The 60948-nt window shown below is 43.8% G+C and overlaps 1 non-coding gene across 1 annotated transcript; it reads right to left on the bottom strand.

Moving 5' to 3' along the window:
- Window positions 1-13966: 13966 nt before the first annotated feature.
- Window positions 13967-14039, bottom strand: Trnaa-ugc. The gene has a single exon. It is a non-coding gene; the product is annotated as a tRNA-Ala (tRNA).
- Between the last annotated feature and the right edge of the window lie 46909 nt (window positions 14040-60948).

Genomic DNA, 60948 nt, shown 5'->3' with positions numbered 1-60948 from the left:
GACTCTGGGCCTGGGCACTGTCCCTCAGCTCTTCAGCTGATAGCACTCTACAACTTGAGCCACAGCATCCACTTCTGGCTTTTTCTGTTTATGTGGTACTGAGGAATTGAACCCAGAGCAACATGCATGCCAGGCAAGCATTCTACCACCGAGCCCTTCCGAGCCCCATAATATATATTTTAAAATGAGGAAGTCTACACATGTTCAAAATATATGCAGTTTCCTTATAGGATTCAATTCAAAGCCAGCTCTGGCAGGAAATGAGCTACCAAAAAGTCAGAGTTCAAGACCCAGGACCAGGACGGGGAGGGGGAAGAAAGTGTCTGTACTGGGAGACAATGACAAGCTATAGTATCTATTAACAAAACTTCTTTACTTTGAAACTAATTGTACATAAGCTCATATCTTTTTTGTTGTTGGTTATAGGGCTTGAACTCTGGGCTTGGGCATTATCCCTCAGCTCTTCAGCACAAGGTGAGTGCTCTACTGCTTGAGCCACAGTGCCACTTTCAGTTTTCTGGTGGTTTATTGGAGATAAGAGTCTCATGGACTTTCACTCCTGGGCTGGCTTTGAACCGCGATCCTCAGATCTTAACTCCTGAGTAGCTAGGATTACAGGCATGAGCCACCAGGACCCGGCAGCTCATATCTTTCTTAAAAAATAGATTCTGCTTTTCTTTTGTCCCTCTTTTTTCATTATTATCTTTACATAGCTATACAAAAAAAAGTTACCATTTAACAAAGCAATATATATATACTTATATATATAAATAAAGCAATTTATATATATTATATCTTGAGCAATGTTATTCTTGTACATCTAAGGGATACATTGCAAATATTCACAATAAAAAGGCTTTATTTAATTAATTTATTTATTTAATTTTGGTCAGTCATGGTGCTTGAACTCTGGGCCTGGGTGCTGTCCCTCAGCTCTTCAGCTCAAGGCAAGTGCTCTATCTCTTTAGCCAGAGCCACTTCCAGTTTTCTGAGTGGTTGATTGGAGATGAGAGTCTCATGGACTTTCAAACTTCCTGGGCTGGCTTTGAACCGTGATCCTCAGGTCTCAGCCTTTTGAGTAGCTAGGATTACAGGGGTGAGCTAACAGCTCCTGGCTAAAAGACTTACTTTATAGTTTAAAAAAGACTGTGGATTGTATAGGAAATGCTAAGTTTGCCTGGTCTTACAAATCTTTGACAACAAGAACTTTGAATGCATTCACTAATTAAAGCTCTTATTGAGGGGCTGGGAAGGTGGCTCAGGGGTAGAGCGCTTGCCTTGCATGCCTGAGGCCCTGGGTTCGATTCCTCAGTACCACATAAGCAAAAAGAAAAAAGCCGGAAGTGGTGCTGTGGCTCAAGTGGTAGAGTGCTAGCATTGAGCTGAAGAGCTGAGGGACAGTGCCCAGGCCCAGAGTTCAGGCCCCATGACCGGACCCCCCCCTAAAAAAAAAACAACTCCTATTGAACTCAGGGCCTGGGTATTGTTCTTGAGCTCTTTGTGCTTACAGCCAGCACTCTCACTTGAGCCACAGCATCACTACTGGCTTTTTCTGAGTAGTTAATTAGAGGTAAGAGTTGCATGGACTTTTCTCCCTGTGATGCCTTTGAACTGCGATCCTCAGACCTCAGCCTCCTGAGTGGCTAGGATTATAGGCATGAGCCACTGCCACCTAGCTATGTTTACTTCTTAAAGGGTAAGGGAAAGGATTTTTTTTTTCCCCCTGGCACTTGCATATTAGTCATTAAACTCTATATAGGGAGAATTAATTTAATGAAGAGTTTCTGTAGGATAGCTAGGCATTAGGGGCTCATGCCTGTAATTTTAGCTACTTAGGAGGCTGAGATCTGAGGATTGAAGATCATAGCTAGCCCAAACAAGAAGGCTTATGAGACTCTTGTTTCTAATTAATCACCAAAAAGCCAAAAGTGGAGCTGTGGCTGAAGTGATAGAGCATTAGCCTTGAGCACAAAAGCTCAGGGACAGTGCCCAGTTCCTGAGTTCAAGCTCCACTACTGGCATACCAAAAAATTAAATTAAATTAAAAAAAAAATAAAAATTAAGGGGCTGGGAAGGTGGCTCAGTGGTAGAGCGCTTGCCTTGCGTGCCTGAGGCCCTGGGTTCGATTCCTCAGCACCACATAAGCAAAAAAAAAAAAATTAAGTTAAAAAGTGGAGGAGGAAGAAAGGGCCATAATTATGGCTACTTCTGGGCTGGCTGGTATCTTGCACCTAGAGAACCATTTGGGAATGTGAGTGAGTGAGAGTTCTAAAAGTTGGATGAAAAGGGTAAAAAAGGGCTGGGAAGTTGGCTCAGTGGTAGAGCGCTTGCCTTGCATGCCAGAGGCCCTGGGTTCGATTCCACAGCACCACATAAGCAAAAAGAAAACAAGCCGGAAGTGGCGCTGTGGTTCAAGTGGTAGAGTGCTAGCCTTGAGCTGAAGAGATGAGGGACAGCGCCCAGGCCCAGAGTTCAGGCCCCACGACCGGACCCCCCAAAAAAAAAAAAAGAAAAAAAAAAAAAAGAAAAGGGTAAAAAAATGGAGGGTGAGAACTTGGAGCAGGCCTGGAGAATGTGGCAAAGCCGAACCATCTCATGTCTGCCAGAGCTTTTGAGGAACTTTTTCTTTACACTTCTACCAGTCTGCTAGTTTCTCATGTCACAAACCACACACATGCACTGCCCTTTCCCCTTCTTTTTTTTTTGGGGGGGGGGGGGTCTGGTCGTGGGCCTGAACTCTGGGCCAGGGCGCTGTCCCTCAGCTCTTCAACTCAAGGCTAGCACTCTACCACTTGAGCCACAGTGCCACTTCCGGCTTTTTTTTTCCTGCTTATGTGGTGCTGAGGAATGGAACCCAGAGACTCATGCTTGAAAGGCAAGTGCTCTTCCACTGAGCGACCTTCCCAGCCCCCCTTTCCCCTTCTTTTGACCAGATCAATTCTAATGGTAATTTTTAAATCTAAGTTTATGCAAGGAAAGTTTTTTTTGTTTTTGTTTTTTCAGGTAAGGGGAAGGTTTATTCATGGTTCTGGCTGGCACCAGGCCATCTTGGGGAAAGGCCTGGGAAAGAGAGCTGGGTGAGCTGGGAAAGAGAAAGAGCTGGGAAAGAGAGAGAAAAGAGCTAGAAAAGAGAGAAAAGAGCTAGAAAAGAGAGTGTCTGGGAAAGGTGGGAAAGAGAGAGCTAGGAAAGAGAAGGGAGCTGGGAAAGAGAAGAGAAGGAAAGAGCTGAGTAAGCTAGAAAAGAGCAGAGAGAGAAGGAAAGGTTTTTCCATCAGACCTGAGTCAAATTTTGTTTAGGTTCATTATAGCTCTGGAAATTGTATAGTTTAGATTAGACTTTTAGTGAATATTTATTCTAAAACTATCTTTAAAAACAAAGTATATCTTTATAAAAATCAACACGGTAGCTAGGAAAATTCATTTGGCATAGGCAGGAGTGTTCAGCCACAAGTGCTCCTGACTTCCAAGATGAACCAAATAAAACTTGACAGCAAGGCAAAACATTTTATGGGCAAAGTGACACTTTATAATGCTGGAATGATAACTGCAGAAGGGGGAAAATGAACTAAGACTGGAAGACCACTTCAGACTGCTTGGATACAAAAAGGCAGTGAATTTCAACACCAGATGTTTCCTGGTTTTGTTACACTGGAAAAGAGGTTGTCCAGGACTGCAGCATGCTCAGTATTATTAGAGAGCCTCAGGTTTCAAAGCTGCTTGTCACAAATCTCCAACCACCTGTCCATGTGGAATGCACGTGATGCCTTAGTAACACGTTGCTATGGATGGATGCAGGATGAACACGGTACTTAATCAAGCACTTCAATTGGGAACCAAATCAAGCAATGCTTAAATGCTGCTGCTGACCGCAAGCTGCCCACAACACATCTACATCTTGGCACTCCATCAGATTACAAATGGGGTTAATAATGAGCACATAAATAAATGTAATGATCTACCTTCCTCTTTTTCCTTACTCCACTCAGAAACTCCATTTTTGTCCATTGTGGAGAAACCGGCACAGTTCTAGCCATCACTTTTCTATTCCATTGGACACAAATTATAAAGAGAGTAGAACAACACTGCTGTTTAACTCCTGAAAAAAAAGAAACAGCAAAGACTGGGTTTAACAAAGTCTTGTCGAAAGAATAAAGGAGAGCCAGGAGAGAGCAGCTGGTGTGTGCATCCTCCCCTGTGCCCACAGACAGGTTAGTCTTTCTTCAATTCCAGGAAGATGATCTTTTGGTCCACAGTAGTCTCCTGGCTGGGAAAAACCCATTGGATCTCCTTTCTCTCACTAGGTAAGACCAGTTCCCAAAAAAGATGGTGTGGTATAATATACAAGAAATAATTCAAGCCAACAAAGACCCCACAAGCATCAAATCCATAGAATAAAAAAGACTTAGCTCATGTCTTTGTTTGCATAGGTATGGGTGCTGAATTTAGGGACAATCAGAAGAGACCTAAGGAAACATTTCACCTCTGGACCTTCTAGGTAATTTTTGTTGTTGTTTTTTTGTTTGTTTGGGTTTTGGTGGTGGTGTGCGCATGCTTTTGTGAGTATGTGTATGTGCGTGTGTGTGTGTGTGTGTGTGTGTGTGTGTGTGTTGTGTGCGTGTGCGCGCACACGCGCGCCAAGCCTGGGGCTTGAACTCAGGGCCTTGGCACTGTCCCTGAGTTTCTTTGGCTCTAGGTGAGTGCTCTACCACTTGACCCACAGCTCCACTTCTCTCTCTCTCTTTCTCTCTCTCTCTCTGTTATTTTTAAAGTTAGAGTTGAGTCTCACATACTTTCCTGCACAGGCTGGCTTTGAATCATAGTTCTCAGATTCCAGCCTCTTGAGAAACTAGAAATACAGGCATGAGCCACCAGTACCCAGAAATGCCCTTCAGGTATATTAGTGGCATGGAGGCTAGTAAAAGATAAGTGTTTAAACTCTGAGATAATATATCATCAAGTTTGGAGCCCACTGATTTGCAACAGTGATTCTCAATCTCAGGGCTACCTGGCAGGACAGGCAGGAGAACATGGCTGTGTTCAGAGCTGGAAGATAAAGAATTAATAATAAGTCAGGTGCCTGTGGCCCACAATTGAATCCCAGCTATTCTGAAGGTCGGGATCTGAGGATCACAGTTCTACCACTTGAGCCACAGCGCCACTTCCGGCTTTTTTCTTTTTGCTTATGTGGTGCTGAGGAATCAAACCCAGGGCCTCAGGCATGCAAGGCAAGCGCTCTACCACTGAGCCAACTTCCCAGCAGGATCACAGTTCTAAACCAGACCTTTCAGGAAAGTCCAGGAGACTCTTATCTCTAATAAACTACTTAGAAAAAGCCAAAAGAGGTGCTGTGGCTCAAGTAGTAGAGTGCTAGCCTTGAGCAAAAAAAAGTTCAGAGACAGCTCCCAGGCCCTAAGTTCAAGCCCCAGGACTGGCAAAAAAGAAATAAAAATAAAAACAAAAAGAATTAATAGTAACTCTAGTCTTCGTGTCAGTAGTCTAGTATCTCTACAGTGTGCAGTAGAGAAAAGACTCAGAACTATGGATCAGAACATGATGTTGCTGCTTAGAAACTATGAGTCCATAAAGAAGAGGTCAAAGATTCCCCAAGGATGACCACCTCTTAAAAATCCATAGCATTCTTTTTTTTTTTATTTTTGTCGGTCATGGGGCTTGAACTCTGGGCCTGGGCGCTGTCCCTCAGCTCTTCAGCTCAAGGCAAGCGCTCTACCACTTGAGCTACAGCGCCACTTCCGGTTTTCTGGTGGTTTATTGGATATAAGAGTCTCACAGTCTCTCCTGCCCGGGCTGGCTTTGAACCACGATCCTCAGATCTCAGCCTCCTGAGTAGCTAGGATTACAGGCGTGAGTCACCAGCGCCCGGCTATAGCATTCTTTTCCCATTGCCTGTCTATCTCAGCTACAATGTTAGACTCTGCTTCTGTCCCTCCATTCTCTCACTTGTACCCTCCTTGTTTTCTTTTCTTTTTTTTCTTTTTTTACTTTAAATTGTTTTGTTTTTATTCTCCACAATCCAGTTCCAACCCACAGTGTGGCAGAATGAGCCTTCTCGGCATCTTACCACCCTACCCCCAGACCCAGGGACCTCCCTCCTCTGTATCCCTAATGCCCTTAGCTTGGGTGTCACACACACTGAGACTGAAGTGTTGTTCATTTATTTTGTAACAATGAAATCAGTATCATTACCAGAGTGAAAAATAATTCACCAGATACTGTTTTCTTCCGTTGAGGTGCAATGGATTATCCAAATTACCTGTTGGGCTGCGGCTGCTGCTGAAGATGTCCAAGGAGTGGAAGAAAACTTCTCTTGGGTCTGACCAGAGAAGACTGTTCCACACAAGACTGCCACTGCCTCTGGTAGGCATTAGTATTCTGAAATAATCATCTGCATGCTTGACTCCTTCCCTACCCACGCACTGATTTTGCTAGGGGGAAAAATGCAAAACCTGCATTTTGAGCGAACCAGACCTCTCTCTATGCAGAGCGAATGCATGTCTGTGTTCAGCATCCCAATGTGACGATTATACATTATGTTTACTGTGTGGCTAAATCTTACATTCTTCTACGCAAACACAAAGGAGTGACTACACAGTGTGTCTCGCCCTTGCTTTTCCATTGTGACTTTTTCCTCCCTCTCATCCAGATTGCCCTCATGCTGAAATGTGCTCATAAAAATAACTGAGAAATTTTCAAACACATAGGTAACTTGAAAGGTGGAGAAAGAATGAATTGCAGGAGTAGGGTGTGTGTGTGTGTGTGTGTGTGTGTGTGTGTGTGTGTGTGTGTGTCCATGTGCCTGTGGATGAAGCAGAATTTATTTAAAAATGCAAAACAAAAGCTGGGTTATGTAAGCAACACTGAATGGGCTTGTACAGCAAGAATGGAAACAAGGTATGAATATTCATAAGTAAAATAGAAGAGTTCATTTGCTAGTGTCAAGAAGGAGGCAGAGATGAAATTATTCTAAATATTGTTTGACCACAATATTATCCAGGAGACATTATGTAGATCATATAAGATGTCATAAAACACAAAGCTCACTGGATTTGTTGTCCAAATTTTCCCATTCTTTGACAACAATAGTTTATTAATGTTTCCATGTGACATTTTCACATCAACAATTAGTTCAGTAAATAATTTGATTTCATTTTTTTTTCCCTGCCAGTTATGGTGCTTGAACTCAGGGTCTGCGCACCATCCTTGAGCTCTTTTGCTCAAAGCTAGCATTCTACCACTTTGAGCCACAGTGTCACTTCTGGTTTTCTAGTGGTTAATTGGAGATAAGAGTTTCACAGACATTCTTGCTTAGGCTGACTTTGAACCATGCTTATCCGATCTCAGCCTTCTGAGTAGCTAGGATTACAGGTGTGGCGCACCAGCATCCAGCTTTGATTTCATCTTTTAAGACCTAAAAATGAAAAGGAAAATAAAATAGCCATACTTAAAAACCTTACACAACAATTAACTTCAAGCAACTCAAAAGTCTAAATGTGGGCTGGGAAGGTGGTTCAGTGGTAAAGTGCTTGCCTTGCCTGCATGAGGCCTTGGGTTCGATTTCTCAGCACCTCATAAGCAGTAAAAGCTGGAAGTGGCTGTGTGGCTCAAGTGGTAAAGTGCTAGCCTTGAGCTGAAGAGCTGAGGAACAGTGCCCAGGTCCAGAGATCAGGTCCCACCACTGAACAAAAAAAAAAAAAAATTAAATTAAAAGTCTAAATGTAAGAAAACATAGAGGTAAACTTCTGTGACCTTGGATTTTGCAATGGATTCTTATTAAATAACACTAAATACACAAGTAACAAGTGAAACACATACGTAAGTTGGACTTTGTCAAAATGCAAAACTTTTAGGCTCAAAACACGTTGTAAAGGGTAGAAAAACAGCCACAGAATAGGAGAAAATGTTTGCAAATCATATATCAGATATAGATATCGTAGCCAGCATGTATAAAGAACTCTTACAACCCAGTAATAGTGAGATACAAATAAAAACAAACCTAAAAATGACCAGAGGAGAGCTGGGCAGTAGTAGCTCAGTCCTGTAATCCTAGCTACTCAGGAGGCTGAGATCTGAGGATCATGTGCTTCTCCGAATTTATAAGAAAATGCTCCTGGGGTAGAATTAAGCTTCATTTCCAACTCTTGACCTGCCAGAAAGGTGACTTAGATATGCTGATGATGGCAAGAGAGCTCTGTCCATCTGGTGGTGGAAATCCAGCTTGATGTGTCACAGTTGCTCCTATTGATCAATGAAAGCACAGAGCCTTAGAGAGAAGAGTGTGCAATCAGTTTTTACCTTCCTTTCCCTTTTCTTCCCTTTCATTCCCTTCTCTTCCCCTTCCCTTTCCTTTCCTTTCCCTTCTCCTCCCCTTTCCCCCCCTCACTCCCCCTCTCTCTCTTTCTGTCTCTCTCTCTTTCTTTCTTTCTTTCTCACTCTCTCTCTTTCTTTCTTTCTTTCCTTCTTTCTTTCTCGTTGGTCATGGGGCATGAACTCTGGGCCTGGGCACTGTCCCAGAGCTCTTCAGCTCAAGGCTAGTGCTCTACCATAGCGCCACTTCTGGTTTTCTGAGTGGTTTGTTGGAGATAAGAGTCTTATGGCCTTTCCTGCCCAGGCTGGCTTTGAACTGCGATCCTCAGATCTCAGCCTCCTGAATAGCTAGGATTACAGGTGTGAGCCACCAGCACCCAGCAGGAAGTTATTTTCATGGTTGATGTTACTGTTTTGGATATAAAGTCTTCCCTCAAAAGGTTCAAGTATGAAGTAGGTCACTGACACTGAGTCCTTGGGGGCTTGTCCTGGGGGTGAGGGGGACTTGTCCTAGGAAGGATTGTGTTTGGAGGGGCTTGTCTTTGAGAGGGGCTTGTTCTAGTGGGGTATCATCATCAGGGGTGCATCCACAGGAGTCCTCTCCATCTGTTTCTCTAATTCCTGGCCACCATGAACTAATCAGCTTTCTTCCTTCCTCCCATGATGCACTGCCATGGCACAGACACAACAGAGCCAGCTGATCACAGGCTACTACAGCCTCTGAAACCATGAATCCAAATCTCTCTTGTCCTTTAACTGAGATAGCAGTAAACAAAACTGACATCAGTTTCTGGGTTCCCAAAGTGGCAATTGCAAGCTTAGGAAAATTCAGTGCAGATGAAAATGTGAGAGGAAGAGGGAATATTAGGCATCATCAAATACCATGCTTTGCTATTGTCCACTGGTACTGAAAACTTACAAACCCTGGATCTGGTTCTTTATCCCTGTTGTCTTGATGATTGAGGGCCACAGACACAGTGGGAGAAGTGAAACCAGCAAAGATTTGTTGAAGAAAAAGATAAGCAGAGCTCCTGATAGACAAGAGGGCCCCACGAGTGGGCATGGCCTGGGGTGTGTTGTGCAGGAGTGAATAAGGTCCAAGGACTCTTGAGATCTGCATCCTTACTCCCTCTGACCAGTTGCTCGGTCCTGGATAACTGTGGGGTTCCCTCAGTCTGCTGTTCACATGTAGGTCTTCCAGGACAATGGGCTATGATGTGATGCCTAGTGGACTGCACGTGTGACAGCTCATGATGCTATGCTGTAGGGCCCACGGGCCTGCACAGAGGACCACTCAGGGCCATGGTGAGAGATGTAGAACCTCAGGGGAGGGGGTTGTCCTGATGGACCTAGATGTCCCTTTTTCTGCTCTTACTGTGATTGGCTTTTAGAATACATCTCTTAATTCTGAAGCTGATGAGATTGGATAGGAGAACATAATCATATTTTATCCAGGGAGATTAAAAGAGATTTCTTCATCTGCATCCTTTTCTTGCCTAGTTGCCACACTGGCAATTGGAACAAAACAGAAAAAGATGGAATAGGAAAATAAAGAATAGAAGAATCTGAGATGCTAAGGGGGAAATGTGTGTTGAGGAAAGTATTCAAGAAAACATAAAACTTTGGTCATAGAACTCCAAATGACAGCAATTATGAGGGGAGGGAAACCCTGACAATTCAGAAAAATCAAATCAGTGCCCCAGAGGGTGAGAGTAAGAAATGCTCAAAAACATAGACAAAGAATAACAGAGTGGAAAATGTTGGCAATGGAGATGATAAAAGTGGTGCAAGAGCAAGAATCACACATAATTGTAGAATTCTTTCTCCTTCTGAAAAAAAAATCACTGGGAAGTGAATCTCAATAAGTTTCACCACATTCCTACAAAAATTAGATTACATCTTGACAAATACTCAATTTATAAAAACTTCAAAGAGATTAAAGACAAGCCTGTAGTGGGTAAGTAGGTTATGCAGTATAGGACTGGAAAAAACAATCACTCAGGTCTCCGTGACACTAAATGCCAAAGCCACATGATTGGAAGAGTTCTTCTTGAGGGGAGAAAATTGTGCCATAAATTTACCATATGCAAGATAATCTTCCAGTGTGAAATCAATAGTCTCAGATTTGCAATTATTCTAAAAGATGAATCTGAGCTGGAGTGTGGCTCAAGTGGCACGGCACCTGCCTAGCAAGGGCTAAGTTCTGAGTTTAATCCCTACCACAATCAAAAAAATTGGTTTTGTTTGCTCTAAGAAAGTTATGTAATCCAGTTAAGTGAAAGAGAAAGTGAAGACTCAATAATGTATTTATGTATTAATTTATTTATCTATTTATGTATTTGTGTTGGTCCTGGGGCTTGAATTCTGGGACTGGGCACTTCCTCTGAACTTCTCTTGCTCAAGGTTGGCACTTGAGCCACAGTTCTATTTCTGGCCTTCTGGAGATTACTTGGAGATGAGTCTCATATACTTTTCTGCACCAGCTGGCTTTGAACCAGGATCCTCAGATCTCAGCCTCCCAAGTAGCAATGAGTACAGGTATGAGACACCTGCACCTAACAAGAGTATATATTTTTGTGCCTGAGACAGGCTGCAAGAGGGGGTACCACTGAATTCAAACAAATGCTGAAAATTTACTTCAAAAACCAAAAGCAAATCTCAATAAAAATAAAAATAATATTTTTTGCAAAGAAAATATATATGCCAAAAAAATTTGTTTATGGGGCCTGGGAAGGTGGCTCAGTGGTAGAGTGCTTGCCTTGCATGCATGAGGTCCTGGGTTTGATTCCTCAGCACCACATAAGCAGAAAAAGCCAGAAGTGGTGCTGCAGCTCTAGTGGTAGAGTGCTAGCCTTGAGCTGAAGAGCTGAGGGACAGCACCCAGGCCCAGAGTTCAGGCCCCACGACTGGCAAAAAAAAAAAAAGAAAGAAAAAAAATTGTTTGTCAGAAATCTTAGTCACAAACAGAATTATGTTACAAAAGTCAGGAATTAAGGTGATTATGATAGAAAGGAAAAGCTTTGTAAATTTCACCTTTCATGTAAAGATGATTCAAACAATTGGTTTTCATGCTGAATATTCATAGATGATTCTGCTGTTTTATTTGTAAAACATAAAGATAGCAACCCAGTAACAAAATCAAAACACCGGGGCTGGGAAGGTGGCTCAGTGGTAGAATGCTTGCCTTGCATGCATGAGACCCTGGGTTCGATTCCTCAGCACCACATAAGCAGATAATGCCAGAAGTGGTGTTGTGGCTCAAGTGGTAGGAGGCTAGCCTTGAGCTGAAGAACTGAAGGACAGCGCCCAGGCCCAGAGTTCAGGCCCCACGACAGACCAAAAAAAAAAAAAAATCAAAACACAGCAAGCAACCTTAGGTTCATGGTATCATTCTACTTGTGCTTTTCAAAATGCCTGTTAAAGATTTATATTTAACATATGGCATGTTACACATATGGGATGTTTTATATTTTGTTTATTTTTAATTTTTAGTGTTTTCTACAATAAGCATATATTTATTCATTTAAAACATAAAATAAAATTTAATGCAATGCCGACATAAATTTAAAAAAGATGTAAAATAAACTAAAATTTAATGCAATGCCTACATAAATTTTTTAAAAAAGATGTAAGCCAATTCCCAAGGAGTCACAGTTGTTTGTCCTGTGAAACTCACTATCAGAAATCTTTCTTATTATATACACACTCAATAAAACATGCATCAGAAAATGAGTTTAAGGCAAACTTCTAGTTAGAGCTTTTTCTAAATTGGTCATAGAGCTTGAACTCAGGTCCTGGGTGCTGTCCCTAAGCAAATTTGCTCAAGGCTAGTGCTCAGATTCTTTGAGCTACAGCACCCCTTCTAGTTTTCTTGTGGTTAATTGAAGATAAGAGTCCCAAGGACATTCTTCCCAGACTAGTTTTGAACCTGGATCCTCAGATCTCAGCCTCCTGAGTAGCTCAGAGCTACCAGCACCTGGCCCCAGTTCTTTTAAGTCTTAGGATAACAATTTTTCTAAATCCTAAATTGGCAGTGATTTGCATACCTTTTCTGTCTTTAATTAGATGATGGTTTCTTGGAGATCCAATGTAATCTCTTTGTTATTTTCTCTTCTTAACTCAGAGGCAATGTATATGTTGGTCAAATGGAACTTCTATAAATAAGATTCTTTTCTCAGATGGTCATTAGAACATCCATCGTTGTTATTGGCTAAAAAGCATTAAACTCGCTGGGTGCTCATGGATTACATCTGTAACCCTAGCTACCCAGGAGGCTGAGATATGAGGATCATAAAAGCCTGGCTTTTAAGCCAGGCTGTGCAGAAAAGTCTGTGTGAGATGCTTATCTCCAGTTAACCAACAAAAAGCTGGAAGTGGAGGTATGGCTCCAGTGGTAAAGAGCTAGCCTTGAGCAAAAAGTGCTCAGGGACAGCCCTCAGGCCCTGATTTCAAGCCCTAGAACAAGCCCAACATAAAATAAAATAAAAGCATTGGACTCAAGTTTTTAATCTTGAGTGGAGCCCTTTCAAAACATACTTCCCTACATGTATTTAAAGTTGACTCCCACCTGCAAAACCAGGTTAGTTTTGTTTTGTTTTGTTTTTTTAAATTTTCAGTAGCTTCAATGAACCACAGTTGTGAAATTGCACTTTCTACTTAAAATTTTAAACTCTCCATCAAGTGACTATCTAGGTCTTGGCTCCCCACTCCCTCAAGTTTTATGGATCTGCATTCATCTTGTTTTCATTGGAAAAGTTATTCAAGCGAATAATCGAAACAGAGCATGCTTTCTTTCTTTTTTTGTGCACTGATCCTTGAACTCAGAGCCTGATGATGCTTTTGAAGATTAGACCTGTTTCTCTCCCCCCTCCCTCCCTCTCTCTCTCTTTCTCTCTCTCTCTCTCTCTTTCTTTCTCTCCTCTTCCCTCCCTCTCCCTCTCTCTCTCTCCTCCTTTTTCCCTTCCTTTCCAACCCCCTCCCCCAGCCAGGAGGTGAACAGCCTCCTGTCCATATGTGCCTCCATTCATGATACTTTCATTCACCTCAGCCCCAAAGAAATGGAGCAAGCCTACCAGTACAGGCTGAAGCCATGACAGAAAAGAATCTGTCTCCTCTCACTCTTCCCTTAAGTTGTTTGTGTTATGTATCAAAGTCAAGCAATCAGAGGAACATCAACAGACCAAGGAGTACTAGCTCTAGGCAATAAATGAGTTGTAATAGCTAGTGGGGGAGTGGGGGAGAGGCCTTCTGATCATTACTTTCTTGTCACCTTCTGGTCTATCCTACACAATGGAACTAAGAATAGCTGACATTTCATTCAACATTTGAAACTAGCATGGGAGACTAGTATTCAGATGATTCTGGTTTATAGAATGATTAGGGATTAACAGAGATCCAGTGGTTCACACCTGTAATCCTGAGTATTAGGATTACTGATTATTAGGAGGCTGAGATCTGAAGATCACAATTTACACTCAGCCCAGACAGGAAGGTTTATGACTCTTTTTTTGGGGGTGGGGGGTGGGTCCTGTGGTGGGGCCTGAACTCTGGGCCTGGGCGCTGTCCCTCAGCTCTTCAGCTCAAGGCTAGCGCTCTACCACTTGAGCCACAGCGCCACTTATGGCTTTTTTTCTTTTTGCTTATGTGGTGCTGGGGAATCGAACCCAGGGCCTCATGCATGCAAGGCAAGCACTCTACCACTGAGCCACCTTCCCACCCCCCAGGACTCTTATCTGTGGCTGTGGCTCAAATGGTAGAGCACCAACCTTGATGGAGAAAGCTAAGCTAAGCTAAGCAAGGCCCTGAGTACAAGCCCCAATACCTGTAATCTTCCCCCAAAGAGAGAGATTAGTGATCAAAATCTCGAAGAATTAAAAGATTGCATCAAGATGTAGCTACTGGTGGCTCACACTTGTAAGCTATGCTTGTAAGCATAGCTACTTGAGAGGCTGAGAATGGGAAGATTATGGATCAAGTCCAGCCCTGGCAAGAAAGATTGTGAAACCCCTTTCAACCTATGCCTGTCATCCCATGCTAGATGGGAGGCTGACATTGGATGGGTCTTGGTACCTGGCCAGCCTGGGCAAAGCAAATCCCTGAGACCCCTCCCCCCCACCCATCTCCATGGAGGGAAGTGGGATGCAGTGATGCATGCCTGTGACTCCAGTCATGATGCTAAGTCATGGGGCTTGAACTCTGGCCTGAGTGCTGTCCCTCTGCTCTTCAGCTCAAGGTTAGCACTTTACCACTTGAGCCACAGTGCCACTTCTGGTTTTCTGGTGGTTTATTGATGATAAAGATTTTCACAGCTTTTCCTGCCCAGGATGGCTTTGAACTTCGAACCTCAGTTCTCAGCCTCCTGAGTAGCTAGGATTCCAGGTGTGAGCCATCAGTGCCCAGTGACAACAAAGATTCTTTTCCCAGGTCCAGTTTAGTCATGTGACAGACTTTGGATGGAAGACTTCTGCAGTCTCCACCAGACTGGGTGGATTTCTGTATGGTGCTATTGCAGCGTGACCGTCACTGGCTTGGAACTGAGAAATCTGACTACACTTCCATTCTGCCATTTGATAACACCATCAGTTGGGCAAGCCACTGAACCTCTTGGGCTGTTTCATTTATAAAATGGGTATAATGAAAGATCTTTCCTCGGGTTGTTGTGGAATTGAACTTCAGTAAAAGAAACCCTTTCTTTACTTCATTTTTGTGTCTTCATATGTAAAATTTCAGACAAGGAATGTTAGTGTCTACAGTGCTTCCTTATTATTTATCTTTATTAAAAAGCAACATAGCAAACAGACTGCCTTCCTGAATGTTGAATTCTTTTTCCCTTATAATTAGTCTTTTTGGAATAAACTACAGAATTATCTTTCCCAAATATTTTTTTTGGGGGGGGGTCTGGTCGTGAGGCCTGAACTCTGTGCCTGGGCGCTGTCGCTTAGCTCTTCAGCTCAAGGTTAGCGCTCTACCATTTGAGCCACAGCGTCACTTCTGGCTTTTTTCTTTTTGCTTATGTGGTGCTGAGGAATCGAACCCAGGGCCTCAGGCATGCAAGGCAAGCACTCTACCACTGAGCCACCTTCCCAGCCCATCTTTCCCAAATATTACAAAACTTTCCTATTTTCCATGATGAATATGCAAATGAAAGAGATTCTTACCTCAATTATTCATGTGACCTACCCCTTTCTTATATTCAAATCCATAGTGTATTTTTCTAAAAGGAGGCTTCCCTTCTTTATGTGTGTGTATTCATGTACGTGCGTGTGCATGAGCGTGCACACACGTGTGCGTGTGTGTGTGTGTGTGTAAAACATTTTGCTTATGGATATAAAAGGCTATTTAAGCATTCTGCCTTCAGGCAAAACAACAACAACAAAAAACACAACCTAGTGATTTTTCCTTACCCTTGACTTTCCTCACTCATGCCCCAAATTCTAGACTCATTAGAGTCTTGACAAAACCAAGGACTAAGAGATTTCTTTGAGGGTCGCTAATAAACATGGAGAAGGGAATGAATCCATAAATGCCACTGAAATTGGACAAGCACTAAACTCAGTGGGTGCTGCCTTAGGTTGAAGAGATTCAGAAAATGAAGAGAAGTCATCATGAAATAGAGTTAACAGGGTGAAAATTTGAAAGTGCCCTTATTAAGCTCACAGCAATAGAAGAGGTTACATCCATTAAACAAGAGCAGATATATTAGGTCAGGTTTCCTAGGAAACAGATTCTGAGACAGGCTGACACATGGGAGGTTGACCTTGGAGTGTCCTTAAGAGCTATATTTGAGAAAGCCGGAAGGAAGCAGTAGTGGGTATAGGGAGGAGTTGAGCTGCAAGACCCCCATTAGAGACCTCTGAACAGCCAGAGGTGAAAGGTGACTAAACCACCCAGCCCTTGGGTACTCAGAGATGTGGTACCAAAATGGTACATATAGCACCCCACAGAGGTAATTAGAAAGAAATAATTAGATGATTGGAAAATGTAAATGATAATCATCAGCATAAAATCCCATTAAAGTATGTTGAGAGAAAGAACAGAGAAAGTGGAAGAAGAATTTGCACCCTTGCAAGGCTGGGAGCCTTTTTTTTCTGCCCAGGTCCATTGGGACATTTGTAACATCATTAAGGGGTCATATGTATGGAGGTATACAGACAAGTCTCTGACAGTCTAAGAAAGCCTATGAAGACCAAATCTTGTCATGTCCTGTGGAGAGGATGTTCCTTGTGCCTGGGGATTCTTTTTTATAAAAACCACAGGGACAGAATAATGACAGAAAAGTTAAGTCACAGAAATGCAGGTATCAGAAAATTCAGGTAACAGAAAATCCAACGACAAACAACATTCGATGATATGATCAAAGAAAAGAGAATTGAGAAAGATAGGGGTAATAGATGAAGTAAATTAAGTGAGAACATATAAATAGAATCATGGCATTTCATCATTAAATGAATTCAAAATAGGATGATTAAATGTATTGATTGCAAGGAACTAGAGCTGGAGATGGGATGGGGAGTAGCTTTATTTTTCTTTTACTATTTTCTACACTTGAAAAATATACAATATTATTGTTATTATTAAGGTGTTTGTTGTACAGAGGGGTGACCATTTCATAAGTCAGATAATGAGTACATTTTCTTTTTTTGGACAATGTCACTATTTCCTTCACTTTCCTCCAATTTCCTCCTCCTTTCCCTGCCCACAAGTTATTTCTATACTTTTTACAAGAGACATATTGAATAAGATTTTTACCTGAGTTATCCTACAATACATTAGTAGCAATTATAAACACTGTTCCCATTGGCTTCATCTTTTGGGCATTTAGTATGTGCTCAGCTCTGTCTCACAGAAGCATTCTAATCCCAACATTTCTCATCTTAGGTCTCAGAAGAAAAGACAAAGACCAAAAAATGTCCAAGGTCACATGGCTACAAGTACAGGTAGGATTTCCATCCTGTGCCCTCCAATACATGGGCCTTGAAATATTCTGCATAATTTCTCTGATAAGACTGGATGATAAGACTGTTGGCATTCATTGTAAGGTTGGAAGGATTCTTATGTTTTGTATTTGTTTTTAAAGTTATGTTATTACAATTTTTAGACACTATTACTACTTTTAAGTAGTTATGCAAGAAGGTTTCAATTTAGCATACAAGTTTAGGAGTAAAGTGCATCTTTTTTTTTTTTGTGTCCGGTCATGGGGCCTGAACTCTGGGCCTGGGTGCCGTCCCTCAGCTGTTTAGCTCAAGGCTAGTGCTCTACCACTTGAGCCACAGCACCACTTTCGGCTTTTTTCTTTTTGCATATGTGGTGCTGAGGAATCGAACCCAGGGCCTCATGCATGCAAGGCAAGCGTTCTACCACTGAGCCACCTTCCCAGCCCTCAAGTGCATCTTAATCAATGTTATCTTTCCCATCAAAGTATCAGTGCAATTTTCTTGGCCACTGGCCATTGAACAGATGGATTAGACAATGGGTATAGCACTGGGTAAAAACACATTCTGTTCAACAGTATAGTGAAAGAACTAGAGAGAAGGGGTGGAGATAGTACACAAAATAATTTTCTGTTTGGAAGCAGATGATGGGAATGTGTTGGAGATGATTTCAGGATAATAGTGCCACAAAGAGGACCAGGAGTCTAACAAGAATGGTGTCATCCTTTTTATTTCCTGTGCAGGTCACTGACTTGGGGGCAGATGTAGGTGTAAGTATGTTGGTCTTCAGGTACCAAGAAAGCAGACCAAGTTCAGTGTTCTTTTCAGCCAACACAGAAACAGAAAAACTTGCTCATTTGTGCATGTCTCCATCCCACATGGCTATCTCCCGGACCACACCTGAATTTCTCTTATTGTCCCAACCCTTCCTTCAGTTGAAGCAGGACACCTTTTCATTATTTCCAGACTCACTTTACTACAATAACTTTCTTTGAGATATAGATTTATGTTGTTTAAGTCATCTAGTCTATGGACTGTTGCTAGGACAGACCCAGGCTGAATAAAGCACTGTTCTTCCCACATGCATTTTTGTCTCTGCCTTAATCCATTCTCTGCCCAATAGTATAGTCAGCCTTAGCAACAAAACTGACCAGCAGATTCCCTAGTGTAGAACATTTCACTGGAAGCACAGAACAAGCAGAAAACCTACAGTGCCTTTCTACTAATGTGCTCAGATTCTGTGAGATGACTCTCCAGGGCTTCCAAATTTGGGGTTTTGAATGCCCCTCTTATCAGCCACATTGACTTTTTCCCATTTGTGTGACTTGAATTCCCTGAGCCATTTTACTCAAGGCTAGCACTCTACCACTTTGAGCTACAGCTCCACTTCCAGTTTTTAGGTGATTAACTGGAGATGAGAGTCTTATGGACTGTCCTGCCTGGGCTAGCTTTGAACTGTGATTCTTAGATCTCAGCTTCCTGCATAGTGTAGGATTATAGGCATGAGACACCAGTGCTCTGCTACATTGACTTTCAAGGTGCCTCCTACACTGCAATTTCTATAGACTTCCTACAAAGGCATGCATTTGCTTAGAATCCTCCCTATCACCAATCTACTTCCTTTCCTTGCTTGAGTCTCACATTGCCTCACTTACCTGAAAGTCAGGCCTCACCTCAGGTGGAGACCATAGAGGGCAGGCTATCTATTGCAATCTCCTCTCCTTCCCCAGATATTACATTCCTTATTGTTGTTTCCATTTGAATCTATCATCTTAGAATGGAAGTGCCAGAAGGGCATATGCCACGTTTCTTTTGTCAGTCCTGGGGCCTCCTTATGCCCTGCTAGCAGTTATCTTTAAGGCATTTTCTGCATGTTGAAGTAGTGAATGACCAGTGAAGAAATGCTTGCTTGCTTGCAGCAGAACTTTCTGCCTCCCTGCTTGTTCTAAGGAATGCAGGTGCCTGCTGCATAGACTTATCTCTGGTGCACAAGCTTCCTGGAACTGTTTTTTTTTTCTCTCTCTCTGTCTCCTCTCAGTCTCTGTCTTGCTCTGTCTCTCTCTCTCCCCCCAAGTTTTGAGAACTGGGACAGATAGGGGAAGCCTTATTTCCAACACAGGAAAGAGGAACAAACTCATGATTGAACCTGATTGTGAGCTGGGGCAGAATTCTGAAGCTATTTACTAAATGTATTATTAAATACATGGGTCCTATTTGGTGCCCCATAAGTGTTTTTACTTAATAGATTGTGAATGAGTGTTTGTGAGCGATCAATACCTGTCATCATTGATTAAAAATGTAAAGGCCAGGGCTGAGAAAGTGGCTCAGTGGTAGAGCGCTTGCCTTGCATGCCTAAGGCCCTAAGTTCGATTCCTCAGCACCACATAAGCAAAAAAAAAAGAAAAAAAAAGCCGGAAGTGGCGCTGTGGCTCAAGTGGTAGAGTGCTAGCCTTGAGCTGAAGAGCTGAGGGACAGTGCCCAAGCCCCACGACCGGACCCAAAAAAAAATGTAAAGGCCAGTTGTGCACTTAAGGAGTTTCATGGTGACATTCTGTTAATGTCCCACTACTCATTTTAAAATTCTGAATCCCCAGAAAGGGTGAAAGACCCCCGACAGGGTGGGGTGCCTTTCAATCTAGAGAGACCCTCTCCCAAGGAACAACGAGACCACTTGTGCGGATGCAATCAGCAAGAGGTTTATTCCGGCATGCCCCAGACTCCCAGGTACACACGACCTCGAGATCCACAAGGTTCGGGTCGGTGGCTGGGAACCTGTTACACGGGTACCCGGGGCGACAAAGTCTATCGGGAGACTTGCGCGCCAGGGCACAGGAGAGCACCCTCTTTTATGGGCAGCTGGAAGCAGGGTTACAGAAGCGAGATGCATGGTTGATTAGGGTGGGGATTGGTAGGGTTGAGTCAGGCGAACGGGTTGGGCGAGGTCCACTTAGGGGTTAGCGGTGGGGCTTTCCACAGGCAGTTGAGTTAGCTGACGTGTCTGTACTCGCCCTTTAATTGTTAACTCAGAGACTTTTTGTTCCCTATTCCCGGTTTAACGGTTTAACCACAACATCCTGCCTCGCCCTCTTTGGTGGAGGCTTAGTTTCGCGGAAGGGGGGGTTGGTCAGCAAGTTTTCTGGGGGACCTAGTGGCAGAACATATACTAGGGTCTTTCATTCCCCCATTTTCTTTTTGCCTGAATGAAATCCTTCATTCAACCGGGGCTTCCTCTGTTGTTTTAAGTTGATGGTATTGTTGGGTTAGCACCAGGGCCTGTACCACTGATAGGCGGTCTTTTATAAATTGTATCAAGCGGCTTACAATGCAAGGGCCTAAGGTAAGAATTAGTACTAACAGTATTAGTGGTCCCATCAGGGAGGATAACAGGGTAGTGAACCATGGGGACTTGTTCCATAGTCCTTCGTACCAGCTCTGTTGGGATGTCAATTCTCGCTGTCATCAGGGTGGTAGGTGATAAGGGGCCAAATTTGCAGGAGTACGTAGAACAGCCTTAAGGCACCACCATGATGCAGAAGCTTGCTAGATTTTAAGGCTAAGAGTATTACCTCCATTGATAACACACTCAGGTTATTACCGTACCAGAGCCAAACTAGGCTGTGATCATAGAGTGGATTTCCAGTCACTATGCACTGAAGTGCCTAAGACAAGTAAGCCAGTGATATCCTTGTCCCCAATATCCACTGTGGGAAGAGAGGGTTTCTGGATATCACCCAAAAGAATGTCCCACAAGATTTTAGATTTAGCAGCAGTCAACCAGGAAGCAGACTCAGGTGATAGAATCAGGCAGGAGTTTCTCCAGGTGGCTGTTAGGCTGTCATTGAACTTTGCCCATTAGGGTATGCAGCAGCAGCAGCAACAGCAGCAGCAGCAGCAACAGCAGCAGCAGCAGCAGCAGCAGCCGGGTCTCTCAGTGGCTTCAAGGGACTGTCACACCTCATGCTGGGCTGTAAATTCCTACACAGACTGGTTAAAGATACATTGCATAGGCTTGGCAGGCTTTGATCCTGCTGGTCTTTAAGATCTTTTAAACAATAGCCCATCACAACTTTTTTACTAACCAGATATTTTTGTAAATAGACACAGAAGGCTCAGAAGGCTTAGTCTTGTAACCATCTCTGACCGATGCAGTCTCCACACCTTGCATATCAACAACTGTTAGCACTATTTTTTTTATGCCTTTAAAAAATTATTTTATCTATTTTGCCTCATTTTTCCAAAACTGACTCTGGACCCTTGATCTTAAAATGGGGGTAGAAGGGCGAAGGTCAATCTTCTGTAACTTCTTCAAGCTGACTTCAGGGGCGTTGATCTTACCTAGCCAGGAACCTATAACCTTAGCCTATTTTATAAAGAGGCCATCAGGGTTAGATGTCATTAAGAACAATATTTAACATTTGACAACTGCACAGACCTTTTCTCCGGCTACAGCAGTGTAGCTTGTTTAGCACTCTGGTTTGCAAAAGCATCTTCCTAGATGGCTTAGGAATGTGATCTCAACAATGCCTAAGATGCCTAAGTTACCTTTGCAGGCCTTTAGACAGATATCAATAGAAACACACTCAGGTTTGCAAACTTTTTCCTGAGCAAATGAACTTCATGTAACTAGTGTCAGCTCAATTAGAGCTGCCAATTAGAGCTTTTTGGCACATAAAGGGGTTGAGATTTAAACTATCCCCCACATTTTATAACATTAGCTTTTTACTATCACAGAGGACTGGCAAGTTCCTGTCCCTTACAAGGTAGTCATGAACATTAGGCATGCTTCCAAACTATCTTCCTATGACCTCCCGGCTCTGACCAGTTTTGAAGGGCCACGCACAAATGACACTAGGATCTGACATTTCTGCCATCCAAGCAGTGGCTTACTGCCTCTGGATGCTCCTCCATTGCTTTTGTCCCAGGAGTGTCTTCTCCACATTGGGATAAATGCCTTATTGGCATTTCCCTTTAGCTGGTTGCTGGACTCGAACTCAGGGCCTGAGCACTGTCCCTCAGCTCTACAGCTCAAGGCTAGCACTCTGCCACTTTGAGTCCCAGACTCGGGGCTTGAATGCTGTCCCCTAACTCTTCAGTCTAGGGCTAGTACTCTGCCACTATGAGTCTTGAGCTTGGGGCTTGAGTACTGTCCCCTGACTCTTTAGTCCAGGGCTAGTACTCTGCTGGCTGAATAGAGGTGACAGTCTCACAGGGACCTTTTTCTGCCCGGGCTGGCTTCGAACCAGTTTGCAGATCAATGAGTCTTATAAAAGGCCACTTTACTTTAATTAAAAGCAACAAGGTGGTCAACATAGAAGTAGCTTTTAAGCATGCTCTTACCTGAAACTTATTAAGAGTCAAAGTTACATCTGACAAACTTGTAAGAATCCTCTGTGCTTTGCTCTGGGCTTGCTGGAAACTTAAAAAAACCTATAAGAGCAAGCTAGAATAGCAATTATTTTGGTAATTTTAATTTTTTCCTTTGTGCACATTGAGGCCAATGTCAAGAACAATTTTACATTTAAACTTTATATCCCAAAATCCATTTTTTATTTTTATTTTTTAAAATCTCCCACTAATCTTTTTTTTTTTTTTTAATATACTTTAGTTTTTATTTGCATTTAAAAAAACCTCTTAAAATCTTGAGGCCAAGTGTCACTCATTGTCTCTTGGCTGCTTGTTTTTCACATTAAAACTTTTAAACTCAAATGACAATTTTTTTTTTACTATACCACGAAGCTAGTCTTAACACCTTTATAACTTTTAAAAACATCCTAATTGTAGAACATAATTGAAAGTAAGCCACATTATACAAATAACTTTTTGGCCCTTTTTTTAAGGCCTTTTTAATTTTAATGTTAACACATCCAAGGGGAAGTTTTAGCAATACTAATCAGGTCATTACATCACTCATTTTAACCATCATGTTTTCAGTGTCTGACTGCAGAGAAAAGAGAGAACAAAGATGGGCCGTTCGGCCCCTTCTATGGAATGGGCACACTCAATCTGACTCTTTAGGGTTAGATGAACTGCGCTTGTGCCAGCTTACCCTCTTTCACCCTGTGTGGACTCCTCCCAGGGCTTGTCCCACCATGCATGGCCAGCTGAACTGCACTTCTGCTTGTTCACCGCTTACCCCTAAGGATAGGTCTTCTGTTGGTTTCTAAGGTTTTCTCCATCTCTTCTCTTGGTTCTCGAATGAAATACAGTTTTAGACAGACAGAACAGGTAACATCTTTGACAGTGTTAAACTAACCTTTATATTTAAATTTTTAATATTTATTTTCAAATTTTAGCCAAGGGAATTAGATCCCAAACTGCCAATGCATTTTGTTAAGCCAGATAATTTGATTACAGTATAAACAGTCTTATGTATTTTAAAACAGTCTTTTAAAATACAGCCATTTAAAACAATATGAACATTTTTTTTTTTTTTAAATTTTTGGTAATGTCCAAACCTCATAACTTTTGAATTTGTAAACTTAAACTCACCCAATTGTTACAGCATGCTGACAATTTTTATCTTTGAACATGTTCACAGACACACACAAAGCAATCACACAGATCTTAATGCGCGCAAAAATCACAATCAGTCGTACATATACCTTTTAAAGTTTTTAAACAAAAATTTAAGACAGTATTGCTTTTTAACTAGGTACCTTTGTTGGGCTTTATTTTCCCAGAGCTTGCTTATCTAGCAAGGCAATTCACTAATTAGTCTTTTGAATCCCTTCTGTAGGAGGAGGGCTGGGGGAGGGGGTCACCTAAAACTAAACTGTCCAGATTTTTTTTTTTTTAATCCAATTTTAGAGAAGAGCACTTTACACATTGTTACATTGTCAGGACTAGTTGAAAAAGTCCAAACCAGGCACACAGCCTTTTACACCCTCCTTGCTGGCAGCCTGCACAAGAAGAAAATGCAGCCTGAGGCTTGAAGGGAACCAAACAAGCCCAGTAACCTTCCATGCCTCACAGGGAGGGTGGGCATAGCAGGTCTGTGACCCAGCCCAGCTGGAACTTTTATTCCCCCAGAGATGTTTAACTAAATAACAAAAACACAGATAAACACAAAAACCAAGGATCCACATTTAAAACTGGTACCAATTCTAAAACAGAACTAGACAAGAACTGAAGGCTGAGTTGGGGACTAATGAGCCCCAGTTTATCCCTACTGGAACTCTGTGCTGTTCTCACTCAGCAAGCTGAATCCAGAGGCTGCTGATTGAGCCGGCCACACTCACCCAGAACTTTCCTACCCCAGAAAACATAAAACAAACACACACTAAAGTTAACAAGACAAACAAGTGGCCACAAAGACAAAATCAAGTCTCAGTGAATGGGGCGACATCTTACCACCATTCACTTACCAGGGGACTCAAACCCCCTATTTACCTCCGGAGGATTTTTTTTTTTTTTTTTTTTTTAGACGTTGACCCAGGGGCCTTCCAAGGCGGAGGAGAATTCCCAGTCATCTGGGGCAAGGGAAAAGAAAAATCCCTAGCGGCCGTCCCCTCAGACTGGCAGGTTCTCCCCCACGCTCAGACCCCCTGAGCCAAGGCCCAAGGCTGAGATCTAACTGGGGCCACTCGCAGGTGGTCAGTGGCAGTTTCATAATTGACAAACAAGCAAGTTCCTAAAACCTGACAATCTAGGCTCGGGCTGTAACTTGAACATCCTTCCAGTGCTGTAAAGTAAGGCTAAGGGGGGTTGTGACAGTTTGTCCCATGGGAAATCTTAGAGTAGACACCAGAAAACAAACAAACAAAACAAACACAAACTATACTTATACAGAAACCAAATGGAGACTATGTCGAGAGTCCGGATCTCTCGTCTCCCAAATGAACCATGCTTCCAAAAGAACCGGGCTCCAAATACAAATGGGCCACTTTTTCAGACCCCAAATGCCTCCAGGACGTCTCCTGGGGGCTGCGGTCGGGAGTACGAGCCCGTCAGCTCCTCCTCGGGTCCGCCAAATACAAATGAGCACGGCCGGGCTCCCAAATTGCAAGTGCACAGTATTTGACAACACAACTTAGTTACAGATAGTACGCAGACAACACACAGACAACACACAGACGCTGGCCAGCTTACCTCCCAGAAATGGGTCGGTGGTCCCTGGGTGGGGGGGGGTCTCTATCCCGGACGAGCCCCCAGATGAAAGACCCCCGACAGGGTGGGGTGCCTTTCAATCTAGAGAGACCCTCTCCCAAGGAACAACGAGACCACTTGTGCGGATGCAATCAGCAAGAGGTTTATTCCGGCATGCCCCAGACTCCCAGGTACACACGACCTCGAGATCCACAAGGTTCGGGTCGGTGGCTGGGAACCTGTTACACGGGTACCCGGGGCGACAAAGTCTATCGGGAGACTTGCGCGCCAGGGCACAGGAGAGCACCCTCTTTTATGGGCAGCTGGAAGCAGGGTTACAGAAGCGAGATGCATGGTTGATTAGGGTGGGGATTGGTAGGGTTGAGTCAGGCGAACGGGTTGGGCGAGGTCCACTTAGGGGTTAGCGGTGGGGCTTTCCACAGGCAGTTGAGTTAGCTGACGTGTCTGTACTCGCCCTTTAATTGTTAACTCAGAGACTTTTTGTTCCCTATTCCCGGTTTAACGGTTTAACCACAACATCCTGCCTCGCCCTCTTTGGTGGAGGCTTAGTTTCGCGGAAGGGGGGGTTGGTCAGCAAGTTCTCTGGGGGACCTAGTGGCAGAACATATACTAGGGTCTTTCAGGGTAAAGACCTGTTTAAATCTGAATACCTCTCCATCCATCAACAATGAACAAAGCACATTTTTTTTTGTTTTTTGTTTTCTTTTTGGTGCTAATCCTGGGGCTTTAACTCAGGGCCTAGGTATGTCCCTGAACATTTTTTGCTAGGGTGATTACACTACAACTTGAGCTATAGCTCTACTTCAAGCTTTTCTGGTGTTAATTGGAGACAAGAGTCTCATGGACATTCCTGCCCAGGCTGGCTTCAAACTGTGATCCTCAGATCTTTCTCTAGTCATCTGTCCCTACTTGCTCTCTTTTTTCCTCTCAACAGGAGACTGATATGGGTGGGTCCTACAGAGGAGATCTGGGATGAACTTACCTATACACTCAAGTGTCCATAAAAATGGGCCATCTGTTCGAAGTCCAGGCCCTGCCCAAGTTGTCTGACTAAAGGTGCAGATCATCAGTCCACTTGGAGTCTGCTTCCCACCAATAGTACAATACATGGACCCCATGGCTGAATGTCCCAGGCTCCAACCAGTACTGAGACAGGATTGTTAAATCTGCAGTGGACAGAGGCTGACATAGTAAATCTGCCTTACTTGTGGATTTAGCAGGCAGGGTTTGACCCAGTGCAACTAAAAAAAGAAAAAAAAATTCAAACACAGAAGTTGAAACTCCCAGTGCCCATTCTGAAGCTGGGTGGAGGCAGGCACTCAAGGCAGCGCTGGCCTGTGGTCAGTTGTGTTTACATCCTTGTATCAGCTGCTGAGTGTCTGTTTCCCTGGCCTTCATTTTATGAAAATTTGCTTCCAAAAAATCAAGTGGGGCTCTGAAAGCAAGAGAAAAGTGAATGTGTTTTGCTGAAATGATCAAGTGGAAATTTTACATTTGTTGAAAGGTGGCATGATAGAAAAATGAACCACACATCAACGACACAAGACTGAATAGTAGGCACCCTGTGCATGCACAGTGTTTCCTCAGTGGCAGGCTCCTTACTACCACAAACCTGAAGACAGCAAGGTGGAAAGAGTGGGCAGATATTGCTCTTTTTTGCAACTCTGTTGATGTTTCTTGCGTATCAGTGTGTATTAGCAGACTGGTGTAGACACTGGCAATAGCTCACATTTACTGAGTGTTTTCTTGTGTTGTAGAACTCCACAGAGTTAAGTCATTTTGCCTTTGTGCAGTGTTTGCAGTTGAGGGGATAGTTTTCATCCGTGGGCCTGCTGTTTTGCATAGAATAACAACCTAGGGGCATGCAAGGATTTATATTCATCAGCCAGGTGGTGAGATGAGCCCTTATCCATAACAACATGACATTGTCCACCCTACAGTGATATTCCTGACCACCAGTGAATTCCTTCAGGACACCCGACAGTGTGTCTAAATGTCTTCATCAGGAAAATGAGGTTTGGAAAATGTACTGTTAAGAGCATTAAGTGCATTGCTAATATTGGAATGAACCTGAGGATTGGAGAATGCTGTTTCTCCCCTTTGGCAGCAGGAACCCCAGAATCCTCCACTGGGATATCACATGGTATCTAACTTTTTGTTTGTTTTTTAACCTAATGTGTGGTGGTGGTGGTGGTGGGGAGAGACACTTGCTCGTTTTCACCCAAGAGACCACAGAGAAGGGGGATGAAACAAGGATGCAACTTAAGCCATCTTGATTGTCTGGGGCAGAGTTACAGGGAGATAGACTACAGTAGTCCCACCACCTGATGGCTCACAGGTAGCTGAACTGAAGATGAGGTCTCTGCAAGCCTTAGCTAGACAGCTATTGACCAGATGCATATTGCTCACTTCATGCATCTCATTGTACCACTAGCAAACTCACTACTGACTGGTTGCTTCTAAAATGTTCTCTCATCCTTTTTAGCAACTCTGTTCACAGTTAATATTATGGCATTACTATTCAGTTCCTTTCCTTTCCTAGAATCTTCCTACTTTAAGTACTTGGCTTACAGCTACCTTGGACTCAGGCATTCCCACTTGTAAGCCTGCCTCCCTATATTCAGGGCCTTGATCACTGCTATTTCCTAGTAATGCATTAGAATGTGTGGAACATAACTGAGGAAATCTATTTAAATTCTATATATTTATATCTTACGCTGATATATTAACTCTGTTGACCTTTTAGTTACAAATTGTAAGCATTTTCAGTTACTGAAATGATAGAATCAACATGAAAATAAGTTCAGCTAGGTTGCATTCCGTTTATTTTACACTCAATCTTGGGCTTGTTCTACACCTACAAAACTTTTCAGGACGCTGCTCATTTCAAGTATTCAATAGTGGCTAGCAAACAGGGTTAAAATTTAAATCGTGTGTATGTGTGTATGTGCAGGAGTGTGCAGGAGAGAGAAAGAGAGGGAGAGGGAGAAAGGCAGAGAGCATTGCCTTCTTCTCCCCTAGACTCTGATCCCTCAAGGCTGTGCTTCCTTACCACCTTCATCATTAGCAGAGAAAGTCTAGCCAGCACCCGGGCCTTTTCCAGAGAAGCAGGGATTTCCGCATTTGCACAGCACAGGTGTTTCTCCTGAGTGTTCTAGCAGCTGTCATTCCTCTGTGCCAGCTAGGCTGGGCCTCACTGCTTTGAAAATAGGTTGTTTGGATGAAAGAATTTACCCTAAATCCAGTTCTGGGCAGGTGGGGGGAACACATGGTTTTCTATGGAAGGTGCAAACTTCAGGAGGCCGCTGCTTGGTGGAGAGACATGCTGGTCGTTCCAGTGACTGAGCACACGCAGGACAACTGGCTCTGTGTTGTTTCTGCCCTGCTGAAGGGGAGGAGCTGAGTGAAGCTCCGCAGTCGTCTCCAAGTGCGAGGCTGAATGGAAGCCTGTGCAGAGCTGCAGGCGCTGCTGGCGGCCCCGGCAGCCCCGGGGGCGGAGGTGGACGGTGGCCCGGCCTTCTCCCTGCGCCCTCGGTGCGTGAGCGCAGTCTGGGCGCGGGCTGTGGCCGTTCCCTCTGTGTGAGGTGGGGATGTGGGGAAGTCGTGCCCCGCCCTCGGCGCGGTGGGCGGCGGACGGGGGCGCGAGCGCCTGGCGGGCGGGGCCGGCGGTTGGCTGGAGTTCGCCCGGGAGCGCGTGGTGCTCATCGCAGGTGCAAACGGAGCCCGCGGCCCAGGAAGAGGAGGTGAGAGCCGCGGCGCCGGCCGACCCGCAGAGTGAGTGCGAGCGGAGCGGCAGGACCGGTGGGGAGCAGCGATTTGCCGCCGGCTCGCCCGGGCCGCTGAGCCGCGAGTTCGCAATTCACTGCGCGTGGAGTCGTTAGGGCTCAGCATGCCGGGAACCCCGCCCCCGCCTCCGCTGTCCGGAGACCCCGAGGCGCCGCGCCGGGTCGCTGACCTCGGGCCGGCGGGGAGGGGAGACGGCTGCCGGGCCGACCAGGAAGGGCCGGGGCCGGGGTTCGGCGCTGAGGGCTCCGGGGTGCGAGGGGCGGGGACCGGCATGGTCCGGTCGGGGTGGCGGGCTGGAGGCTCCAGGCGGAATAGAGGGACTGGAGCGGGGCAGGGTCTGGGGAGCGGCGGGAGGGGGCCTGGTCCGGGGTGGGCGTGGACCCGGCGGGCGCGCCCCGCAGGACGAGGCCGCCGCGCTAGCGTTCCCGGAGCCGGAGCAGAAGCGCGGCCTGGTGACCCTGGGGCGGCTTCGAGAGCTGAGAAAAATAACGACTCCGGTCCCAGGCCGAGCCCTGGCAGGAGCGCGCTAGGAGGCGGGTGCACAAGGCTGGCTGACCACACAGGGGGCTCTGCCGCCAGGGCCTCCCCTCCCACTGATCCTGTCGCCAGTGGAAGTTGGTCAGGAGGGTCAGGAGCCTTTGGTTTCAGGAGCAGCCCTGGCTTATTGCCAAAGGGCCTTCCTGCAGCAGGGCCAGCCCAGGGCCCTGGACAGCTCCCCAGGCCTCAGCCTGCACAGGCCTCCCACCTCTGCTGGGGACTCTTGGAGCTCACTGTCAGGGGTAGGATGTCCCAGAACCCTAGAGAGGGGGTTGTGGCCCAGAGGCAAAGGCTCCTGCCTGTGACTTGAGGTTAGGGACAGTGGAAAAATTTGAGCATTGAAAGAAGATAGCTAGAAAACAAGAGTAATTAAGAGTCTGCAGTCTCTGAGAGCAATTTAGGGACCCGAGGGCCTGGTCCAGTCCTCTGCACCTGGAGATTGCAAAGGCTGCCAGAAGTTATTGAGGCCTTCTCTGCTCCAGGTTTGCATGGTTCCAAGGTTGTTTCAAGGATTTGTGTTCCCTCATTTGCAGAACTGGGGAGCCTGCTAAGTTAGCAGGTCAGATCTTCAGCAGACATACAACACACTTAATTTTAACCAGTCATCTCTGTCCTATGTATTGAAGTGTAGATTGAACAGATCGTGTGGCCTGCTGCCTTTCCCATTACACATGTCCTCAGTTTCTGGTGTGCTTGTTGTTAATTAGGTGAACTGGTAATCTGTGAAAGAATAAGGATGAGGACTCCAGGTGGGGCTGGGGCTGGGGCTGGACTTGTGGGGAAAGGTAGGAACCAGACTCTTGGGTGATGTCAGCCAGGGGTAGGCTCAGGCAGCAGTCTGGGGAAACTCAGGACCTGCTACTGGCTGCCGTGCTGGATGGCATGTGTCCAGTACAGCCATGCTGAGCACATCCCATTTTTCTCGTTCACTGAGTTCTCAGCCCAGGGCCTTTGCACATTCTGTATTTGCACGTGAGTCGCTTTCTCCCACAAGGCAGGCTCATTCCCTTATTTCCTTTACTTTAGTCTGCTGAATTGTGGGTTTGCAAAGTTTCTCTGACCATTCCATCTAAAACAGCTACTAGAAGTCAGGTGTCTGTGGCTCATGCCTCCAATCATAGCTACTCGAGAAGCCAAAATCTGAGGATCTCAGTTCAAAGGTATCCTGAGGAAGAAAGTCCTTGAGGCTCTTAACTCCAATTAGCCAGAAAAAACCTGAAGTGGAAGTGTGTCTCATATGGTAGAACAGCATCCTGGAGCAGACTGAAGCTCAGCAACCACATTTGAGTGCCCCTAGCCACCAAGCAGATGGCTTGGCTTAGCAGACATCCTGTGAATTTGGAAAAGGTTGGGAATTGTTCAACCTGGCTGCCTTTTTTTTTTTTTTTTTTAAAAATACCGTACAGAGGGGTTAGATATGGGCAAGGTAATGAGTACATTTCTTATCAAACATTGTAGCCTCCTCCTTTGTTTCCCCTTCCCACCCCTTCCCATCCTTACTGCACCCCCCAACCCTCCCCCCCCCCCACCAAAGTTGTAAAGCTCATTTTCAACATGAGGACTTGTACATCTCAGTGTTGCAATGGGTCCACCTTGCAGAGCAGAAGGTGCTTGGGACAGCTGGGCACATTCAGTTTGGCTTCTGTCTACTAGGCTAGGGCTTGCAAGCTTAAGGAGTACGTGACATGATAATACTAATTTGGTTGGTTCAGACTAGCATTGACTAACACGTGCAGTAGGCCCAGCATAGGTGTTCTTGTCTGTAATTCTAACTATTCAGGAAGCTGAGATCTGAGGACAGATGTTTGAGGCCAGCACAAGCAGGAGCATCCAAGAGATTCTTATCTCCAATTAAACATCAAAAAGCCTAAAGTGGAGGTGTGGCTCTCAAGGGTTAGAGCACCAACACAAGGGACAGAGCCTGGGACCTAATTAAAGCCCCAGTACTGGCACAATAAACAAAGAAAACCAAATGATAAAACCTGCAGTGGAGGTGAGCAGAGGAGAAATTGTTTCACAAAATATATACTGAGGTTTTTTTTTTTAAAGAAAATATTACCGTAAAGGTGATGTAGAGAGGGGTCACAGTTACATAAGTCAGGTAACGAGTGTATTCCTTTTTGGACAATGTCATCCCTTCTCTTGCGTTCTCCCCACTTTTCCCTCTAGTCCCCACCCAACAAGTTGTAGAGTCCATTTTCAACATTGCCTATTGAATACTCCTGCTGCGTTTGTTCACTCTTTGTCCCTCCATTTTGGTGTTCCACTTTACCCTCCCAAAGACAGATAAATGAACAAGACAAGAGGAAAGGAAAATGAAAACAGCAACAAAGGAAAAAAACCCATTTTTCCTGGAGTTCATTTTGATAAATACTATTTTATATGACCAGATGTACATAGTTGTTGAGCCTCTGTGACCCTCTCCTAAGAATATCCTCCTGGTGTCACTCTGTGCATTCACTCCATCTTATTGACCAATGTATGGCTTGATATGTGGTATGAGTGTGTGTGTGTGTGTGTGTGTGTGTGTGTGTGTGTGTGTGTGTGTGTGTGTGTGTGTTTAATACCATGCTGGGATTTAAACTGAGAGCCTTGTGATATTGCTTGGAATTTGTCTGCTAATGCTGGCTCCAGACCTCGATTCTCAGCTCTCAGCCTCTTTAGCAGCTAGAATTTTACGTAAGAGCAGCAATGTGTCTTTTCTTTTCTTTCTTTACTTTTTTTTCTTTTTTTTTGCCAGTCCTGGGGCTTGAACTCAGGGCCTGCCCACTGTTGCTGAGCTTCTTTTGCTGAAGGCAAGTAATCTACCACTTGAGCCACAGCACAACTTCTGGCTCTTTCTGTTTATGTGTTAGTGAGGAATCAAACCCAGGGCTTCATGCATGCTTAGCAAGCACTGAACCACAGGGCCTTATTCTAGGCCCCTGCTTTATTAACTCTTTTTTTTTTAAATAATCCATGAAATTCTAGGAATTTATACTTTTTATCAACTTTGTAGTGACTCTGTGAGAATATTGACATAAGAAAGACGTAGTTGTGTCCTGTATAGCACGTCCTGTTGCTTTAATCTGTAAAAGTCACTATTTCTAAAGGTTGAAGCAGCAGCAGTAAGTGTCAGTCATTGGCTTAACTTTAAAAAATGCCTCTTTTGAGGCAATTTTTTTCTTCTACACTGGAGTTTGAAGTCAGCACTTTGTGTTGCAAGGCAGGCATACTACCATGTGACCCAGGCCCTTATTTCTTTATTTTCTGTAGTTATGTTTTGAGATAGGGTCTCACTTTTCATCCCTGCTGGCATGAATGGACTGCTGGTCCTAGGCTGGCAGGTGCACACTGCTGCTCCCTGCTGAATTTTCTGTTCAGGTGGGATCTCAACATCTTTTGGGCCTGGTGCTGACCTGAACCCTTGATCCTCCCGATTTTTCTGTCTGCTTATGGAACACAGCAGTGTGCTAGGCCCAAACATCACCCTCCTGGAGGCATCAGAGATCCAAGGACATGCTTTTCACTGTGGTGATAAGAGAATTACTTAGTTACTGCACTTAGAAGTATATCTGCTAGTTTAGAACTTTGGAGATCTTTGGAAAGTTACTCTGCGATGCCTTTCGTTTCCTATTTTATGCTGAGCAGTCACCATATCTGCAATTTTAATTAAGAGATGGGTGGCATTGTCAGACATTTTGTACTCATACACTGTTTTATAGAATGGGAACTTCTTTGTACAACTACTTAAAGATAATAATAATAATAAAAAGAATGTTTCTATCAAAAAAAAGAGAAGTGAGCAGTTGTGTGATATCAGAGCATCTAGACTTTCTACAGCAGGTGTAAGCTCCGTTTTCATTCTTAGGAGCCTAAAAGGAGGATTCCCCTATAGAAGATTCCCACATGGCAGATTTGCCCTTAATGTTCACTTAATTTTCCTTGGGTTCTTTGCCCTTTGTGTTGCTTTATTTTTCCATAGGTTCTTCACATTTCCTCCCCAGTTTTCTTCACTCTTAAAAGGCTATTCTTTGTCTTCCTAACACTCCCTAAATGGTTTGCAATTTTGACCTTCCTGTTTCTTTCTCTTACTTACCTATATGATGGTGGAAGGGAGAAGCGGTGACTGGTGAGTTTGAGTTTGAGTTTTCTAGCAAGGTTTGGATTCTGAGTGCTGGTGACTGAGTTGATAGACACCTTCAGAGGCTAAGAATAAGATGGATGGAGGAGGGTGGGTAACTGGTCCAGCATGGCTTAGTGGCCTGAGTCAGAAAAGAAAGACATGTATAGGACAGGGGCAGTGACTTAAGGGCACCTTCATCTCTGTCTCTCAAGTCCTCTTGGCTAGCTGGGTAGTAATGGATATTGGAACTTGGTTAGTGTCCCCAAAATATTGCAGCCGAAGGCTAGAGATACTTGTGTACTTCATTTAATTAAATTAATTATTTATTTTGGGTTGTCACTGGGGCTTGAGCTTTATTCTTTCAAGGCTGGTGCTCTACCACTTGAGGAATACCTTTACCTCTGGCTCCTGGCTTTTTGCTTGTTAATTGGAGCTAAGAGTCTCATGGACTATTCTCCAGGCTGCCTTTGAAGTGTGATTCTCAAACCTCACCTTCCTAAGTAGTTAGGATTACAAGTATAAGCCACCAGCAAGTGGCCACCATTTGTATAAAATCTTTACCCAGTTTGCCTTTGGAGATTGAGACTTCTCTCTCTGGCTGTTGAATTTGGTGGCTTAAGCTACATCTTTAGATTGTTGATTAGCTGAGCCTCGCCAAGCAGCCTTCTCAAAAGTCACAGCCCCATACCAATCCTCTACCCTTCCTTCCTTCAGTCCTCTGAATCTTTTCATTTTCAGTTTGAAATTTCCAGGGTTTAGGGCTCTAGGGTTCAGTGACTCTGAAGTCCTTTGTGAGTTATTTTTTTCCAGGCTGCTACACACAATAAGCTTAAATTTTGAAGTGTAATCCATTTCCAAATAATGTGTGTGTGGGGGGGTGGGTGGGGTGGGGCTCTTTAACCTAAATGTGTACCCACAGGTGACTTTGCCCTGGGACCTTCAGGAATCCTGTGGCTTGGGAGGTAGAGCCAGTTAAAAGGTTTGGGGCAGATGGCACCTTTTTTGGCTGAGCAAGAAGTGAATTCCAGTAGGACTTGGTAAAGATGGTTTCTCCATGACTCTTGCCCACCCTGATCCATGCTGCCTCACTGTGGCCCAGACTTTTCCAGTGGATTCACCGTCTAGTTCTTTCTATGACCACTTATGGAAGTCACCACTTTCTTTTTTTTTTTTTTTTGTCGGTCGTGGGACTTGAACTCTGGGCCTGGGCACTGTCCCTCAGCTCTTCAGCTCAAGGCGAGCGCTCTACCACTTGAGCTACAGCGCCACTTCCGGTTTTCTGGTGGTTTATTGGAGATAGGAGTCTCACGGTCTCTCTTGCCCGGGCTGGCTTTGAACCGCGATCCTCAGATCTCAGCCTCCTGAGTAGCTAGGATTACAGGCATGAGCCACCAGCGCCCGGCAGTCACCACTTTCTTATTAAACATTTTTGACTTGGGGGAATGAGACTCTTCCATATGCTAGGTGATAAATAGGTGCCGAGTGTGTCAGATGCACACATCTACACACATTCAAGCAGTTATACTTCCAATAGAAGGTGGTCAGCAGCAGAGAAACAATTCTGCCAGCCACTGATTCCCATTTTCTGTGGTGTATGTCATTTTTACAGTAAGTTGACTCAAATTTCATCCAAGCAAGCTTTGGCCAAGAACCCAGATTTTTTTTCTTTTTTATTAATAAGTTTTTTTATTGTGGAAAAATACCGCACAGAGGAGTTACAATTACATGAGCAAGGTAATGAGTACATTTTTTTTTATTGTGAAAATACTGTACAGAGAGGTTACAATTACATGGGCTAGATAATGTAAACAACATTGAGATACCACCTCACCCCAGTTAGAATGGCTATAATCAAGAACTTTAATAACAACAGATGCTGGAGGGAATGTGGACAAAAGGGAACCTTACTGCATTGTTGGTGGGAGTGTAAACTTGTTCAACCACTTTGGAAAGCAGCATGGAGGTTCCTCAAAAGACTCCACATAGAGACCCCCAATGACCCATCAATCCCACTTTTGGGCATTTACCCAAATGATCACAAACAAGGCCACACTAAAGCTACCAGCACGACTATGTTTATTGCAGCATTATTTACCATAGCTAAGATATGGAACCAACCCAGATGCCCCTCAGTAGATGAATGGATCAAGAAAATGTGGTATATATACACAATGGAATTCTATGCCTCCATCAGAAAGCATGATATTGCCCCATTTGCTAGGAAATGGAAAAACTTGAAAAAAATCATATTAAGTGAAGTAAGCCAGGCCCAAAGAAACTTAGGTCCCATGGTTTCCCTTATTTGCAATAACTAGTATATGTCTGAGTCAAGCAGAAAAGGTCAGATAAGTTGATGTTAGGGAAATGAACCCTAAGATATGTATTCAAATGTTTCTTTCAGGTGATTGTTTCTAACACATTTATAAGATGATTTCTTTGTTGCTTTGTATGTCCCTCCCCCATGTTATAACACCTGCTTTCACTGTATTTGATGTTAGTATAATTTGTGGAGGGGAAGGGAAAAAGCAAATTGTTTAAATAGGGATACAGGTGGATCCATTGCAACAATGAGATGTACAAGAACCCAGATTTTAATCAGTCTCGTTGAGAAGCATCACCAAGAAATGGGCCCAAGGAATTATGAGTCTCCAGGGAGTGCCTTGGCAGGTGGCCTGGACTGGGTGCATGCTTGATGCTGCCTGGGTTTGAAGCTGGACCTGCACATCCAATTCTGGGCAGGATTTTCTTCCATTGCACTTGGAATCCATTCTAAGACCTTTTGAGTTTCTTCTAATTTATTTTCTAATCCTTTCCTTCTGCAGGTTTCCCGACTCCTTAGCTCACCCTGGCTGCATCTCAGATATTTTACTTCGTAGTTTGCCACCTCTATGGGAGAAGCAGTTTTCTGTGAGTAGAGGTGAGATGGGCAGGCAGGGAGGAGGAGGAGGAGGAGTCTGATGAGGAGTGGGATAGGGAGGCTCTGCTCTGTTTTACTGTCTGGAGCAGGAGGCTGAGCTCAGCTCAGAATTGCTGCAGTAGGGAATTGGTTGCAGAGATCCCAAGGATCCAGGAAAGCAGGAGAATTTCTCTTTAACCTTCCTGTTCCCTTGATTGTCTCCATATTTGTCTTAGAAGTGTGGTGGTAAGGCTGAGATTCAGGCTGTTCCCTAACAAGTCAGTATGGGGAGTCCGGAATTTCTAGTTGGGCGAAACCAGGGTGAAATGAACATTAATGGCAAAAATATAGCAATGGCAGAAAAGTCATGCAGATGGGCACTGCAGTTCATGCCTGTAATCTTAGTGACTTGGGAGGGCAAAATTGGGAGGATCACCATTGGAGGCCAGCGTGGGCAGAAACATTCACAAGATCCCATTTCAAGTGAGCACTGGGTGTGGTGGTATGTGGCTGTCATCTCAGTCACAATGAGAATCCTCATATATAGGGATGGAGGCCCAGGTATACACCCAGGAAGGAAGCAAGACCCTATTTTAATATTAGCACAAAAAGGTTTGGAAGCATGGCTCAACAGTAGAGCACCTGCTTAGCAAGCACAAGGCTTTGAGTTTGATCTCTTGTACTTAAAAAAAAAAGCACATGAAGGTAGCAAGCAGTTTAGCATGTTAGCAGAAGAAAACCAGCTTCCTTTCTAAGTGAAGAACCGGGACCCACAACTCCTCTTAGTGTCTGGCATGCCACTCAGTTGTCTCCTCTTGGGAGCATCCAGGATTTCCTAGTGCTCCAGCCTTATTCCTCAAAATGCCTTGTCATGATGACTTGCCCCAAGACTCATGGCTGATGACTCCCAGTGGTCTGTAGGACTGGCAGGTGTGTTCTGTGCCCTGTAGAGCCAGCGAAGGTTGTAGAAGGAAGCGCTGATGCCCAGGTATGAGGCTCTGTGACCATTATAGAAAGCCTTTCTAGGAGAGCCAGGCACACCTCTCTGCTCTCCAACTTCCCTACCTGCCATGTGACTGCCCTTTTTACCCATTTTTGCTGAAGAAACACCCTGCCCACAGTCACTGTGTCAGGGGAGAGCTTCAGGCTGTGGGCCAGAGTTTGTGTCACATCAGAGGTCCTGGTATCCTCATCTCCCATAGGCCTCTGTCACCATCTTGGTGTGGCTCTGCTGTTTCCCAGTGTCCTGGACATCAGGAGCCCCCAGAGGAGGAAAGCAGAGGTCTTCAGGACAACCTGCCTCCTGCTCACAGACCTGCATATGCACACCATGCAGGTGAGAATACTAGAGCTCCAGAGGACAGAGGCATTTCTAGGTCAAGCCCCATTCCGTGTCCTGTGTACCCATCCTCGACCAGCCTGCTTCTTTCCCCCTCTCCCCCTCATCTTCTGTGGGTGAAGCAGGCATCTTTAACCAAGCCAGGGTAGGGCAGGGCTTCTACACATGTGGTTATCCACATGGAGGGCACCATGGCCTCAGTCATTTATGTCTCTAAGCTATAATTGCATATTATTTTCTTAGCAGCCATCAAGGGCGTCAGTGAGCTATGGAAACGTGCGCTGTGGAAACTTGATCTTATCTTGGCTCTTTCCAGGCCGCTCTGCTTTATCCTGATTTTTGAGTGGCTGAGCTGCTCCCACTTCTTGAAACCAAGCAGCACACACAGCCAACCCCAAAGTTGAGTCTTCTGAGTTCACTCTGGAAGCAGAGCAAATCTGGGCCCTTGGGTCTCTTGCCTCTCCCAGGGCCTTTTGCTCTCTCAGGGTTGGGGGTGCTGCTGTGGCTGAGGGTGTATATGTGCTAATTATGCATCCTGTAGATCAGGGGCAACTCTGGGGATCATCTCTCTTCTAATTATGCATCCTGAAACTGGAGACAGACCTGAACCCAAAGCTCACCAGTCTCCCTACCCCCACAAGCCCTTCTTTCTTTGGAGCCACAGTAATGCTTTGATCTTCTAGAACTTTTCCGTGGTCACTGGAAACCCTGACTGGATGTCTTTTGATCTCCTCTTCTTATAAAATCACCAATATTCTACCCTCATTGAGATTGAGGAGCTCAGACTCCCAGTGCCCTGGAATGGCTCAAGTATGGCAGTGTGAGTGGCAGGTGTCATTTCCTAGTGGAGTGAGACCTGGGCACAGGAACTGGAAACACAATCCATATCTTCCATGTGCATCCAAGTGTTGAACCAATAACCATTGGGTAGTCTGCTACCTAGGAAATTTGTGTCTCTCCCTCCTATTGCTTTGCTTCTTTATAACCTGGGTAGGTAGATGCTGTTTCATGAAGAGCCATATTTAGAGGGTGAATTTGACAGTACTGTGCTGTGTTCTGTGGCATCGGGTATGTCCCTCCACTGATTCCAGATTACACATTGAATGTGTACAAGAATTACTCATGGGGCTGGGAAGGTGGCTCAGTGGTAGAGTGCTTGCCTCTCATGCATGAGGCCCTGGGTTCGATTCCTCAGCACTACGTAAGTAGAAAAAGCCTGACATGGCACTGTGGCTCAGGTGGTGGAGCGCTAGCCTTGAGCTGAAGAGCTGAGGGACAATGCCAGGCCCAGAGTTCAGGTGCCACCTCTGGCCAAAATAATAAAAATCACTCAGGGGGTCTACATAGAGTATCCAGTGTTCCTCCTGCAGGGGTCTTCCCTCTGCCAGCCTGGGGTTGGGTGGTGGGAGATGGCTTAATGCTGTCTGTGATAAGCACCAGAAGGATATGAGAAAGGGTTGTTACAAAACACTGAGGCTCTCCCTGTGGTGTTAATGAGTTATAGGGAGAAGTTTCTTCATTGGTGATTATCAGCTCCCTCAGCTTGTTGTGTTCCAAGAAGATTTCTCAACAGCCCACAGTGGACTTGCCTGTAACTTCCCATCTTTGTAAGTTTGGAGGTGACAGTTGTGTGATTGCTGTCAGGAGTAAATGTTCCCCCGAGCTTTTAACCAATGGAATTTGTGGTGCACTGTCAAAGTCTGTGCAAAGAGCTGTGTCAGCCATATTAGCTAGCTCCTTCGAGGCCTCTGCTCTGGCTGATGTTGGCTTTCACCTCAAGAGGCCACATGAGGCTAATAAGATGGGTGCTTCTCTGGATACACAGAAGGTATAAGCCTCATGCACCCTTGTATTTCACAGTCCAGGGCCCAGAACTCTGTACAGGGAGGTGAATCCCAACTAAAAGGCAGTTGAGACTCAACAGCATAGTATGGGCTATTGTGATGATGATGAATCTTCATGTTTGTTCTTCTAGTTATTATAACAAGGTACTTGAGGTTGGATAATTGAAAGCAACAGACATCCAGGCTTCCCTGTGCCTCTTCAGTAAGCCTCTACCCTGTGACCTACTCACCTTCTAAATTTAGGAGCCCAGAGGTCCATCCCACAGCTATGGAGGTTAGTTTCCACCTCCATATGACCTTGGGTGACATCTTCCTAGATTTTCTCTCCCACTTTGTTACTTTATGGAGTCAGGTGTCCCATGATCCCACCACTGAGGTCTTGCTTTATTATATCTGCTGATGCTCTAATTTTCAGGATAGAGGGACACAGAAAGAACTTACAAAATCAAGTGCTAAGTTTCTTCAAGGAGAGAACTTTGAAGGATAGGGAACGATACCCATAGAAGCAGGAGACGATGAACAAAAAGTACTCCAGTGTAAATTGAGAACACGTGCATCTAGAAAGAGCCAATTAGAAATCTCAAAAGTGAAAACCTCTACGGAACAATAACAATTACGTAACAATACCTAACCATTTTTAATAATGTTACACAATTATTTAACTATTGAATACAATAACAATTATTTAAAACCAATAAGGTACTTCATGATGAGCTTGATTTAGCCAAAGAGAGAATTGGAATTTTGGAGACCGTGAGTAAGATATTGACCCAGAACATCACTGAGAGATAAAGGAATGAAAACTGTGAAAGCCAAACTGGGCTGAAAAGGAAATGTTTGAGAAGTCCCAACCTGCTTTTTATTGGAAGTTCCACTAATGAAGAAGTGAATCCATGAAAGCAAGGCAGTATTTAAATAGGCGATATTTAAATGTTTGAACAGACTTGGGTGCTGAGTAGAATTTCAGATTTCCGTATGGTCAGGCACATTGATAGTGGCAGCATCCACCAAAATATGGCAAGCTCACTCACAGTGAGCAACTTGGGAAATCATATATAGTAGGATTGTGATCTGAGGCCATCCCCAGACAAAATGTGAGATCTGAAAAATAATTGAAATGAAAAATAGACGATTGGTATTGGACTGTGGTTTAAGTGGTAAAGTGCCTGCTTAGCAAGTACAAAGGTGTGAGTTCAAACTGGAGTACTGTAAAAACAAACCTCTGTACTTACCTTTGTGCTGGAGTCTGGAGTAGCAGCGTCCTTCCTCTCAGATGGGACCTCTGGGCATCTGTGCTTTTTGCTCCTGGCTGCAACTACTCTAAACTTGGATGGAGTTCAAGAGCCAGGACTGTAGAATTATATGAGTCTCATTCAAATTCTTTGTTACCTATGCAATGAGTCATGGAGCACATCAGGAAACACCTCAGGAGCCTCCTACAATCTTCTCAGTAGTACAGCACACACAGCACTGAGAGCGTTCAGGGGATATGGTGTAGTTTACTCAAAAACTGTAGCTACCAGCATTGGTATTTTTTTTCAGAAGGCTCAGCTGAGTGGTGATAGGTAATGCCAAGTGTGACTGAGCCAGAAGTGTAGCTGTAGCTCAAGTGGTAAATTTCTGGTCTTGAGCAAAATGAAGCTTAAGAACAGCAGCTAGGTCCTGAGTTCAAGTCTCAAGACACACACACACACACACACACACACACACACACACACACTTTGTCTCTCTCTCTCTCTTTCTGTCTCTGTCTGTCTGTCTGTCTGTCTGTCTGTCTGTCTCTCTCTCTCTCTCTCTCTCACACACACACACACACACACCAACACAGAGTGATTGAAGCTGGGGGACTTAGGGGAAGGGTGAGGTTGTGCCATTGTTAGGATAGGTGCTTTCCTACAAAGCCTGCCTGGTTTTTCTTCAGGGCTGGGGCTCTGGCTCAGCTTGCCTTGCCACTCTTTCATTGAATGGGCATTTGTTTGAAGTCTCTGTCCCTTCACACCCTGTAGGTGGCTGGCTCAGCATATCTATTAGCCATCAAGGAGCTGAATTTAGTGCCTCCACTTACAAACCTAGACCCCCTAGGTAGTGAAAAGAGATGAGTGCTAGAGAGGAACGATGAATGAGAAATAAAACGTTATTGTGATTATTGTGTGTTGTTATACTGGAGTTTGAAACCAAGGCTTCATCCTTTTTAAGCAGGCTCTCTACCACAGGAGTCATGCTGCCAGCCCTTTTACTCTGGTGGATTTTGAGATAAGACCTTATGACTTCTTGAGCTGGTCTCTGGACTGTGAACCTGGTATTTATACTTTCTTCCCTAGCTGAGATGACAAGTGTGTATCACTATACACAGCATTTTGTTTTCTTTGGAGATGGCATCTTTGTAACTTTTTACATAAGCTGCTCTGGAAATCCAGTCCTCCCAGTATCCAGAATTACAAGTATATAGCACTGTGCCCAGCTTGAGCTCACTTCCTTATTTTATCTTTTTTTTTAGGGGGGGTGTCCAGTCATGGGGCCTGAACCCTGGGCCTGGGTGCTGTCCCTTAGCTCTTCAGCTCAAGGCTAGCACTCTACAACTTGAGGCACAATGCCACTTCGGGCTTTCTTCTTTTTGCTTATGTGGTGCTGAGGAATCGAACCCAGAGCCTCATGCATGCAAGGGAAGCACTCCACCGCTGAGCCACCATCCCAGCCCCTCCTTTTTCTCTTATTATCTTTAAGTATTGAACTCACTTCTTAATATGCCGTATTCCACTAGTTCTTCTCAGTATTCTTTTCACTGCTGTCTTACATCCAGTGTCAGCTTCTAGGTAGTTGACAGCCTTCCTAACTCTGGGTGGAAGTTGAAATTGGCCTGTCCGAGCAGACAGCTATTCCTGGGAACCCTGCTTTATCCTTCTTATTTCATCCCATGTCTGTAAACATAGCGAACCTTCCATGTAGGAATTTGACGAAGAGAAATACATTGCTTGGCATGGATGAAGGCAAGCAGACCTAGGACCAGGACTGAATCTGTGTGAACCCTGAATTACAATGTCGTGGAGTGAGACAGTCCAGAGTTATCTGCAAATACTTTCTAGAGAAGACTGAGATTAAAGATTAAGAAAGAGGGAGATAGAAAAAGGGAAACTGGTGCTGCTATCAGAGAAAGTGCAATTTTAGGGAAAATGATTCCTTGCTACCATAGCAGTATCGCAGTGGAATAAATAAAATAGGGATGAAGAGGGAGCTAACTAAATATCGTTGATACAAACAGTGTTTTAATTTTGTATGCATGTCTTCTACTATTGCAGTTTCTTTTCCAAATGAAGAGAAATACACTCTCTATAGACTAGTAGAATGTTAGAATGTCAAAGAGTATGTGTGGTTCGTGCTTCTCATCTTAGCTACTCAGGAGGGTGAAATTTGGAGGACCATGGTTCAAAGCAAGCTTGGGCAGAAAAGTCCATAAGACTTTTAAATCCTCCAAACAACCAGCAAAATGTTGGGCTGGAGGCATGGCTCAATAGGTAGATAGAATGCCAGCTGGGCATGCAAGCTGAGCAAGTACAAGGCCTTGAGTTTGGATTCCAGTACTGCCAAAAGAAAACAGCATGGAGACTTTCTATCTGCTTTTTATCTTCAGCCTACCCATTCAGTTATGTCTCATAACTCATAATCAGTTACACCTCTGCCCTTCTTTATAGTCCAGTGGTTTTATGACACAAAGATTGAATTTATCTTGGTGCAGATTTCCTGTTTAATTAGCTTCATGAAGCTTGAAACAAGTCTTTTTTCATAAATCATTTTTGGAACAAAATCAGCATTCTTCCAGGTGGTAAAAAAAGTGGCCTGTCCTTTTATCTTTCACTTTCCAAAATTAATTTGATAACCACGTTTTCCTGCCTTGGAGGGTGGTTCTGAGCCTCTCCTGTCATTTCTGATGATTACTGGAGTCTTCAGTTGGTGATTTACCTCACAGCTGGTGTCAACACCCTTGCTTTCCAAACATTCAGCTAACTTTGCCTCAGGAAAGCATGGTTTAGGAATCATCCTGCAAACTAAAGAAACTGCTCTTAAGAAAACCCCTCTCCAAACAGCAGATCCTTCTGCACCAGCTCATTGTGTCTCAGAGAGTGTCACTGGCTCATCGGAGGAGAATAAAACTATAATAAAGTGGTGTCCTTCCTTCATGGGATGTCCTGCGGACTGTCTAAGGGTGGACGGATTACTGAACCTCAACGTTTCCCCAAGCTGTGGTCCATCTGAGTATCCTTTCTCAGTGTTTTGGGAGCTGTGTTTCTTTTCTTCCCAGGCCAACATTACTCATAACTGCTGTGCAGAATATGTTTAATGAATTTTCAATCTATAAAAGCAAAGGGAAACCCAAGTGCTTTGCTGTGTCCTATTGCCTCAATGTGACAGAATAAAGCATCTGCCAGATTCTTTCAAAGCACAAGAGAAAAGCTTTTTGTTAATAGTCTAGGACCTAAATCTTTCAAACCTGTGCTTACAATGGTAATGGTGCAAGAGGATGTGGATGGGAGAAAGGACAGATGAGAGAATGGGGGTGAGACTGTCCTGGTCTGTGCTGGTCCCAAGGCCAGCTGCCTGCCTGAGCCCCAGGAACAATCAGAGACTAGATAAAAAGGGAGAGAAGCTAAAAATCTGAGAACAGATGTGTTCTTAATCTATGTTTATTAGCTACTTGCCTGAGTAATGACAGAGTATCTCAGAGGCTGCTCTGCCTTTAAGTTGGTAGAATCTAGTTATCAAACAGATGAAATTGACTTTAGGAATAAAGGCATGATGAATGAAGGACAAAAGGTAGCATTTAAAGGCCAGTCACTTGAAGGAAGAAGGAGGAAATAGACACTTCTTAATTTTTTCCCTTTTCCTTTAGCAGCACTGAGGTTTGAACTCAGGACCTCCTGCTTGCTAGGCAAGCCCCACCCCAACCATTTCTTTCATTGGCTGTTTGTTTGACGTTTCATTTTGACATGTCCTTAATGCACACCGTGCTCCTGGGTCAGCCTCATCCCTTCTATCACTCCCTTTCATCCTCTCTCCTCCTTCCTAAATCAGTCTCACCATGCTTTATTGCTTATTTTCATACACATCGACATAAAACATTGTGAACCCCTTGGCTACCCTTCACCCTCTCCATTCTCCCACCCCTTTGCACTGGTTCCTACACCACAGACAGGACATGTTCCACTTTCCTAATGTTTTTGTTAAAGTTCATGGTACTTGTTTCTCAGGAACTTTATTATGGCCCTTCACACATGCATCTATGGTACTTTAATCAGATTGGTCACATATTTAGGTACAGGACTTGGCATGTGTTTACTTATATGTTTATCTTCTAGGTCTAGCAACCAAGTATGAGAGTGAATTTGTGTGTGCTGGTTATTTCTGAGCTAGGGTCTCACTTCGTGCCCAGGCATGTGCATGGACTGTCATCTGCCTGTTTTCTTTAAGTTTCCACTTGTTGCTTACACATGTGTGCCACTTTACCCAAATCTCAGTGGCAAAGGTAAGCTGAAAACTTTCCTGCCTAGATCGGTCCTGCCCAATGTTAGCCCCCCAAGTAGTTAGTATTACGGGCATGGACCACCTTCCTTGGCATTCATTACCTTATCCCAGACATTTTTTAAGGGACCAGTGAAGTGTCCAGACAGAGAATGTAAGAAGTAAGTGGTCTCTTTGGAGGTGCCATTATATAACATCTTACTATATATCAGGTTTTTTCTAAGAAGCTTACATCATTTTTGACCCTCTTTTGTTTGTGGCATTGTTTTTACCCTTAGGGATAGAAGAGAAAACAGGAGTATTGAGAAGGGAAGTAATAGGTCTAATGTTACAAAGTGAGTGACTTAAAAGCTGTGGTTCAATCTCAGGAAACTTTTCACAATTTTTTATTTTGGCAGTTTGGAGTTCGAGCCTAGGACTTGATGCTTGCTAGGCAGGTGCTTTCCCACCAAGCTACATCTTGAGCCCTTTTTGGTTTGTTGTTATTATTGATTTATTATTGTTATTATTATAATACTGTAACAATATTATATTATTTATAACATAATATGAAATGTTATATTTATAAATGTTATAACTCATGTAGTACCGTAATAAAATACTGGGTCTTAAACTCAGAGCCTAGAACTTTTGCTTGACTTTTCACTCAAAGTTGGTGCACTACCATTTGAGCCACAGCTGCACTTGTGGCTTTTTGCTAATTAATTGGAGATACAAGTGTTTTAGATTTGTCTGCCTGGGCCAGCTCTGAGCCATGATCCTTAGATCTCAGCCTCCTGAGTAACTTGGATTATACGTATGAGTCACCACTGCCCTTCATGCTTAGGCTAGGTGAGCCCAGAGCCTATTTTTCTAAAGTCAGTCAAAAGAAAAGTAAGTGTCATGTCACCTTAAATGGCTTTGTGGTATCTGTTTGCTTCCTAGCATCCCTAGAACATTCCATCTGTGTGGTTAGACACACTGGCAAGTCCTAACCCAGACTTTCTTCCTGGGTCTGGGACACTGGGCAGTGGTGAAATCCATGGGTGGTTGTCACTGCAGAGAATTGAGCCTGCAATGTGCAGTTGCTAACAGGTGTGTGGTCTTGGTAGACCAGTGAGCTGCTGCCAGCTTCAGCACACAGGAGTCAAGTTAGAAATGTGTGGGCAGCAATGACCTGGAGAGCCCTGAGGTGGGTCTGGGGGCTGGGTGAAGCCCTGGATGTGGTGTCAAGGGCAATAGGCAGGAGCAGGTGGTTCAGCTGCCAGGAGCAGCCAGGCCTGTCATGGTGAGATGAGGTGTGTGTGTGTGTGTGTGTGTGTGTGTGTGTGTGTGTGTGTGTGTGTGTGTGTGTGTGTGTGTGTGTGTGTGTGTGTGTGTGTGTGTGTGTGTGTGTGTGTGTATGGGTGGGTGGGGAGGGGTTGTGATGAAGGACAGCAGCTGGACAAGTCTTCTGGGAAGGAGCCGCCTGCCAGGCTGGCCTGGCCACCTCCTCCATAAAAAGCCAGAGGATCCACAGGGGTCTCTCTGTGCCTGAGTTGGGAATGGTCATGATGTTTAAGAGACAGAAGGTAGACAGAAGAGAACATGGCTTAAGCAAGGAAGAAACACAGAGGTTAGAAGTGGCTTAGCTGGGTGTTGGTAGCTCACACTGTAATCCTAGCTACTCAGGAGGCTGAGATCTGAGGCTCGTGATTCAAAGCCAGCTGGTTAGGAAAGTCTTTGAGACTCTAATTAACCCCCAGAAAATGGGAAGTGGAGCTGTGGCTCAAAGTGGTAGAGTGCTAGCCTTGAGCAAAAAAGAGCTTAGAGACAGCTACCAGACCCCAAGTTCAAGCCCCATAACTGACCCCAAAATAATAATAATATAAAAAGAAGGCAACTTGATGTGCATGGGATCAGAATTTGTGATGTCAACTCTCAAATTTAGGACAATTTTTATGAAAGTTGAGAGAGGGAGAGAGAAGCAGAAGGAGGAAGAAGAGAAAGAAGGAAGAAGAGGTGTAGGAGAAGACTAACATTCACTTCTAGGGAAGAGGGAGTCATGCCAGCAAATGGCTTATAAACTAAAGATGTAGTTTAGAAACAAACTGGCAAAAAGAAAAAACCCCAAATGTGGCCATTTTCAGAAACCTCTTTATTTTATGAAAAGTAAGCAAAAATCTTTTTGTTTAGGAAATGTGGTGTCTGGACTTACTGTCTTCTGTGAGTTAAATCAAGAACCGTTGGGGAATAGAGCTGAGAAAGAAAGTAAGTTCTTTAAAAGAAAGCTAAATCCTTGAAAATGATGGTTCTTACATGGTGCACTGCTGATAGATTCACATAAAAATGTTTGCTTTAACAAAGAAAGTTTTCTAGGCAGGAACTGATATATTGTGCCTATTATCTTAGCTATTGAGGAGGCTGAGATCTGCAGATTGAAGTTGGAAGCCAGCTTGGGCAAGAAAGTCCATGAGACTCTTTATTTCCAGTTAATCAGCCAAAAGCTGTCAGTGGAGGTGTGGTTCAAGTGTTGGTCAGGCTTGAGTGAAAAAACCAAGTGAGAGTACAATGTCCTGATTTTCAACCCCAGTACACACAGACACACACACAGACACACACACACAAAGACACACACACACACAAAGACACACATACACACACAAATTCCTAGAATAACTGAAATGAAGAACAAAGACTTGTCTGCTGTTAGGTGATCTTCCTGTGGATGACAAGAACAGTGAGTGTTCTTGGGAACTACTGCTTAGATAGAAGACTGGCCACTAAAGTACCAGTCCTGCAAAACAAGCTCTTTTGAGGCTGCAAATGCGGCTTTGGAAACAGAAGGTTTAAGGATTAGCTATGGATTGTGTAAGTTATGAAAACTTACTGAAGCAGTTAAGTAATTGTGATCTGATATTCTAAATCCAAATATTTTCCCATTGAGTGTAGGAATTCACTTTTTAGATTTGTGGAATACAGGGAATAGAACCAGTTTGCTCATCGTAGACCAAAATTTCTTTGAGTCCTTTTCTTTCTGTCAGGTGAATGGCAAATTTCTCAGTGAGTGTACAGAATGATAGCCATGTATTATGCAGGATGTCCCAGTCCTTGAAATTGGGTTGGCAAAGTAGGCAGGAATGTTTTTGTGTAAAAAAAGCAAACATTCATAAATACGACCACTGGGAAAGACTTCTGACTGAATTTACTAGTCAGACAAGTTGCTCATATCATCCTGAGGGCTTTATGCAGGCAGAGATAAAGCAGTAGGAGTAGATGAGTGTGGTCTGTGCAGAAGGTTTGCTCAGGGTTGGCTCCTGGAGAGAGGGCAAGATTGCTCACCTGGTTGGTACAACAGCCATGAAGATGGCTGTGGTACTGGTGTCTAGTTTACCATCTGCTGGCTACACAGTGTTCTTCCAAGTTGAGCCTCCCGTGATTCCCAGGGACTGATTGTGGTCAGAGTGGAGTGACAGTTTTTGTGTGTCTGCCAGCTTGTGGCAGGAGCTGCTTAGAGCCACCAAGTCATAGTACATGTGGTCGGAAATAGGGAACATGCTGATGGATTGAAGCTTTCTGTAAAAATATTTTGCTTTATGTCAGGTGCTGGTTGTTCATGCCTATAACAGTCGCTACTCAGGAGGCTGAGAGTGGAGGATCATGGTTCCAAGCCAGCCAAGCCTATAGAGTCCATGAGACTCTCAAGCCCAATTAACCACCAGAAAATTAGAAGTGGAGCTGTGGCTCCAAGTGGTATAGAGCGCTAGCCTTAAGTACAAAAGCTCAGGGATGGGGCTTATTGATTGAAATGGGGTCTTTTTTTTTTTTTTTTGGTGGGTCATGGGGCTTGAACTCTGGGCCTGAGTGCTGTTCCTGAGCTCTTCAGCTCAAGGTTAGTGCTTTACCATTTGAGCCATAGGGCAACTTCTGGGCTTTCTGCTTATGAGGTGGTGAGGAATTGAACCCAGGGCCTCATGCAGGCAAGGCAAGCACTCTACCACTGAACCACCTTTCTAGCCTGGGGTCTTAATTTCTGCTGGGACTGGCAGCCAACTGTGATGTTCTCAATGTACATCTCAGGCCTCTCTTCTTAAAGGCCTCAGTCCTTCCTAACATTGGCACACTGCCAGGGTTGGGGTGTAGGGGGGTGGGGAGTGAAGTTTGAGAGGCTTGGGGGACACATTGAAGCTATCTCCAAACCAAGAAGCAATTCTATGAAAGATTTAAAGTATATTAGCCAGGGGTGTTTTTTTGGGGGGGTGGGGGAGGTAGAGGGGGTGGTAACCGAATGTTAGATCTCTACTAGACCTCGGTATAAAAATAATAAGGTAAAAAAGTGTCTCACACAAACCCCTCCTTTGTAGTTGGGACTACCATTGGAGTGTTTCATCTGTGCCAGTCTCTTCCTCTTTGTTCTGTGTCTGGTACCAAGGTGGTACCTGGTAAGGCAAGTTGGCCAGTGAGGGTTTAAAGTTAGGACTGTGCAAATCCTTCCAAAATGCAGTACCCTCTCTGTGTCTGTCCTCATTGGCAAAGAGCTCCCTGTCTCAAGTCCAGAAGTTGGGAAAAATCTGAGCCCAACTTATATCTTTATGAAGTGCTCCTCAGCCAGATGTCATGGCTCAAGCCTGTAATCCTAGCTATTTGGGAGGTGCAGATTGAGTTCTTGAGACCCATTCAATCAATCACTGGGCTTGGTGGCACATGCCTGTCATCCGTGACGGGAAGCACCAATAGGCGGATCACAGTCTACATTGATTGAGATATAATTGAGACCTCACCTTGAAAATAAACTGCAGCCCAGTGCTGGTGGCTCATGTCTATAATCCTCTTTACACAGGAGGCTGAGATCTGAGGATCATGGTTGGAAGCCAGCTCAGGCAGGAAAGTCCATGGGACTCTTATTTCCAATTAACCACCAGAAAACTGGAAGTGGCACTGTGGCTCAAGTGGTAGAGTGCTGAAGAACTCAGGGACAGCAACAAGGCCCAGAGTTCAGCCCCATGACCAACAAAACAAACAGACAAACAAAAATAATACTGCATCAAGCAAGTGTTAGAGTGACTCAATTGGCTGAGCACTTGTTTAGCAAATGGGAGGCCCTGAGTTCAAACCCCAGCACCACCAAAGAAAACTTTTTTTCTCCTCTCTCAGTGAATACCGGTCATTACAGAGATTCCTATTATTCTATCAACTGAACTGTAAAAACGTTGACCATGAGTCAAGCCATTTGATTCCACCGAAGTACATAGGTTAATATTCTTGACAGGAGCAGTCTGGGTGTCAATCTGACTTAGGAAAGCCATAGGGTCGGCTCCACACCTGTATTATCAGTTTTTGTCATTGTGACAAAAACACCCAGACCAGCCAAACCCTAAGGAAGAAAGGTTTATTTGGGTTGTAGAGATTTGGGTCTTGGTGTCTTTGCCCCTTGACTTTCGACCTTGTGTCAAAGCAAGTCCTCATGGTGGAAGCACAGGATGGAGCAAAGCTGCCTACTTTATGGTGGCCGGGAGGCAAAAAGAGAGGAACAGGAAGGGGTGGGGTCCCACCATCCCTTAGACAAGTCTCCAGTGACCTGACTTCCTTCCACTAAGCCCTTCTTGCTAATGTTCTAGAACCTTCCAGGCTGCCATCAGACCTAACACGTAGGCCTGGGGGTGGGGAGCTGTCAGAGTTCACACCATAGACAGTCAGTGGCTTGAAGGTCATTTCCAAAGACATCCCTGGAGTTCTGAACTCTCTCCACTGCCTTAGGAGGCTCAGGGGAGGCTTTGCAAAGATTGTCTTGTGATTTTTCCCAAAGGAAGCTACAGATTTTTCAGGGATAGGATTCTGGATGAGGATGCTGAGTGAACAGTTCCCAGAATGTGGAAGAAATGTGTGAGACCTTCCTGCTGGCTTAAAAGGAATACTTAAATGTTTGTTTGTTTGTTTCTGTTAACCCATATTTGATGAAGCAGAGTGAGCACAGCAGACCTGTGATGGAGCTGATATTCTTGCTTCAGATAAGACTAAGCTGCAGTGACTTTAAGAGACATAGAAGTATAATTGGGTCTAGAAAAGGCCTGGGCAGCACTGATGCACAGGAGAGTATTGGGGCTTGAATTCAGACCCTGGATGCTGTCCCTTAGCGTTCTTGTTCAAAGTATGAGGCTGTGATCATAGAATGGGAGCTGATTTTGTTTTTGTTTTTTTAATGGAAGAAGAAACATGCTGTAAGGGCTGGAAAGTACCAGGTAGTAAGCACATAAAGGAGCAAAGGCATTCAGGGCACAGCAGGGTGGTGTGCTTATAGAGTAGAGAGAGTGCTGGCTTTCCATGGTACCTGCAGGCACCTGGCCTCTCACATGTCATCACAGACACTGAGGCCTGCCTTGCTGTTTGACCCTGGGACATCACTGGGTGGTAGGAATTTCCCAGCTCTGTTACCATCTTAACATATCCTTCTTTACCTCATGAAGTGTTTAGAAGAGGGAGTGGATGGTCCCTATCAGTCCTATCTCCTGGTATCAGCATCCACTATCCTAAACACACATGAGTACATGACTGTCACTAGTCAGAACTGACATGGCCAAAATTGCCCTGGATGGAAAGCAGGAAGCAGAGTTTTCACTGTTGAGATCTTTCTGGACTAGTATTGATAGCCAAATTCACCTGAAGAGAAATGCAGGTGTAATTACACCCCAGTACAACTAGAAAAGGAACCAGATATGACTATGGACAATGATTATGGATCATGAATCATAGCATCTATCACATAAAAAATAATAATTACAATATTGTAATATGACAGAAATGTTCTTCCTCCCATCCCACTAGCTTGCTTTGACTTCATTTCTCTTCAGCCTCTTGGTCTGACAAGTGCCACATGTGAATTTGTCCTCAGCAGTGTTTATTTCCAAAGGTGACAGACATATCAGTTGAAGCTCTTGTGCTGAAAAAAAGTCGCTGTGCTGCGGGTTGTTAGGACAAGTGATGTCAAGTACTTGAACTGACAGGACTACAGATGCTCTAAGAGCTCTAAGAGCTGCTGAAGAGGGTTGTTTTGTGTCCTGCTTCAGTGCATTTTAGTCCTGGACTCATTAACTCCAGCTAATAAAGACAGAAATTACAAAGGAACTCTCAAAATTCCCACAACGACCATGCTAAGGAGGCAGATGTTGGCAGGAGAGATGGTGCAGGCCTACGAGGTTGGCTCATAGGAGACAGAGGCAGAAAGGTGATGCATTCTAGCAGTTAAATCTTGACTCAGAAACAAAATAAAAACAGAAGGGCTACAGATATAGTTACAGTGGTAGAATGCAGCAAGTACGAAGTCCTGGGTTCAGTCCTCAGTAAAACAGAGGGGGCGGGGAGGGTTCCATAGCGGGATGGAGAGTACCATGGGAGCTGGCCATGTTCTAATTGTTATAAAAGACTTATTAATGAACCATTAGCTCATGGAGCTCAGGGCAGGACTCCCCACCAATAATGGTAAAGATGTCAATTGAAGAGAAGATCTGAAGAAAGGCTGGTGACGTTTACAGAACTCATGACATCCATCAGTTAATTGGTTGCAGTTGACGATGTGTAATGCTTCACTGTCATTGTTTTTCAAGTCTACAGATCATTTCCTTTGGATATTTTTCTCTTTTCCTTAAATAAAGACAGCTGGACATTCCTGATGCTAGTTTCTTTATTTTTTTTTTTAAAGCAGATGCAGCCTGGCAACGTAAAATGTTCAATTAGTAGAAGTAGGGTAATAGCCATACAAGGATTCTGTAAGGCACTCTATAATTTTTCCATAGATCTAAAATTACCTAAAATTAAAACTTAATTACAAAAACATTCCTATGCTGGGCACCAGTGGCTTATGCTTACTCAGGAAGCTGAGAACTAAGGATCACAGTTCAAAGCCATCCCGGGCAGGAAAGTCTAGAGACTTATCTCCAATTAACCACCAAAAAAGCTAGAAGTGGAGCTGTGGCTCAGGTGGTAAAGCACAGACCTGAGGGGGTGAGGGAAGGCTCAGGCCCTGAGTACAAGCCCCAAGACGGGCATACACAGACAAAAATAAATTCGTATATATTATGCCCTTCCTTCACTAAATATACAAGGCCCACTGGCCTTGTGGTGGAAGAGGTGGCAGAGTCCTGACAGCTGAGGTCACACAGTGTCTTGAAGGTAATATTAGGTACAGATGTGGTAATAGTTGGTAACATTTGATCATCTTATCTATAGATTATATATAGGCAGATTATATATAGGCCTGATGGGTTCCTCAGGTCCCTAATAAATGTGTGTTTGAGGCACTCGACCCAGAATGCCTCTGAAACCCAGAAGAACAGCCTGAAGCTTACAATTGAATGAAACCATGGAAGCAGAGATTGTTCTGCAATTGGCTCCCAGGTGCAGCATGCCCTTGACCAGGTTACTCCAGTAGCTGCCCTGTCTGGTAGAGACCAGGCACATCATAATCTTTCTAATCTGGGTTTTAGCAGTCCCAAGTGAGCTGTAGAGCCTCAAGGAAAGTCTGTGTGGCTTTCAGAAGTGGTGGGGGAATGGATATTGACTCCATGTTCTCAAGTAAGGTGTGCTCACATCCAGTCTCAACCCTGTCCTGCCCCAGTCTGAAGCGGTAGACTAAGAAAACTCCAGGTGACCAGACAAAATATGCTTGCAGGACCAAAGTTTCCCCCTGCCCACACTCAGGGCAGAATGAGAGTGGAAGAGCAGCCTGGTACTTTCTGGAGCCAAATAACAGACACACAAACCCTAAGATAGCTTGTTTTATAGTGAAATCTCACACTTCTCTGACATTTAAGGATAGGGACCTTTAATATAAACCTAAGCCTCTGTGTTCCTATGAATCTTTGCAAACTCTGGGAAGTTGAGCAATCTCATGTAAACTCAAGAAAAGCAGGTAAACACTTTTCCAGAGAGCTCTGCACACGAAGAACCAAGTGTGTTAATCATTCCATTCCTTGCTGAACAGACAGACCTACTGGAAATTGGATCTGGATGGTGATCTCTAACTAACCATGCATGGATGTGTTTTGTTTACCTCCTGTAATAGTTTTAAGATACAGAAACTTACCAAGCACTCACTGGTGGCTCATACCTGTATACCTAGCTACTCAGGAGCCTGATATCTGAGGATTATAGTTTGAAGCCAGCCCAGGCAAAAAAAGCCATGAGACTCTATTTCCAGTTAACTACCAAAAAGCTGGAAGGGGATGTTGGAAGTGGTGGAGTGCCAGCCTTGAGCAAAAAAGGTAAGGGATCTCACCTATGGCCTGAGATCCTCATATCTCAGTCTCCTGAGTAGCTTGGATTATAGATATGAGCCACCAGCACTCAGTCCAAAGTTTTCAGTTAGATCAAAGTCCTTGGGATATTAGAGCACAGAACACCCAGTACCATGGACAGTAAGCATACCATTTGTAGATTAAAAAAAAAAAATTGCCGGGGGCTGGGGAGGTGGCTCAGTGGTAGAGTGCTTGCCTTGCATGCATGAGGTCCTGGGTTCGATTCCTCAGCACCACATAAGCAATAAAGAAAAAAGCCAGAATGGCGCTGTGGCTCAAGTGGTAGAGCGCTAGCCTTGAGCTGAAGAGCTGAGGAACAGCGCCCAGGCCCAGAGTTCAGGCCCCACGACTGGACCCCCCCCCCCCCAAAAAAAAAAACCCATAAGCTGAGTAGTGCTGGTGACTCACACCTATAATCCTAACTATTCGGGAGGCTGAGATCTGTGGATCACGATCATTGTCTAAAGCCAGCCTGGGCAAGGAAGTTCATGATACTTTTCAGATAACTATAAAAAGAAAAAGAAAAAAAACCCTGGGAGTAGAGCTGTAGCTCTAAAGTGGTAAAGTGTTAGCATGAACAGAAAAGTTTAGGGACAGTGCCCAGGCCCTGAGCTCAAGCTGCACGACCAAAAACAAAACAAAGAAACAAAAAACCCATTCCCCATAGTGTGGATGCAGCACAAAATGCACATAGCAAAATCAAATTCTGAGTGCTCCCAAGCCTACCTTCTGAAGCAAAAATGTACATGAACAATAACAAGGAGAAGAGAGGTCTAAGTCCATCTTCCTATGGGAAGAAACACTGTGTGGGGGAGGCAAACAAAGAGCTGGACCCATCAGAGTCAGAGGTGGAGGATGAGAGCCTGTCTTGGTATATAGTAGGAAGGCAACTAGAAAAACACTGGAGGAGAAAATTGAAGTTGAAGAAGAATGACTATAACATAGGTGTTGGGTTGGGAAGCTGAGTCAGGAAGATTCTAAATACAAAGCCATCCTGGACTAATTTTTTAAAAAGAGAGAGACGTTGTTCGAAAAGATATGGATTGGAAGTTTGAGATCAATGAAGTAGGTAGAAGGTCACTAACCCTGGTGAGAAGAAGAAGGGGGTTGGATGTATTTAGGAAATGTTTACTTTCTCCCAGTTCACTGATGACCTAGACAAATTAGAAGTACCTTTTGAATTTAGACATAGCAACGAGGAAATGAAGGTAAGTTTGCTGATTTTAAAACCCCCAACTGTCTCTTTTCCCAAGAGTCACTAATTGCTTTAAAAGGCTGCTCTCTTCATTTTGTTTAAGGATGAAGCAGCAATTATTTCACCATTCCCATCTTAAAATTAAGTGGCTGCTCCTATCAGAAAGCAGAATGGCACATGTTAAAGGACAGTAACTACCACTGATCAGGCAGACCAACAATGTTCTCTGAATATGTAGCCTTCTCAGAGATGATGTAGCCTTTCTGAAAGACAGGCATCATTTCCCCAAAGCTACAAGTGAATCCAGGAAAAAGACAGGCAACTTCTATTTCAGGGAGAAAGTACTAAAATCAGGTCCACGTGGCATGAACGTTGCCCTTTCCCCACATTACAGGATCACTAAATACTGGGGAGGTATTTAAGTCACATCACTCAATCTCCTCCTTAGGGCAAAAGTCTGAACTCCTAGGTGTCCTTTACTCAGAGGCAAGACATAAGGCTGCACATTGGAGCTTTGTCTTCCCAAGAGGTCTCCTGGGGGCTAAGCCACTTATAAGCGATGAAGCCCAGAAACAAAGTAGGATTTCTTAGACTGTACCCTTTGAGCCTGGGGGGAGGGTTGGGACATACATACTGATGAATGCAAATAGACAACAAAGGCTCAAATACTTTAGGGAAGAAAGTCAACTGAAATCTGTCCCTTGGAATATTCTAATCAATCAGACTGATGTTTTTTGTCTAGGCTTCAATGCTGTTGCTATAGCAAAGATGACAACACTTTGACAATATAATTACAAGTGCCAATCTTCCTAAAATAAATTAAACCTGGAAACATTCAGAGAGGAAGAGTATAGACACACAAGTTAATTATATCTCATAACCTCATTCCGAATGTATGTGTTACCCTAGCATGAGGCATTGTTAGAAAGAAATTGTAGTTCATCTGTTACATAAGCTATTTTTAAATATAGGACTAATTGATTTTTGTCAATATGAGAAGTTGGGGAAAACAGTTTTCAGTGTAATTCTTAGTGATTATTTCTACCACCTAACAAACTTTTCTTGGGGATACATTTTCTTTTTATTAGTAGTAGTGGTAGTATTTATTTTAAATGTGATGAATAGGGGGGTTACAGTTCTATAAGGAAGGTAATGAATACATTTCTGCTTGAACAGTTACCCCTTCCCTCATTTTCTCATTGGAAATACATTTTAATTTCTACTTCTGTAGCTCTTAGAAGAGTTGCCAATAAAAATCCTATAAAGGGTCTGTTTCCCAAATAAGACTGGCATTAGAAGCTGAGGGGTGTTTCCCAATGCTAGAGACCCAGAGATGACTAGGTTTGGTTGTGAACTCAACTTTCTGATTACAAAACAGATGAGATTTACATCACAGAACCAGGCTAATATTTTTATTTTATTTTAAATATTTACTGCAGCCGGGCACCAGTGGCTCACATCTGTAATCCTAGCTACTCAGGAGGCTGAGATCTGAGGATCACAGTTCAAAGCCAGCCCAGGCAGGAAAGTCTGTGAGACTCTTATCTCCAATTAACTATCAGAAAACCAAAAGTGGTGCTGTAGCTCAAGTGGCTCAAGAGCACTTACCTTGAGCTGAAGAGCTGAGGGACAGCACCCAGGCCCAGAGTTCAAGCCCCACCACCGACCAAAACAAACAAAAAAAATTTACTGCAAAGAAATCAATAAAGCAAACTGGGGAGGGGTCAAAAGTAAATGCTTTTAACAGGGCACCAGTGGCTCACACCTGTAATCCTAGCTACTCAGGAGGCTGAAATCTCAGGATTGCAGTTCAAAGCCAGCTTTGGCAGGAAAGTCCATGAGACTCTTACTTCTTGTTCACCACCAGAAAACCAGAAGTGGCACTGTGTGGGGGCTTGAGCAAAAAGAGCTCAGGGACAGCCCCCAGGCTCTGAGTTCAAGCCTCATCACCGACAGACAAAAAAAAACGTAAAAGCTTTCAACCCATTCCCTGTTCTCATGCCGCAACAACCTACTATCCTCAGGTTTGTCCTCTTAGACTATGAACTGCATGACTCCAGCAGTGCCATTTACAAACACTATGTTAGGAGGATTCAAAGGATGGATGCATCTTGGCCACCCCAGTGGTGACTTATGATCTTGGATCTCTGTCATTCTCATCATTTGTGATTTTCAAAACCCAAAAGTTGTACAAAATTAATATTATCAGTAAAAAAGATTCAGGACTACCCACAGAAGGATACTTCTTCATGCCCATATACTACTGACAAGATAGGATCTAAAACTTTTATTAAACTTACTGGCCAGTTCTTATAAGATAAAACAAGATTATAATAGTGATACAACAAAAGAAATCATCAAGAAAAGAGAATTTACATACTGCAGAACATCTGTGCAAACTACTCATCTAATGAAAGATCAATATCCTGACTATGTATTTATATATCTATAATAAGTAAGTGTATATATTTATATATAACACTTATGTGCAAACAATTCAGCTAATGAAGAATTCATATCCTGACTACATATATATATTACATATCATATTATGCATATACTATATATTACTCAACCTAACTGCAAAACCCAATTTAAAATAGGCAAATGACCTGAGTGGACATTTCTTTAGAAAAGACATTCAATTGGCCAACAAGTATATGAAAAAATGCTCATTAATGATCATCAGAGAAATGCCAAACAGTAACACAGCATGACACAGCAACTTACCCCAGTTAGAATAGCTGTTATCAAAAAGGCAAAAACAGCAAATGCTGGGCAGGATGTGTTGAAAGCAGAACTCTCACACGCTGTTGATGAGGCTGTAAACTGATACAGCTTTTATGGCAAATATATAGAGATTCTTCCAAAAACTAGAGCTACAGCTGCCAGATGACATAGCAATTCCACTGCTGAGCCTACCCAAAAAGGAAGGAAGCCCAGCCTGGGCATCTGCATGTCTATTGGAGCACTATTCACAACAGCCAAAATACACACCAGACCTCAGTGTCCATCAACAAATGAGCAGAGAAAACATGAAATGTAGACACAATGAAGTACTATTGGCCATAAAAACAATGAAATTTTATAATTTGTAGAAACATGGAACTAATATAAGCCAGGCACCAGAAGATAAATATTATCTCTCTCTATACACACACACACACACACACACACACATACTTTATACACACACACACACACACACATATATAATCCCATAAATGTATACAATTATTGTGTCAACTGAAATTTATTATTTTTTTGTCAGCCATGGGGCTTGAACCCAGGACCTGGGCACTGTCCCTGAAATTTTCTACTCAAGGCTAACACTCTACCCCTTAGAGCCTCAGTTCCACAGACTTTCCTACCTGGGCTGGCTATGAACCACAATCCTGAGATTTCAGCCTCCTAAATAGCTAGGATTACAGGCATTAGCCACCAATGCCCAGCTGAAAAAACATTTTAAATTATGATGCTTTCATACATATGAAGGCAAGGCTATACCATACTGCTGCCAACATAGCACCTGGATGAGGTCAAGAAGACAAGAAGAAAAAGTGTGTGAAATCAGAATGTGTTCATCTATTAACTCACAGACCATAGAAGACTACTCTGAACTAACCTAAGGTTATTGGAAATTTTTGCTTAGATGAATAGGATATCATTACTGGATTTCAAGTAGAGAGGGAACAATTGTGATCAGAGTTTTAAATGATCATATAGGCAGAGAGGGGGGAAAAAAACTATTCTCAAGGGCTATACACAGGAGAAAGGCCTGGATTAGACAGATATGAAGAAATGGGGGCCAGGAGAGAAACCTTCTAGAAACTTCAGTAAGGTAGCTCAGTAGCAGCTTTGGGAGAATACAGGGAAGGTGGTTGTCAGTATCACTGACTAAGACAGAAATTAAGGTAGGGCTTTCTGGGAGGGTAGGCTGCTTAGCCTTGGCAATTGGATCTATAAATGCTGGAGCCTAGCCGAGAATTTGGGGGTTAAGAATACAGATTTAGAAGACAATAGCATAAATATTGTCATTGCACTTTTTAGGTGTTGATGAAGTAGCTTAGGATTCTTCATAGAAGAAGAGTGAGTCCTCAACTAAGCCTAGGAGACATCCATGTCCAGTTTCAAACAAGAGGACTGAGGAGCAGGAAGAGCCACTGAGGAGAGAGATCCTGGTGCTTCTTGGAAAGGAAAACAATCAAGCAAAAGCCAATCTTCCTAAACATCTGCCATTTTCAAATTCAACCATTTTATTGGAATATGCTTCTAAGCCCAAAGTAAATCTCTCTTGAGATTGAAGCTGCACATTGAAATAGACTTTCAAAACAGAACCAGCCTCAAAATAAATGGCCAGTCTGCCTACAGCCTTTGGAAAAGTATCAGAAAGGGAGAGAAACAAACTGTGGGAGTTGAAAGGCAGATGAGGATCAGAGACTGAGGCCTATATTCCCAAGACTTTCTGGACCAGGAAGCCCCCTCTAGGAGCTTATGATCAAAAGATTTTACAGATTTTACACTAGGCAGATACCCAAGAATACAAAGAGTTGCTGGCCCAGATGGAGTATCTACCTTACATCTGAAGGAAAAACAGATTTGTCTTCCTGGATATAATTTTCTAAGGTTTAATGGTATTATGCAAGATAAAATGGCAAAGTCAGAAGAAAAGGAAATAGTCGAGGAAAGTGTGGTGCTTTCCGCAACCCACAATGAGCAATTTAGGTTGAGCAGACTAGATAAAGATCCTCAATATTCATCTGTTCATCTGTGAAAAAGTAAAGATGACTGGACCTGTCTATACCCAGAGATGTGAATACCATTAATTTGCAGTGGGGACTAGGTCAGGTCATTGGTCAAAACCTTTTTAGGCCATTTGAATATGCAGGCTATCGAAGGACTCAGTTTATGGATTTTCTACTGATATGGGTCATCTTTCTTAAAACACACCTGCCTTAGAACTCAAGCCTACTCAAAGTGCTAACCTTGTGGTAGTACTATTTACAGAAATGTCTTAAAAATTAATTCAGACAGTTTTTAACAAAATTGACAGATCAGAAACAGACTTTTAGGCATAAATATGTATTTTCTCAGAATAAAATTCTGTAGAGAAAGTACAAGTTCAA

Source organism: Dipodomys spectabilis, unplaced genomic scaffold (genome assembly GCF_019054845.1).
Source record: "Dipodomys spectabilis isolate Male_0828 unplaced genomic scaffold, ASM1905484v1 ptg000092l, whole genome shotgun sequence".
Classification (NCBI taxonomy): Eukaryota; Metazoa; Chordata; class Mammalia; order Rodentia; family Heteromyidae; genus Dipodomys; species Dipodomys spectabilis.
This window is presented reverse-complemented; position numbering and strand designations above follow the sequence as displayed.